This window comes from Podarcis pityusensis, assembly GCF_964106645.2.
Source record: "Podarcis pityusensis genome assembly, chromosome: 5".
Classification (NCBI taxonomy): Eukaryota; Metazoa; Chordata; class Lepidosauria; order Squamata; family Lacertidae; genus Podarcis; species Podarcis pityusensis.
In genome coordinates this window covers 4648152-4718950 of record NC_138032.1, presented here as the reverse complement: position 1 = coordinate 4718950, position 70799 = coordinate 4648152, and the positions used below count along the sequence as shown (strand labels likewise).

At 48.3% G+C, this 70799-nt stretch overlaps 1 protein-coding gene and 2 long non-coding RNA genes across 5 annotated transcripts; 1 reads left to right on the top strand and 2 right to left on the bottom strand.

The window, feature by feature from the left end:
• Positions 1–28399: 28399 nt before the first annotated feature.
• Positions 28400–40021, bottom strand: PTMA (prothymosin alpha). 2 transcript variants are annotated; one of them, XR_013986874.1, is made up of 6 exons: positions 39727–40021; positions 34400–34471; positions 33460–33550; positions 32748–32909; positions 29946–30019; positions 28400–29400 (listed from the first exon to the last, which is right to left on the bottom strand). XR_013986874.1 is itself a non-coding variant. In XM_081007560.1 (5 exons), the coding sequence occupies exons 1-5, from the start codon at positions 39769–39771 to the stop codon at positions 29353–29355; spliced, it is 330 nt and encodes a 109-aa protein (XP_080863686.1). In that variant the 5' UTR covers positions 39772–40019; the 3' UTR covers positions 28400–29352. The 2 variants fall into 2 exon arrangements, 1 of the variants encoding a protein (XP_080863686.1); XM_081007560.1 differs by lacking the exon at positions 32748–32909 and having other exon boundaries at positions 39727–40019.
• LOC308478192 lies at positions 34479–38547 on the top strand. Its single transcript, XR_013986898.1, has 2 exons — positions 34479–35820; positions 35854–38547. It is a non-coding gene; the product is annotated as an uncharacterized lncRNA (long non-coding RNA).
• A 15997-nt stretch (positions 40022–56018) lies between the features above and the next one.
• Positions 56019–58329, bottom strand: LOC308478175. Of its 2 annotated transcripts, none has more exons than XR_013986879.1 (2): positions 58012–58329; positions 56019–56378 (listed from the first exon to the last, which is right to left on the bottom strand). It is a non-coding gene; the product is annotated as an uncharacterized lncRNA (long non-coding RNA). The 2 variants fall into 2 exon arrangements; XR_013986880.1 differs by lacking the exon at positions 56019–56378 and adding an exon at positions 57046–57665.
• Positions 58330–70799: the final 12470 nt, after the last annotated feature.

Below are 70799 nucleotides of genomic sequence, written 5' to 3'. Positions count from 1 at the left end.
GTTAGAGGAGCCGAAGGGTCTCAAATCCTTGGGAAGTTAGGGGCTTCTCCTGCATGCGAAGAAAGGCTCTGGCGGATTGAACGGATGAGACTAAGAGAGCACCCAACGGTCAAGAAGGTGATTTCTGTGCATGCTGTAGTAAAGGGAAGTGAGGCACAGATGGGGCTCGTCAACCTGGGAAGGTGGCCCATCTAGGAGAAGGAAAACTCTGGTCTTAAATCTCCGCTGCCTTGCAGGATATCTTGGGAGAAGAAAAGGCTAAGGAGTAAACCCTACACTTAAACCACAGAGCCTAGGAATTGCTGATCAGAAGGTCGGCAGTTCAAATCCCCGCGGCGGGGTGAGCTCCCGTTGCTCGGTACCAGCTCCTGCCAACCTAGCAGTTCAAAAGCACGTCAAAGTGCAAGTAGATAAATCGGTACCACTCCGGCGGGAAAGTAAACGGCGTTTCTGTGCGCTGCTCTGGTTCGCCAGAAGTGGCTTAGTCATGCTGGCCACATGACCCAGAAGCTGTACTCCGGCTCCCTCGGCCAATAAAGCGAGATGAGCGCCGCAACTCCAGAGTCGGTCACGACTGGACCTAACGGTCAGGGGTCCCTTTACCTTTACCTTTAAACCCTACACAAATCTGGAGTGGAGACCCTGGGTGCCTGGTACGCCTCCTTCCGGCAACTCCTGCAGACAAGCTAGTGCAGGGGTCAGCAAACTTTTTCAGCAGGGGGGTGGTTCACTGTCCCTCAGACCTTGTGGGGGGCCCAGACTATACTTTGAAAAAAAAAATATGAACAAATTTCTCTGGCCCACAAATAACCCAGAGATGCATTTTAAATCAAAGGGCACATTCTACTCATGTAAAAACACGCTGATTCCCAGACCGTTCACAGGCCAGATTTAGAAGGTGATTGGGCTGGATCCGTCTCCCGGGCCTTAGTTTGCCTACCCCTGAGCTAGTACCAAACCTATTTCTCCGCTTTCCTTTGGGCCCCATCAGTGAGGCCAAGAGGGGGGTCTTGTTGCTGGCCAGCCCAGGACTTCCAGACACACTGCCCAGGCTTGTAGCCCAGAGAAATCACTTTGGTGCTGTTAGTAACAGCAGTTTGGCTTCACCCGCAGATGCACACTCCATTGTCTCACTCCACACTCCACAACAATTGCCTGAGAAAAGCCTTGTTGCATTATGTAACAGGGTCTGCCTAGGCCACTCTCCTGGCTACTCCCTTTAGATGATTCTGCAAAGCCCAGGCAGGGTATGCAAGGAATCCCTTGCTGGTAGCTCGGTTGCACAGCATCTTTCTTGCAGAAGGTACCTCTGACATTTCCAGGTTGGGCTGGGAGAAAACTGCTGTCTGGGATTCCAAAGAGCCGCTGTTGATCCTTCCTGTGCCGTTTGCTCTCCCAACGACTGGAATAGAGGCGTCTGTCTCTGAATACAGAGAGTCCATTTAGCTATCCTGGCCATTAGCTCCCAATAGTCTGTTCCTCCTACATACGTTTGTCTAATAAAAGCCATCAGCCGCTGCCACCTTTTGGACTCGGAGTAACTTTTAAAACCTAAATCCACTAAATGTGACTTTAGGAGAAAAAACCCGCAGCAAATCCGCTACAGCCTTTTTTGAAGTCGAATAAGCCGACAACTATGAACTTTTGCGCAAGGCAGCAAAGCATTTACTAGGACATAAGAAGGAGTGAAAAGGCAGCCCAAAAGGTAATTGTCACGCAGGTTGATAATATTGATCTGCTTTGCAGCTTGGTTGCTAGAGATGACTAACCTGCCTTGAACCTCTTTATTTTAAATGAATGCCAGGCAGGGTCTGGGGGGAGCAGGGCAGCCCTGCAGGCTCAACCTCAGCCCCTGTCCCCGCCTCACCTCCTTTTTTCATCTCTCTGTTTCTCCACTCTGTGTGTACCTGCAGCCCCTGAGAAGCATCTCACTTCTCAGCCAAGCCAATGAAATTATTGCAGTTGGGGCAAAATGGGTGGCCTTTTCCTCCTTGAAACTCCTTTGCAGTGTGTGTGCCGGGGCAAAGCATGCATACCTGCCCCTTGTTCATTTCATTTTTTAAACTTACACCCTGCCCTTCTTCCCAAGAAAGGCTAGGACGACAGCAGCACAAAAGTGGAAAAAAACCATATTGTAAGATAGATAGATAGATAGATAGATAGATAGATAGATAGATAGAGTGAAATATACTCAGAGTCGAGAGTGGATTTCATGCTCTTTATTCAGCTCCTAGTGGTGAGGAGGAATGGAAGTTCCCCCAGAATGTCTGCTTCATATACATTATTTACACAATGGGCCCCACGTGATTGGCTAATTCCGGGATTCTCCTGTAGGCCAATCAGGTTGCGGATTCACTTTCACCTGGAGCTGGATTGGGTGGCTCCGGTAGACCAGTCAGACTGCTGCATTCTGAATCCTATTGTTCTAGGACCAATCAGACTGCTGCCTTTTGGATCCTATTCAACTCAGTACATAACAGATAGGTGATAGATAGATAGATAGATAGATAGATGGTATAAATATACATACTGTGTGTTTTTCTAATTTCAGCTAGAAATTTAAAGGCTGTTAGGAACAGTATCTTTCCTAACAGTATCTTTCAGCCATCAAAAGCCTGATTGAACAGGACTTTTTTATTTTTAAAAAAATCAGATGACCCAAGGGGTCATCTAGTCCAACCCCCCTGCAATGCAAGGATCAATTCCTCTGGGAGGCTTAAGAAGGAGGCAGATGCATCGCAGCAAGGAAGGAAGGCCTCCAATAGGGAACCACCACTGAGAAGGCCTTGCAGTGATCCCATCAAGTTGTCTTAAGTTTTCGCAGCGTGATTTGCAAAGAGCGGCAAGGCAGGATGGGGGTAAGGCTGCTGCCCCCCTGTTCTGCCTTCCCTGTGCTAAGGCAGGGAAGTGGGGCTCTCCTTTGACTCTGCCAGCCACTCGCCCTCACCCCCTGGGCTGCTCCTCCTTGCTGCCTGATGTAATGGCAATGATCTCTGTCCCTTGGACACGTTATCCTCCGTGTGTTTCTGCTGCCCTCTAGTGGGATCTGGGGAAATAGCTTGTGCCCAAAGAATCCTAGAATTGTAGAGTTGGAAGGGATCCCGAGGGTCATCTAGTCCAACCCCCCTGCTAGGCAGGAATCTCAGACCTTTGATCATCTTGGTCGCCCTCCTCTGCACACCTTCCAGCTTGTCAACATCCTTCTTAAATGGAGGTGCCCAGAACTGGACACAGGATTCCACGTGGGGTCTAACCAAGGCAGAATAGAGTGGTTTGCTGGCATTTGGTTGTATAATGGTGGCAACCATCTATAACAAACAACAACAACAACAATTTATTATTTATACCCCACCCATCTGGCTGGGTTTCCCCAGCCACTCTGGGCGGCTTCCAACCGAATATTAAAAACAATACAGCATCAGACATTAAAAACTTCCCTAAACAGGGCCGCCTTTATTTGTCTTTTAAAAGTAAAATAGTTGTTTATTGCCTTTGAAGGCAGGATTGCTGCTGCCATGTGGGAAGCGTCCTCGTGAGCAACTACAGCATGGGCCAGTCCAGCCCATAGCTGTCAAATTGCAGATTTGAAAATAAGGGACCAGCAGCCTCGAAAAGAAGGGATCAGCAGCCAAAATAAGGGATTTTGGCTTAGCTTATACAGAAACCCGCCACTGATGGAGCCATGCGGCTTTGGCTGCGACTGACTGTGTTTTGCAGGGGGTTGGACTAGATGATCCTAAGGGTCTACAACTCCCACCAAAGAAGAGGGGCAGACAAAACTGATGAACGACGTCGAGATGGCAAAGCTTACAGGCAGAATTAGAAACCAGGAAGAGGACCTCTTTAATAAAGAATGGGGAATTTTTATAATTTAGTTGAAAAGCTATTGGAAAGAGTTACATACATTGGTAGGATTGACAGAAAACTTGTAGTAAAAATTTGAAGTATGGATGGACAAATGATTTATAAAAATAGAGATATCAAAGGGATGCAGAGGGGGAAATCACTACATTAAGATGCTGCACTGGTTGGAGGAGATGCTAAGTAGCACGTCGGGGCTGCCGTCATCCTGGCGCGAGGAGTTCCATCGGCCCTTCCCTGCCCGAGAGAGAGGGAGGGAGGGAGGGAGGGAGGGAGAGGGACTCTTGCCCACGCCGCTCGCGAGCCCGGCATGAGGCGGTTGCAGCACTGCGGCGGCCACTGAAGAGCTGCCCTTCTGCGTCCCTCCCCATCCCCTCCTCTTCCTCCTCCCTCAGGCCGCCTCCTCAGCCGCCACCTCCGCCTCCGGCTTCCCCTGGCAGTGCAGTGGAAGTCTCGCAAGAGAGGGGCTGCCTGCCCGCCCGCCGCCACCCGTCTCCTCACGACGTGCCCCTGAGGGGGAAAAGGGAGAGATGGAGACGCGGCAGCCCGTGCTCTCTCTCTCTCTCTCTCTCTCTCTCTGCGGAGGACCCCGAGCCGCTGCTTCCCTCCCGAGCCAGGCGAGCATGAAACCCGGGAAATTTAAGGGACATCATCAATCCGGGACAGCAGTGGGACATGGCGCTGGGATAAGGGAGTTTCCCACCAAGTAAGGGACGGTTGACAGCTATGGTCCAGCCTTCCCCAAGCTGGTGCCCTCCAGGTGAGTCCAAAACACCTGGAGACTGCCAGCTTGGGAAAGTCTTCTCTAGAGGCAATAGGAACCATCGCTCTTGCCTTCTCCTCCACTTCCAGTCTTCTCACGCTGCTCTTTCAGACAGCTGGCAGCAAACAGCACACATCAACGCCCAGAGAAACTTCGCCCCAAGCCACAAGGATTTGCCGGCTGGCAGCCTGCCCTCCCTGGGCCTGTCTTACCAGATCAATCTCAAGTTGGTTAAATTGTGCCTCCTAATGAACTTAATGATCCACAAGTGTGAGGATCTACGCTGAACAAAAGGTGCCAGCCTTTCCTACGGGGCACATTACTTCCGCAGCCGTTGTCGCTACGGTTGCCAGTTGGCCAACTGCAACGCAGAGAGTGCTGGCAAGGAGAGGCGCCCAAGGGAAAAGTCCGCACCTGTGGGGCATCGGCCTGACAGGCTCAGCCAAGGCATGCCAAGGCTTAGTCCCAGAGCCTATTGTCAGTCTTAGGGCTCACCTGTGGAACAGACCATCATAGAATTTGTAGAGTTGGAAGGTACCCTGAGGGCCAAGGGAGATGTCTGTTCCACTGCTGAACAGCTCTTAAGGTCAGAAAATTTCTCCTGATGTTAAGTCGGACTCTCCTTTCTTTGTCACTGCTGTTGGTTTGGGTCCCACTGTCACGGTCTGGTTCACGGGCGAGCAAAGTCCCAGCAGGGGACGTTAGGACCAGGGGCAAGATGGCGGGGTGGGAGCAGGAATGGGGGTCCAGAAGCCAGGAGTCAGGAAGCCAAAAGTCCGAGGGTCAGAGAGCTAGGAGTCACGAAGCTAAGGGTCTGAGGATCAGGAAGCAAGGAGTCACGAAGTCAGGGGTCCAAGGGTCAAGAAGCAAGGAGTCACGAAGTCAGGGGTCCGAGGGTCAAGAAGCAAGGAGTCACGAAGTCAGGGGTCCAAGGGTCAAGAAGCAAGGAGTCACGAAGTCAGGGGTCCGAGGGTCAAGAAGCAAGGAGTCACGAAGTCAGGGGTCCGAGGGTCAGGAAGCAAGGAGTCACGAAGTCAGGGGTCCGAGGGTCAGGAAGCAAGGAGTCACGAAGTCAGGGGTCCAAGGGTCAAGAAGCAAGGAGTCACGAAGTCAGGGGTCCAAGGGTCAAGAAGCAAGGAGTCACGAAGTCAGGGGTCCGAGGGTCAAGAAGCAAGGAGTCACGAAGTCAGGGGTCCGAGGGTCAAGAAGCAAGGAGTCACGAAGTCAGGGGTCCGAGGGTCAAGAAGCAAGGAGTCACGAAGTCAGGGGTCCGAGGGTCAGGAAGCAAGGAGTCACGAAGTCAGGGGTCCGAGGATCAAGAAGCAAGGAGTCACGAAGTCAGGGGTCCGAGGGTCAAGAAGCAAGGAGTCACGAAGTCAGGGGTCCGAGGGTCAATAAGCAAGGAGTCACGAAGCAGGGGTCCGAGGGTCAAGAAGCAAGGAGTCACGAAGTCAGGGGTCCGAGGGTCAGGAAGCAAGGAGTCACGAAGTCAGGGGTCTGAGGATCAAGAACCAAGGAGTCAGACGCAGCAAGGCAGGAAGCGTGTTGCTGTGGCAAAGAGCCGAAGGGAAATGCTGACCTTATATCCCTTCCCGGCTCTTGCCACCAGGTGCTGTGAGTTACCAATCAGCCTCACCTGTGTGGCCACGCCTTGCCTCTCCAGAACAAACTTAGGAGGGCCCCAGTCCTGCAAAGTCCTACTGGTCACAGGGCCTGGCTCCTGCATCCACACCTGACACCCACCCACCAGAGCATGTGACAGCCCTTGAGATATTTGGAGCATCTGCTTTGCATTCAGAAGATCTCAGGTTCAGTCCCAGGTGGCATTTCCAGGTAGGACTGGGTGAGTTACCCTGCCTGAAACCCTAGGGAGCTGCTGCCAGTCAGTGTATACAGTACTGAGCTAGATGGGTCAATGGCCTGACTTAGGATGCATATAAACTTAAAACACACCGACACCCCCTGCTCATCATCCTTTGGGGGTTGGATGCATGGCACGTGCCTGGCTTTAGCAGAAGGCAGCTTATGACCTTCTAATAATAATAATAATAATAATAATAATAATAATAATTTATTATTTATACCCCGCCCATCTGGCTGGGTTTCCCCAGCCACTCTGGGCGGCTTCCAACAAAACACTAAAATACAATAACCTATTAAACATTAAAAGCTTCCCTAAACAGGGCTGCCTTCAGATGTCTTCTAAAAGTTTGGTAGTTGTTCTTCTCTTTGACATCTGGTGGGAGGGCGTTCCACGGGGCGGGTGCCACCACTGAGAAAGCCCTCTGCCTGGTTCCCTGTAACCACACTTCTCGCAGGGAGGGAACCGCCAGAAGGCCCTCGGCACTGGACCTCAGTGTTTGGGCAGAACGATGGGGGTGGAGACGCTCCTTCAGGTATACTTGACCAAGGCTGGTTCTCCCACTTCCTGCTTTTATCAAATTAATTATATTTACTTGTGATTCTTGCATTGTAGTGGGTTGGACTAGATGAGCCTTTGGGTCCCTTCAAACTCTGTGATCTCACGCTCTCCCACACGTGGCCAAACATAGATGGGGCTGCGACACAAGCATTTCCATCTCCAGTTCCCAGGGGACTCTGAGCAGGAGGAAATTCCTGGAAACGAAACGATGGGCCTTTTAGATCTAAAGGGGAAGAGACAAGCCCTTCAGTGGCTAACTGGTGAGCTCAACCCATTCATCTTCCACTGGCTATTATAACTTTCAGGAGCTCAGCCTACACTCGAGTAGGACCCTGGCAGAGATGCATGCCCGACACATGGCATGTTCTCCCCTTCCTGGTCGATCGTTCGGGAGCTTCATAAGCTTTCTTCAGCCCAAACATCACAGCGACCAATGCCAACAGACACCGACACACTTAGGAATCCACAGAGTTTGTGCAACTTGCGTAACAGACCTCAGCATATTGGCTAATCTGCTTTATTTACATATAAACACACACGGAGCACTGCAACGTGGCTCCCTCTCTCTCTAGTATCAGACAGCAAAGAGAAAAAGAACAAAGGACAACACTTCATGGAACACAGCAACACAAACATCCTGTCTTTGTCACTTCCCACTCTGTAGAATAAAAACATCCACCATCATGTGACAGACAACAATCTCATGACTGCAACCACGGAGCAGGAATTCTAACAGCTTGCACCATCTACAACTAATCTCCTCTCTGCTCATATAAAGGACTATGACATTTGTTCACCTATTTATTAGTGTGTACAAGGGGATAGGGCCTTTCCCTGAGGAGCTTGCAATCTGCAGCTGAACAGAGGCAGATGGAGGAAGCCCTGAAAGTTCTCATTATGACCGGAGGTTCTCTCTTCACCCCGCAAGAGGAGAGCCGCCATTGCTTCTTTGTCCCAGCATGCCTTGCTGCAAACACACACACATATATATCAAAAGCAAATTCTAACCTAACCTAATTAGCTCTACAGACAGAAAGAAAAAAGCCTTCCCCTATACTTGCATATTCAGGCAGCTCTAAATTGCAGACTTCGGCTTTTCATCCAGTGCAGAAACAGGGGTCTTTTAGCATATCCGCCCAGCCCCCCCAAGTCTGACAAGCCGCCGTTGTGAATGACAAGCGCAACGCGCCTTTGGTAAAAGAGCGCACAAAGTCGAAAGTCCTTTCACTAACAGTAGGTATACATTTCGGTAATACCTACTGTAGGTATATATGTATTTTGTTTTTCTAGCGTGATCAAAATTATTATTTCATAACAGGTAAATAGTTAAGCGTTTAGGCGGCTTCAGCGGCGGGTGCCTGGCATCTCCTAGAATTCGGCACCCGGGTGCCCTGCACCCCTTGCACCCCTGGGTAAAGACGGCCCTGCTCAATGGTTTGGGGTGATGGGCATCGTAGCCAGCAACAATTTCTCTAGCTGAGAATCTGGGAGAGTAGAATTTCACTTCTCTTGGCACATGTGAGATCTCCCCACCTTTAAGCACACATGATTAGCAGATAATAAGGTAAAAGGTAAAGGGAGCCCTGACCATTAGGTCCAGTTGTGGCCGACTCTGGGGTTGCGGCGCTCATCTCGCTTTATTGGCCGAGGGAGCCGGCGTACAGCTTCCAGGTCATGTGGCCAGCATGACTAAGCCGCTTCTGGCGAACCAGAGCAGCGCACAGAAACGCCGTTTATCTTCCCGCCGGAGCGGTACCTATTAATCTACTTGCACTTTGACGTGCTTTTGAACTGCTAGGTGGGCAGGAGCAGGGACCGAGCAACGGGAGCTCACCCCGTCACAGGGATTTGAACCGCCGACCTTCTGATTGGCAAGTCCTAGGCTCTGTGGTTTAACCCACAGCACCAACCGCCGAGACCACATGACACCGGTCTTGAAAGACCTACATTGGCTCCCAGTAAGTTTCCGAGCACAATTCAAAGTGTTGGTGCTGACCTTTAAAGCCCCAAATAGCCTCAGTGCAGTATATCTGAAGGAGCATCTTCACCCCCATTGTTCTACCCAGACACTGAGGTCCAGCGCCAAGGGCCTTCTGGCGGTTCCCTCACTGCGAGAAGCCAAGTTACAGGGAACCAGGCAGAGGGCCTTCTCGGTGGTGGCACCTGCCCTGTGGAACTCACTCCCACCAGATGTCAAAGAGAACAACAACTGGACAAACTGGAACGTGTCCAGAGGAGGGCAACCAAAATGGTCAAAGGCCTGGAAACGATGCCTTATGAGGAACGGCTAAGGGAGCTGGGCATGTTTAGCCTGGAGAAGAGGAGGTTAAGGGGTGATATGATAACCATGTTCCCATGTTCAAATATATAAAAGGATGTCACATAGAGGAGGGAGAAAGGTTGTTTTCTGCTGCTCCAGAGAAGCTGACACGGAGCAGTGGATCCAAACTACAAGAAAGAAGATTCCACCTAAACATTAGGAAGAACTTCCTGACAGTAAGAGCTGTTTGACAGTGGAATTTGCTGCCAAGGAGTGTGGTGGAGTCTCCTTCTTTGGAGGTCTTTAAGCAGAGGCTTGACAACCATATGTCAGGAGTGCTCTGATGGTGTTTCCTGCTTGGCAGGGGGTTGGACTCGATGGCCCTTGTGGTCTCTTCCAACTCTATGATTCTATGATTCTAACTACCAGACTTTTAGGAGACATCTGAAGGCAGCCCTGTTCAGGGAAGCTTTTAATGTTTGATGTATTACAGTATTTTAATATTTTTTTGGAAGCCGCCCAGAGTGGCTGGGGAAGCCCAGCCAGATGGGCGGGGTATAAATAATAAATTATTATCATTACTATTATTATTATTATTATTATTATTATTATTATTATTATTATTATTACTACTACTACTACAGGAAAATGCACTGAAAATCTTGGAATGGACGAATGGTCAACCGGAAGATATTTAAACATCTCCAGAAGCAAAAAGGATGAATTCGGCACGGATCACAGGGTCCTGGGGCCGTCCAGGACACAAATCAGAACAAATGCTCAAAAAGGACTGGGTCCAGTCGAACCGCCTTGTAAGCAGGAACCGAAAGTGCAAAAGCAGAGCCCTGGTTTATAGTCGGAGGTTGTCCTCCTGCAGGTCTCCTTTCAGACACCAGAGGGCGCCCTCTATTCATAAATCCAGCAGGCGGCGATTTCAGTGTTCTCATTTAAATCGGGGATTCCCAAACTTTTCCGGGCAGTGACTACCCTATAAAAAGCATTATTCGGAATAGAAGTTTGCACAACCCAAGATACATATATTTAGGCGCCTTGCAAAAATGTTTCTCTATTGCCAGGCCTTTGGTTGATTAATATTCTTTGGACATTAAAATGTGTTTGTGGAAATTTTTGTTTTATTAAGCATGTTATGTTCTCACTTTGTATTTTTATGCCGTGAATATTCTGTTGGGCTCTTCGGATGAAGGGCAGTATAATAATAATAATAATAATAATAATAATAATTGTCAAACTGGCATCCAGGCAGATTCCCCCTCCCCCTAAAAGCTCAACAACTAACCCCCCCCCCAAGTCAATAACTTTGTCCAGATTTTCACTTTTATTAATTATTATTATTATTTCATAAAACAATAACATTCAAAACAGTAGCAATCAATTGCACATTTATTCAAAATCTAGTGAAAACTCGTGTAATGCATTCAACAAAACTGATGGACTTGCTCCAGTGATAGCAGCTTTTCAAAGTTTCTCTGCAAAAGAATAAACAAGCACAAATCTGACATCAGAAAGGGCAATCAACGTGTGGGATAATATTTTGGTTGCTGGACTTAAACGTGGCTATTCTTGAGCAACAGGGGGAAGACCCCCGCCGTGAAACAACTTAATTAAATTTGATTCTATCATCTGTGGCACAAATAGAGATAAGGGGTGTATTATTTTTTATATAAACTCCACTGTAGGTGTGAATCAGCAAACCAATGCCAGGATGTCAGAGTTTCTGCTGCTGGAAATCTTGCTGGTCTGAGCATTCTCCCCATGCCTGCAGACGGTCCCAATCCCTGAATCATAGCTGTCAACATTTTTTTTAAGGGAAATTCCCTTATTCCAAATAGGATTCCTCACAAGAAAAGGGAAAAGTTGACAGCTATGCCTTGGATAGGGCTGAGAATGTCCAGTGCTTGAAGTCCTGAGAGCCTCTGCCAGCCAGTGAGGGCAATATTGGGTTTTAGATAAACGCAGTCTCTGACACTTTCCTTTGCTCTTTCCCGGAATTCTTCTTCTTTGGCGATCCCTCGTAGCCGAGTAAGATTGTCTTCCATAAACACGGTTTTAACAATGAGTCCGTAAGTGACTGTGGAGGCCAATTCTGGATCCACATGTCCTTCCACAGTGGGGACATTGGTTCCCGGGTGGGAGCTGATCACGGTGTGGATTTGCCAAGTGTGGATTTGCACGTTTCTCCCTTGCGTCCTGAGTTTGAGCGTCTTCAAAGCCCATGACACCTTTGATAAAGGCTGTTCTCCTTTTTTTTAATATACATTTTTATTAATTTTTTAACATATCAGTTCCAACAGTCATACAACATAACTTCTCATCTTATACAAAATACTTATACTTCCATCAACACCTCTGATGATTTTCCGTTTTCTATTATGCATTTCTTAATTTCTATATTACATTTAATTATCCTTAACTAATAATTCTCCTCATTATCTTTCTTGCAATATTTCAAATAATTTACCTTACAAAACTTCTTGCAATCCTGCTAGCGTAATCTGCTTATCACAATTGCTTTTCAAATAGTTCGTAAATTTACTCCAGTCTTCTGAGAATCTCTGGTCCCGCAGGTTTTGAATCCTTCCTGTTAATTTATCTAACCCTGCATAGTCCATCAATTTCATCCTCCATTCTTCTTTCATTGGTAATTCTTCTTTTTTCCATTTTTGTGTCAATAATATTCTTGCAGCCGTCACTGCATGTAGAAACAACTTACAATCCTTTCTATTTATATCATCTCCTACAATGCCAAGTAAAAATGCTTCTGGTTTATTAATAAATGTATATTTCAACAACTTGATGTTGAAAAAGATGATAAAGGTTGTTCTCCAACGGGGGCGCTCGCTGGCAGGTGTTTTCCCAATGTTGGTGTTTATACTACGTTTTTAAAAATTGGAATATCGTAGCTCAGTATGGTGATGTATGGAAGTGAGAGCTGGACCATAAAGAAGGCTGATCGCCGAAGAATTGATGCTTTTGAATTCTGGTGCTGGAGGAGACTCTTGAGAGTCCCATGGACTGCAAGAAGATCAAACCTCTCCATTCTTAAGGAAATCAGCCCTGTGTGCTCACTGGAAGGACAGATCCTGAAGCTGAGGCTCCAATACTTTGGCCACCTCATGAGAAGAGAAGACTCCCTGGAAAAGACCCTGATGTTGGGAAAGATGGAGGGCGCAAGGAGAAGGGGACGACAGAGGACGAGATGGTGGGACAGTGTTCTCGAAGCTACAAACATGAGTTTGACCAAACTGCGGGAGGCAGTGGAAGACAGGAGTGCCTGGCGTGCTCTGGTCCAGGGGGTCACGAAGAGTCAGACACGACTAAACAACATCAACAACAAAGCTCAGTGCACAAACTGGGCTCCATCTCTTCTCCGTGCAGCCGAACGCACCCTGTCTGTGTTTTCTGCAGGTCTCTCACGTCAGATCTGGCCCACCAACGCTGCAGGAGAAGGAGAAGCCGGCCTGATGTGCGCCAGCTGAAGGAGAAGGCCCAGCCCTTTTCTGCCGTAATTGGGAGCGTTTGTCTCCAGCTTTGCAGATGTGTGGTCTTCCTCTTCCTCTTTGTTCTCTCCGCCATCTGCAGGGGGAATTCCCCCCTAACCTGGCAGGCCTCCGTTGCTCTCATCCAAGAGGCTCCAAAGGTGGAACGACTTGGCAGGCTTACCCCCCTCCTGACCTGGCGCCCTCCACGTGTCTCGGACTACAAATCCCATCAGCCCACCAGACAGCTGTTGGAGAAAGGCTGAGCCGTCCCTCATTGACCCAGCGGGGCTGCATACACACCACCCATGTGGCAAGCACATTTATAGCAAAGCCTTCCCCTTTAAATCAAGGAATGGAAACTGTAGTTTGTTAAGGGTGCTGGGAACCGTAGCGCCAGGAGGGGCAAACTATATTACTGCTATTTATTGCTGAATGTGTTGCCCGCCCTTAATCAGAAGGTTCTGGGGGCACGTTGCAAGCATTTAAAATTCAGAATTAAAAACAGTTAAAGCATGTTAGTCTACATGAACCATTTCCATCCCAGCTGCTTCTAATAAGATCTGTGACTTGTAAGAACTAGTGCCTAAGCTTGCATTCCCCCCTCCCTCTCCTTTTTCCTTTTTCCTTATGTGTTGTGTCTTTAGGGGACCGGCTGTTTACTGACGATAGGATATTTTGAAGAGAGGGATTGTGCTTTGAATGGATCCTGCTGGCCACCACAGGAGAGTTTTTCCTTGATGCTGCAGAGACATCATAGCTCAGTTGGGAGAGCATGAGACTCTTAATCTCAGGGCTGTGGGTTCAAGTCTCACCTTGGGCAAAATATTCCTGTGTTTAAGGGGTTGGACTAGACGCCCTCAAGCAGCATTCAACATGAGCCAGGCACCAGTCGCATTTTACGACGAGTGACTGGTCAGACCCTCCAATGTCCCTATTTTCCAGGGACGTCCCTGATTTAGAGAAGCTGTCCTGGTTTCTGATTTCATTCCAGAAGTTCCCACTTTTCCTTAGGACAGGCATCCCCAACCTGCGGCCCTCCAGATGTTTTGGCCTACAATTCCCATGATCCCTAGCTAACCGGACCAGTGCTCAGGGATGATGGGAATTGTAGTCCAAAACATCTGGAGGGCCAAAGGTTGGGGGTGCCTGACTATTTTCATTGGATAAATGTTGGAGGGTATGGAGTTATCCAACCCCCGAGCCGTCTGAAGGCAATCCTGTATAGGGAAGTTTCTTTTGAAAGGTTTAATGTTTTGTTATGTTTTTATATATGTTGGAAGCTGCCCTGAGTAACTGGGACAACCCAGTCAGATGTGTGGGGGTATAAATAGTAATATTATCCTTATAATGGGAATGGGATGCCCCTATTTTCCTCGGAGGGTCTGAGACATGTTTCTTCAAACTCTACAATACATATATATCTGTATATATATATACATATACATATATATATATATAACATATCATTTCCAACATTCACATAACATAGTTTCTTATTTTATACAATATTTTTTACTTCCGTCAACTCCTCTGATGATTTTCCATTTTTATCACTTATACTGCATTTCTTAATTTCTCTAGTGCTCCTAATTATCATTAACTAATAATTCTCCTCATAGTCTTTCTTGCAATATTTCAAATAATCCTCCTTACAAAACTTCTTCCAATCCTACTAGCGTAATCTGTTCATTACAATTACTTTTCAAACAATTTGTATATTTACTCCAGCCTTCTAAGAATCTCTGGTCCCGCAGGTCTCGAATCCTTCCTGTTAATTTATCTCGCTCTGCATAATCCATCAGTTTCATCCTCCATTCTTCTTTCGTCGGTAGTTCTTCTGGTTTCTATTTTTGTGCCAATAATATTCCAAACTCTACAATTCTATGGCTCTATGATTTCTGAACCCTGCGATGCCCTACAGTGCAGAGGTTGCCACAGGAGCAGATGTGAATCAGTCAGACCTCAAAGTCAGACCTGCAATAAGAAACGTGATATTTATAAAGTACGGCTTTACAGGGTCCAAATGCTTTTATGGTCATTAGTTCGGTAAGGAATACAACAGCCCTAGCAGCAAGACTGGCACTATTATGCCCCTATTACAGACAGAAGACTGAGGTCGAGATACAGTGAGTAGCCTAAGACCCCTCACCCCAGGCAGTAGGTTTTTGGAGGAAGCGAATTGCTTGTGATGACATTTTAAAGGCATTTGGATTTTCTGCCTCCGGCACAAAACCATCCTGGGCTGCTTCTACCAGGAGTGCGGGGAGGGCAGTTTGTGGCTGAGGCGAGATTTGAACTCGGGTCTTCCCTCCTCGTGCATCTGACCACTATGCCATACCCACAGGAGCTGCATTCCCTGCAAATGGAAGTGTAGTAAAATGCAGAACCAGCAACACATCTTGGCAGCTCTCTTCATTTCTGCTGCCGTGGCTCCTTCCCTCCTCCTCCTCTTCTGCAATCCAGCCTCCTTCCGCAGCTCCTGCTGCTACGTGTCCTATATATTCACCTAGCAGGCCTCAGCTGGGGATCTGCCCCATTTACAGTCTCCCAGGCAGCTCAGGAAAATTCTGTCTTCTTCCCACCCCTCTGTTCTCTGGGATGAGCAGAGCCCAGCAGGCATTAAGGCATTCGAAACCAAGCAGATGTCATGGGCTTGAGAGCAGGAAGGATGCCCTGCGATGGGAGCAGGAGCAATTTTCCGGTATTGGAGGAGGAAGGAACTTCAGCTAGGAACTCCAAAGCTTGAGGTGCACAGGCAGAGGGCAAAGATTCAGGACAGGAAAAAAAGAAAGCAGTTCTCCAGTGCATAGTTAAACTATGGAACTCCTTGCCACAGGATGATGGCCACCCTCTTGTTGTTGTTGTTTAGTCATGCCCACCTCTTCTTGACCCCCTGGACCAGAGCACGCCAGGCACTCCTGTCTTCCACTGCCTCCCGCAGTTTGGTCAAACTCACGTTAGTAGCTTCGAGAACACTGTCCCACCATCTCGTCCTCTGTCTTCCCCTTCTCCTTGTGCCCTCCATCTTTCCCAACTTCAGGGTCTTTTCCAGGGAGTTTCATGAGGTGGCCAAAGTCTTGGAGCCTCAGCTTCAGGATCTGACCTTCCAGTGAGCTCTCAGGGCTGATTTCCTTCAGAATGGATAGGTTGATCTTCTTGCAGTCCATGGGACTCTCAAGAGTCTCCTCCAGCACCAGAATCCAAAAGCATCAATTCTTTGGCGTTCGGCCTTCTTTATGGTCCAGCTCTCACTTCCATACATCACTACTGGGAAAACCATAGCTTTCACTATACAGACCTTTGTCGGCAAGATGATGTCTCTGCTTTTTAATATGGTGTCTAGGTTTGTCATTGCTTTTCTCCCAAGAAGCAGGCGTCTTTTAATTTTGTGGCTGCTGTCACCATCTGCAGTGATCATGGAGCCCAAGAAAGTAAACTCTCTCACTGCCTCCATTTCTTCCCCTTCTGTTTTCCAGGAGGTGATGGGACCAGTGGCCAGGATCTTCCTTTTTTTGATGTTGAGCTTCAGGCCACCCTCTTAGATGGCTATAAAAGAGGACTGGACAAATTTGCAGAGGAGGAGAGGGCTACAAACCCCGATTGCTATGCGTTGCTTCCACAGTCAGAGGCTGCAATTTTTCTGAATACCAGCTGCCGAAAATGGCGGGGGGAAGGGGGGGGAGAATGTGTTCTTGTGCTCAGATCCTGCTTGTGGGTTTCCTACAGGCATTTGGCCTGATCCTGCGTGGCTGTTCTTATGTTCTGATACCTCCCAGGAAGTCCACAAGCAGCACACAAGGTCAACAGCACTCTTTCCACTTGAACTGGTTTTCGGAGGTAGACTGCCTCTGATGCTGGAGGCAATCTAATAGCCGTAGGACAAGTTGTCAGCGAAAATCTCACCCTCCATGACACCCATGAGATGGTGCTAGCTGCAAGGCTCTTTACTTCTGGCATGCCTCAGTTGGCCGAGCAAGAGCCTCTTGACCTCAGGCTCGAGGGTTCGAGCCCCACGTTGCGCAAAGGATTCTTGTATTGCGGGGGGCTGGACAAATGATCATCAGGATACCTTCCAACTCTACGATTACATGTATTTTGATGAAGAAAAATCAATCTTAACATAATCAATCCAAATTTCCTTCGACTTCCCTCCCCTCCTTTCTGTGGTCACTTATTTCATATCTTTTTGTTACTGCATCTCCAATTTATATCTAGTTGATAGCTTCCCATTGAAATAAAAATTTTAAGGTCATATATATATATATATATATATATATATACAATATGAAGACAGGAGTGCCTGGCGTGCTCTGGTCCATGGGGTCACGAAGAGTCGGACATGACTAAATGACTAAACAACAACAACATATATATAATAAATGTTCATAAATGCACCAATCAAGCACATACATTGATATATAAACCACATGTCTGAAACCCCACAGAAAGTCCTGAAACCATTTTGTCCCTCCCAAAATGACCTCAAACATTTCTCTGCAAGGTCAAAGGAAAATGGAAAAGCCTCCCCATTGTCTTTTCCTTCACAAATCCTGTCTTAAGGGTATGTCTGTGTTTGAACAGGGTGATCCTGTGACCTGGCTCAGGAACTAAGTATTTGTCATTACAAAAGACTGGCCAGGCTCCTCAGGGTATCCAATCGAGTAAGCATTAACAGGTAACCTGCCAGACAGGAGGTAAACAATGCACTCAGATTCCTGCTGTAGACCGCCTTTTCTGTGGTGTAGGTATGATGTATCTGGGGGTGGTCTTGGACTCCAGGGCAGGCAATTTAAAATGCCTATATAAGGGCAGGCACACCTTGGTTCGGGGTCCTCCACCTTTCCTGCGTGTGAGGGGAGCACCCTGTTGCAACAGTTCAATAAAGATCAGGCTTATGAGCTGCTTTGCTTCTCAATATTCTCTGGTTGGCCTCTGTTCTTTTCTCCGACCGATGGAGAACCTACAAAGGACTCTATAAGGGCTCTTGTGTCCCATAAGGAAATAAGGGCAGATTTTTGTTTATTACACCATCATAACCTCAGCGCCTAGGACTTGCCGATCGCATGGTTGGCGGTTTGAATCCCCGCGGTGGGGTGCACTCCCGTCGTTCGGTCCCAGCGCCTGCCAACCTAGCAGTTCGAAAGCACCCCCGGGTGCAAGTAGATAAATAGGGACCGCTTACTAGCGGGAAGGTAAACGGCGTTCCGTGTGCTGCGCTGGCTCGCCAGATGCAGCTTGTCACGCTGGCTACGTGACCCGGAAGTGTCTGTGGACAGCGCTGGCTCCTGGCCTATAGAGTGAGATGAGCGCACAACCCTAGAGTCTATCAAGACTGGCCCGTACGGGCAGGGATACCTTTACCTTTACCTTACACCAGTTTGTGTCAACCCTGCTAAGGTTTCAAGTTGTTTACAGTGCATCTTCAAATAGCCAACAAATTTCCCAACTCCACGATTCTAAGATTCTTCCTGGAGGTACCTTCAAGATGCAACCTTCTCCGGGAAAGTGGGGCCTGGGCAATAACTAACAGCCACCAGCCATCAATGCTCATTTAAAGCAGGCTCGTCCCAGGTGTCAGCATCCATTAGAGCAGGGGTCAGCAACCTTTTCCAGCCGTGGGCCAGTCCACCGTCCTTCAGACCATGTGGTGGGCCGGACTATATTTTTTTTTGGGGGGGGGGGGAATGAACGAATTTCTATGCCCCACAAATAACCCAGAGATGCATTATAAATAAAAGGGCACATTCTACTCATGTAAAAACATGCTGATTCCCGGACCATCCGCGGGCTGGATTTAGAAGGCAATTGGGCCGGATCCGGGCCCCGGGCCTTAGTTTGCCTACCCATGCATTAGAGGATCATCTTGAGCCATTAGTGGTTCCGAAAGCCTCCTCTCCTCTTCTCCTGATGGCCCACAACACTGGAAATAAGTGGAGCTGCTTCCGAGTTTGGCAGAGCAGCCTCCCAGAAACATCCCACTCTGCCGTGGCTGAGGGCTCTGGAGGGCCATTTCGAACAGGTGGTAATGGGTTGTGTCTTCCACTTTTCACGCACACACACCACGCAAGAGCAGCGTTTGCATCAACCACAAATTAAGCTCACCCTGCATGGCTTTCCCAGGATAGAACAGAAGCTCAATGAATTATGCAAAGATCGGGGTGTGTTTGTGACATAGCTGCCAATTGCAACAGCTCAAACGCAGTTTTCGTTTCTGTTTTAGGGAGGAAATCAGCTTTAAGAGGGAAAAGCAGGAAGAAGGGGAGGTGGAGCATTTGTTAAAGTTCCCCACCTGCATCACTGACCACTCCCCTCCTCTCTGATCATCTCTATGTGCATTGCTGAAATGTTTAGGGTGTGTTTCCCAACCTGGTGCCCTCCAGCTGTTTCGGACTACAACTTCCATTAGTTATGCTGGGGAGGGGTTTATGGGGGCTGATGTGCAACACCTGGGGGGCACCGGGTTGGCAAAGCCTGGTTTAGAATGATCTTACTAAAGTTGCAATAATATTGCCTCCACCTTTTGCTGTCTAACCCTCTTGCTCTTAAAAAAAATAAAAATCACATACCCTTGCTGATTTATTGAATCATATTTTACCCTTATTATTTCTCGTCATATGGTGCACACATGATAAGAAATCAGGGAATTAAGATGAACATTTATGTTTGATCCACCTTCAGTTCAACATATTGCTAATTACAGCGGCATTTTCTTTTTCAAATATTTGTTAAACCTGAACAATATGTCGCTGTACTTATGTTTCATGTTTGCATTGATGCTGCACAATGCATTGTTCTTTTTCTTTTTCTTTTTAAAAAAATTTGTGTTTTATTGCTTTTCAGTTGCAAATGAACTAGATATAAAAGAGAGAAATAATAATATCAACAAAGAATCATATCAACTTGTTCTTCTCAAGAGAACTTCCTTTTGACCCAGACCAGCAAAGACTTTGAGACTAACCAGAGCAACCACATATTGGACGTGGAGAGAAGTCTCTCTCTCCCCAGCCTGGGGGTTGGTTTCCATCTTTATTCCCAACTAATATATTAAACTCATTAGTTACACCATTGACACTGATAGCCAAAGCGCTGCATTTTCTGCATCAAAAGGAAAGCATCTAAAATTATCCGTTTGGAGGAAACAAAGCAAACTGGAAATGTATCATGTGTTTACCTAATCTGTATGCATAATTATATGTTTTTTCAGAACGGCATTTGTTCGAGTCTTGTTTTGTTTCAGTTAAAAAAAAAAGTTTCCAGCATTTAGGAGGATATTTGCTGCGGGTCCTCATGTCGCACAAGATGCTCTGTGGAAGAATCTTTATTCTGTGCTCCACTGCAGCCGTAGTTCTAGACTCTTGTTCACTAGCCGTCTCAAAAACGTGACCTGTGGCAGCTGCCTTTCTAGAGTGCCACATCTGCTCCAGAAGAAACTGGGAACCCCTGAATGCAAAGCATTTGCTACTGAGCAAACACCACTTCCCTCTCTCTCTGTTTCCTGCCCCCTCCCCCCCCCCCCGGCAATACACCAGCCTTCTACATTTGCCTATTTTGGGGAGCGGGGAGGGAAGAAGCTGGTACAATCCCTATGACTTTTTAGCCACTTCCTCCAGCAGGAAACGCTGCACCCGTCTAAACCCTGCTCATCGCTGCGCAACTGCTAACGATGCAGGAGCCCTCGCCAGAAATAAAGTTGGCAGTCTTCACCTAACTGTGAAGATACACAGAATGAAAGGGCTTAAGGTCAGTGAGAAAGAGGAGGATTGGTTTGAGAAGATACTGAATTATTTGGGTAGGTTTGAACAATTTGGGGCAATTAAAATAAACCACGTTAAATAAAGCTTGTGGAGGGAGGAGTGTTAAGGTTCTATAGAAGTGTACATATGGTTGATTTGAATATGTTATTATTGAATATTATTGAATATGTATATTATTGAATATTGTATACCCAGTGTATCAGCCGACTGGGGGGTGGGGTGGTTTCACTGCTTGTGTTTTGGTGGTTGGTAAAAAATAAAATATATTTAAAAAATAAAAAATAAAATAAAGTTGGCAGCCCACCAAGGGAGGAAGTGGGGGGAGGCAGCATGTGGTGTGTTGCACAGGAGCAAATTAACACTTCAAATGCCCCTTGTGGCCGTATCCTGGCTCTGTGTGTGGCACGTCCTGACACAGAGGCATCTGCATGTACATCATCTTCCCAGCCGGCTTTTGAGAGTCCTGCATTGCAGCGGGTTGGGCTAGATGGCCTTTGGGGATCCCGTCTAGCACTAGGATTCTATCAAGTGAGGGCTCATCTACTTAAAAAACAAGCAAACACACCCTGAGCATGAAGGAGAGCCATTCGCTGCATCTCGCCCACCCCTAAATAACACGGGCATCCTTTGGCAAGGAGCTGATGTCGTGGCTCAGAAGGGAGTGGGAGGCAGAGCTGGGACCCCATGTCAGGAGTGCGTGCAGGAGCCAGGCCCTGTGACCAGTAGGATTTTGCAGGACTGGGGCCTTCCTAAGTTTGTTCTGATGAGGCAAGGTGCAGCCACACAGGTGAGGCTGACTGGTAACTCACAGCACCTGGTGGCAAGAGCTGGGAAGGGATATAAGGTCAGCAATTCCCTTCGGCTCTTTTCCGCAGCAACATGCTTCCTGCCTTGCTGTGTTTGGCTTCTGAGGTCCAGCGCCGAGGGCCTCATTGCGAGAAGCCAAGTTACAGGGAACCAGGCAGAGGGCCTTCTCGGTGGTGGCAGCTTTCCTATGGAACGCCCTCCCACCAGATGTCAAAGAGAACTACCAAACTTTTAGAAGACATCTGAAGGCAGCCCTGTTTAGGGAAGCTTTTAATGTTTAATGGTGATGTATGGAAGTAAGTGATGGACCATAAAGAAGGCTGATCGCCAAAGAATTGATGCTTTTGAATTCTGGTGCTGGAGGAGACTCTTGAGAGTCCCATGGATTGCAAGAAGATCAAACCTCTCCATTCTTAAGGAATCAGCCCTGAGTGCTCACTGGAAGGACAGATCCTGAAGCTGAGGCTCCAAGACTTTGACCACCTCATGAGAAGAGAAGACTCCCTGGAAAAGACCCTGATGTTGGGAAAGATGGAGGGCACAAGGAGAAGGGGACGACAGAGGACGAGATGGTTGGATAGTGTTCTCGAAGCTACCAGCATGAGTTTGACCAAACTGCGGGAGGCAGTGGAAGACAGGAGTGCCTGGTGTGCTCTGGTCCAGGGGGTCACAAAGAGTCAGACATGACTAAACGACTAAACAACAACAACAGGTTATTGTATTTTAGTGTTCTGCTGGAAGCCGCCCAGAGTGGCTGGGGAAACCCAGCCAGATGGGCAGGGTATAAATAATAAATTATTATTATTATTATTATTATTATTATTATTATTATTGCTTCCTGATCATTGAACCTCGGCTCCTTGACTCCCTGCTTCTTGATCCTCGGACCCCTGACTTTGTGACTCCTTCCTTCCTGACCCTCGGACTCTTGGCTTCCCGACTCCTTGCTTCTGGACCCCCGTTCCTGCTCCCACCCCGCCATCTTGCCCCCGGTCCTGACGTCCCCAGCCGGGACTGCGATCGCCCGTGAACCGGACCGTGACACCCAAGCCCCAAGCCCGGCTTTAGCCAGCATACCTGGCATGGGGCTCACAGGCCCAGCTGGTATTACTAACGGCGCATGACACCCATTTGAAGAAGCTTTGCACATAGCCAGTTGTATGCAGGGCACAAGCTTAGGCCACCTTTCAGAGGGCAGGAGAGTGCATAAACCTTGGAGTTTCATTTGCCCTCTGCAAATGAAGGCGGCAGGTCCTTCGGCCTGGGTGGAGCGGGTAATTAAAAGCAAAATAAACAAATTTAGTTTTTTTAAGAAAAGAAGTGGGTAGAAGATATGGGATCCAGGGTCACACCTCTCCCCCAAATAAGACCCCTAGTCCAGGACTTAAGATTTATTTTTTCATTTATTTTATTTATTATTACTTTTTTTTTAAAATCAGTCCGAAACATAATTTTTTCTTTGTTTTTTTTCAACTTTCCCTCCCGTTTCCCATCTTTAATTTCTCCGCCTTGCTGTGCCCTTTTCTCTCTCTCTTATATCATAACCGCCCTACAATAAACTGCAATTCCTTCTGTCGCTCATAGTTCAAATCCTGCGCACAAATTTATCACACTCTAATATTTCTAGGGACACGGGCGGCGCTGTGGGTTAAACCACAGAGCCTAGGACTTGCTGATCAGAAGGTTGGCAATTCGAATCCCCGTGACGGGGTGAGCTCCTGTTGTTTGGTCCCTGCTCCTGCCAACCTAGCAGTTCGAAAGCACGGCAAAGTGCAAGTAGATAAATAGGTACTGCTCCGGCGGGAAGGTAAGTGGCATTTCCATGCGCTGCTCTGGTTCGCCAGAAGCGGCTTAGTCATGCTGGCCACATGACCCGGAAGCTGTACACCGGCTCCCTCGGCCAATAAAATGAGATGAGCGCCGCAACCCCAGAGTCGGTCACGACTGGACCTAATGGTCAGGGGTCCCTTTACCTTTAATATTTCTTTAAACGTGAAGGAAGAGGTTTCCGTTCTCCCACAAAAGAGTCCTCGTTAGGTTCTTGTGTAGCTGCGGTTGTTGCATACATCCACAGCTTAATCGTCTTTTTTTGCTGGGGGCGGGGAGGGGCTTTTGCCCCTACAATCCCTAAACCTCAGCTTAAGCTCTCAACCAGAGGAGACGCAGGGGACAGGTCGTTGCATGTGGCTGCAAAGGAAGGTTTCATGTCTGGAGGCAGAATGTCTCTAAATGCCACTTGCTGGCAACAGCAGGAAGCGAGAGTGCTGCGACGCTCTGGTACGGCTTGTGGGATCTCTGCTTTGTGGGATCTCTGGCTGGTCCCTCCATGAACAGGATCCCAGCCTAGATGAGCCTTTGGTCTGACCCAGCCGCAGAGCTCCATTAATGCTCCCATGTTTAAACCGATCTGGGCCAAGAGGGTTGGGCAAATCTCGAACGGCACTCACCCTGTCTAACTCTACAGATCGCCTGCGGCTGCTTCTATTATTAGGTGCCAACCCCGCTGGAGGGGGAAAGTGGGAAGAAGAGAAATTAGCACAGGTTTTGCATCAGGTTACAGAGATCCAGTCCCCTCCCCTCTCCCGGGAGAGAGACATTCATATGCCACACCAGTTCTGTTCCAGGCAGACCTCAGAGAAGCATTGATTTGGGAACAGAGCATGCCAGGTGTTTGGCCTCTTTATTCAAACATACGGGGCAGGGAACGCTTTGAAACTCAAGCCCTGTGCGGACTGAGGTTTGAAAAGAGGATTCATGTGCCTCCAATTATAAATTGAGCATCGTGTTGCATCACATGGCAGGACAAAGATGCGCAATGCCGTCCAAATTCGAAGCACGCTTGCACTCCTGTCTCGACGACGTCTACGCCGGCTTGGTCACGGTCGCAGAAGGGAAGAGGGCAGGATCCCCAGGGATGTGTTCTACAGGAGAGCCAGTGTGGTGTAGTAGTTAAGAGCAGCGGACTCGTAATCTGGTGAACCAGGTTCGCTTCCCCGCTCCTCCACATGCAGCTGCTGGGTAACCTTGGGCTAGTCACACTTCTCTGAAGTCTCTGAAGTCTCTCAGCCGCACTCACCTCACAGAGTGTTTGTTGTGGGGGAGGAAGGGAAAGGAGAATGTTAGCCGCTTTGAGACTCCTTAGGGTAGTGATAAAGCGGGATATCAAATCCAAACTCTTCTGGCACCAGGCCCCAAATCTGTGTTAAAAAGGCGTCTGCAAATGTGACACAAAGGCTGGGATCATCAACCCTGCTGTGTGGGAATCACTTGCAGACGACCATAGTGCCTGGAGACAAACAGGTCATGTATCCACGGCAGTGAGCAGAGGAGGAATGACCGCTGGGAGAAGTGCAGAGAGAAGAAACGTCACGGTGCATCTGCAGCCGTGCAACCGGATGTCTTCATCTGCTCCAGATGCAACAAAACATGTCTCTCCCCTATTGCTGCAACCTTTCAACAGTTTAACTTCACCCCCCCGGCGCATTCCTCCGTTGTCTCTTAAGACAGACGGATGCCAACAATCTCAGAGAGAACCTTGGCTTTGATTTGATGCTGCATAGAAGGGAAAGCCAGTGCGATTCCTTCTAGATGTTGCCGGACTACAACTCCCATAATCCCCAAACATGGACAGGAGCTGATGGGAGTTGTAGTCCAATGACATCTGGCATTCACCATGTTTGCTACCCTTGCCAGATGAGGTTAAAGCTAACCTAAGGTTCTAGCCCCTCAGAAAAAGAAAGCGCCGCTGGCAAAACCATTTCTCTAGAAGCAGGCCTTGGGCTGATTAATATTCTACAACTTTTAAAATGTGTTTGTGTGGGGTGTGTGTTATAGGTTTGTTTTGGTTTTATCATGTATTTTGTGCTCCCATTTCGCATTTTTGTGTTGTGAACCGCCCTGTGACTTTCCGATGAATGGCGGCATACAGATTTAATAATAATAAAATCTGATAGCGGCTGCCAAACCTAGACAAACGGATTTGATGGTGTGTTGGGTTTCTATAAGAAGTTGCTAGGACTTATTTCAGCCGTGAAAACGACGCAGGAAACGGGTCAGGGTGCTTCAACTTTGACATCGCAGATATCTCTGCAGCTTCCACAGAACTCTGGATTCTGAGCTAGAAATTCCATTTCACACTCTGCCCACATTTCCATGTTTTATAGTTTTACAAAAGTCACCAGGGAGACAATTTCCGCAGCAATCCCCTTTCCCTGGAGGAAAAACCGCAGGCTACTGCCTCATCTGTCCCCCCCCCCCAAAAAAGTGCTTTTGCACCCAACAGAACTCTGAATTTCTTTTCACATCCAACACATAGAAATATAGTGGCCAATTTGCTCCAAAATCAGACCATAGGAATCATTTGGATTGCTTTTTAAAAGTGCACATGAAAATCTATAGAGTTTTGGCACCAATTTAAGCATTTTTTGTAAGTCATGTTGTCTGTAGAGACATACAAAACTGCCCTATACAAAGTCCATCCAGGTCAGGATTACCAGCACGGACTGGCAGCAGCTCTCTCCAGTGGCCGACCAGAAGGCTTTACAACCCTTCCTGAACCTGGAATACTCCGCACGCAAAGGAGCTGCTCTCCTACTGAACTGCGGCCTCCATCAATTTCTCTCCTGCCCTACCGGTGGCAATGTAGAGCTGTCAGAAGTGGAGCAACATTATGTTCTCTGGAGAGAAATTAGCCGCATCTGTTGACAGCAGGAAAAACAGCCCTGCTCTGCCCAACGGAGGCTGGAGGAGGGAAGAGACCCGGTTTCCAAGGCAGTCTTTGCAGCTGCTCTGCTCTTCCAGAAGCCTGCCGGTTCCCCTAAGCTCACCCCCTGCTCCAGTAACCTTCTTGTGCCCATGAAAGATGCACGAGGCAGCAGCGAGGGAGGCCACCGAAAGGTCAGTGCGCTCAGGAGAGCGTAGAAGCACCTCCAAAAGCCGGCGTTGCTTGATGGATTCCTCGAAAGGCAAGGTTTCCTTTGCGCTTGCTCTCTCGCCAGCTGCTCAGGCAGAATTTGCTCTGGTCTCCTATTGCAGGGCACCTGCCCAGCAGGTGGGCTTGCCAGGGAGCTGGGTGCAATCCATCGCTCACCTCCTAGGCTTGGAACATTCGCTGCATGCTCACAAGCCCCAGACATGTGCAGCAAAATGGCTGTCGATAGTTGAAAAGGCTCTGGGATCCAGGTTTGCTTTCCCATCCCATCCAGGTACCAGGAGCATGCTGTCAAGTTTCGGCAATTCTTTCTGGAGGCTCCCCAAACTGTGCAGGCTCTCTCAACTTGACTACTGCAATGCGTAGCACTCGGGGCTGGCCTTGAAGAGGGTTTGGAAATTTCAGTAGACCCTGAGGGCAGAAAAGGCGCATTCTGCTGCTTTTGATTCGCATTGGCCACCTCCTTACTAAGCTAAAGGCGGCAGATGTTGGGACTTCCTAAGCCATGGGTAGGCAACCTAAGGCCCGTGGGATGGATCCGGCCCAATCGCCTTCTAAGTCCGGCCCGCGGATGGTCTGGGAATCAGCGTGTTTTTGCATGAGTAGAATGCACCCGTTTATTTAAAATGCATCTCCGGGTTATTTGTGGGGCCTGCCTGGTGTTTTTTGCATGAGCAGAATGTGTGCTTTTATTTAAAAGGCATCTCTGGGTTATTTCTGGGGCACAGGCATTTGTTCATTTTTTTTTCAAAACACAGTGGTACCTCAGGTTACAAACACTTCAAGTTACAGACTCGGCTAACCCGGAAGTAGTAAAATTGTGTGGCAGCGGCGCAGCGGGAGGCCCATTTAGCTAAAGTGGTACCTCAGGTTAAGAACGGACCTCTGTAACGAATTAAGTTCTTAACCCGAGGTACCACTGTATAGTCCAAGGTCTGAGGGACAGTGGACCGGCCCCCTGCTGAAAAAGTTTGCTGACCCGTCCTAAGCCTTCAGGAACCCAGCATTGGATGCAGGGCCTTCTCTCATGTGAAGAAACCAGACTGCAAAGCAAGCTCAACCGAGAGGCAGTGTGGCGAAGCAGTTAAAGGTGTTTAACTCCTTCCTGGCCAGGGCTCAAATCCCCACCCAGCCATGGAACTCAGCAGGTAACCTTTGGCCGGTCAAGTCTCTCAGGCTACCCTACCTCACAGGGCTGTTGAGGGTAAAAAAACCCACATTGTCCCACCTTTAACCAGTAACTCCCTGGTTACAACAGCTCTGGTCTGTTTCCAGGCACAATTTGAAGTGCTGGCTATGACCTCTCAAGCCCTGGGCGGCTTAGGCCCAGGCTTTCAAAGACTGTATTTCCTGATATGAACCTGCCTGGATTTAAGAGTTCTCTGGCGGCAAGCCTTTTGGGGATTCAGAAGAGGGCCTTCTCGGTGGTGGCTCCTCCCAAGCTTCAAATCTCCTTCCTCCCTTGCTGTCTTTCCCCAGCAGGCAAAGAACTTCCGACAAACGTTCGGGAACGGACTGCTTTTAATCAAAGAGCTGGTGCCATGCTGTTTCCATTTTAATTATTTATGGTTTTAATTTATTGTCTCTCTGAATTCCTGGCTCTCAGCCTTACCTCCCAGATAATGTGGGACTTTTCAGTGACCATCAAAATCATGCTAATATATTCACAGTGCAAAGGAGATTCTTGCCTACTATATATTCTCCCATCAATGTTTGCTTAATTATTTCCTCCCAGTTCAGTTTTTAACTGTTATAATCTGTAAGCTGCCTGGGTGTATACAATAATAATGATTATGGAATAAATGGAAATCAATCAGGCAACAAAATCGCTTTTTAACGGTGGTTCCTCTTGGGATGGAGCAATCTACCAGGTTGGCAAAGGCTGGGCCCAGGCTGCAAATGCTTCCGGGTGTTTGTTTCAGACTACAGCTGCGCAATGCAAGGGGTTGGTCTGGATGACCCTTGGGGTCCCATTCAACTCTATAGTTCTATGATTCCAACAGGCCTCTTTGCCAGGAGGGGGAAAAAAACCCATCGCCCTTTCAATTCCACCCCCCCCAAAAAACAGAATAAAAGGGGAAAGAACGAAAGCTACACAGCAATTGTACAACCAGCTTCGTTAGAACAACTCAGCAAAATAAAATTCCGGTTTATTGTTGGACAACATTGTTTTCACACATACATCAAACAGGCCAAAACAAAAAAAAAATTAACAGCAACTTTGTAGACAAAACAAAAGAACGAAAAATAAAAAGAAGAAAAAGGAAAGAAAAAACCCTTTTATCTTTGGCCTTGCCATCTCATACAAACCAACTAGTTATGGTACATCTAAAGTACATACACAGAAGAAAAGAGAAAGTTACTGGAATGCTCAGAATAAAGATTGGACTTTTTTTGCATTTTTTTTTACAAGGTCGTGTTTTGTTTCCCCCCCTTCTCCTTTTGAGATAAACGTTTTGGACATGGTCACACCACAAGTAAAGTCAAGAAATATTTTCAAATTTTTTTTCCTTTTCGGTTGTTTTGTTTTTGAGGAACAGAGGGAGAGAGAGAAAGAGAGAGATTTTAAAAAATTAAAACACCACACTTCAAAGCCCCGTCCCCCCTTTTGGTCAATCGGAGATCGCGTTAAAAATGGCTGACCTCGTCACAATATGTACAAAAATATAAAATGTAAATAAAAAATACAAACAAATTCTCCTTTAAAGTTACTTTTAAGAAAGCAAGCTGGGCCTTGAAGTTTTCCATGGGGGAAGAGAAGAGGCCGGGGGGGGGGGTCAGGACCTTAATTTCTCCGCTCCCCCCAACCCGGTCTCCCCCCACAAAAGTGGCTTAACTTTCATTCCACTCAAGAGTTGGGAGAAGGGCTGCCCCCCCTCTACTTGATGACAAGCGACCACAGCAAAAAGGGGGTCGGGGGGGGGGAGGAAGAGGAGGAAGGGGACATTTTGCAACAGGAGCTCCAAAGGTGAGTAGGTCACGCTGGCCTTTAAAAAAAATTTCCTCTTTTAAGTTTTAAAAAAAATGTGTGTGTTTTTAAAAGTATCTCTGCCTCCTAATCGTCTTCGTCGGTTTTCTGCTTCTTGGGATCGACGTCATCATCCTGTGGGGGGGAAATGGTATATTATGTGTAAGAACGTGGCTCTTTCTGTGTTGCAGCGCCTACATCCTCAGATTTCCCTGCCTATTGATTATCGGCTGTACCCTTTTCAGCACCGGGCGGAAACTATTTTGGTTTAGAGAAGCCTGCCCAGATGTTTAGGATGCTGGTGCGAGTTGGAACCAGTCTTCCAGTCCATTGTTAACGGAGACTTTTTAGAAAGTCTTAAAAATTGTTATTCAACCTTACTCCTATCTGCATACGAGATTTCTTACCCTGATCGGGTGGTGTATAAGTTCTATGGAACAGATCAGAAATAAATCTCCCTTTGCCCAATTTTGGAAAACTTGAGAAAGGCTCCCTTGCAACCTATTGGCTTGCAGATGTTTTGCTCCACAAAAGCAAGCTGCTTCTCACTTATCTCCCCATCGACAGATGCCAGAAGGTTTCTTCTGTGACTTAAGGGAAGAACCAGAAGGGCCCCGACTCTCCAATTCTCTTAGGGTTCTCTCTAAAGCTTGCACAGTCGCAGACCTCAAGCCACTCACCTCATCGTCCTCAGCTGCCCGCTTCCCTGGGGGCCCTTCAGCCTCATCGTCCTCATCGCCATCTTCTTCTTCACCTGGGGGGGGAAGATGACGACGGGCGTGAAAGGGGGAAAGCGAGATGAGGAAGCAGCAAGACCCACACCCTCCCACTACGCCTGGTCCAAGCCTCCAGGAGCCCTTAGAAGAACAGATTCTCAACATTCTGACTTTTAAAAGCTCTGTTCTTTTAGCATTCACAGAATGCAAGGTTAAAATGCACAGGTGCCACTTTCCTTCTCCTTTTTGTGCGAGAAGCTACACTTCTGCGTTTTACTTCCTCCTTCCATTTCCCCGGGAGTCCATTTGAGGAGGGTGCTTGCCTGCCTGCTTGCTGCAAAGAGGGAGAAGGAGCTGCAGGTATTCTGCAGGAAGGTTTACTTATTCAATCTCCCTTCTGCCTTTTATTTTTATTTTTTTGCTTGTTCGGATTTGGGCTTTTTAGCAGGGGCTACAAATGGCGCCAGGGCAGCACTCCCAGTAAGCAGCTGCCCCTTCTCTCCACAAAACGCTGGAATCTTTTATTGGTTTGAAGAGTTTCATTCGCAGACAAGACGCCGTGCGTTTTCGTGCAGCGGGACAGGGCACAAGAGGGGGACATTCCATCGTCATTCCCACCCAGTTATCTGTTCAATTCTCCCTGCCTTGGGAGGGGGAGGAAAGATAGGGAGCCAAAAGTCTAGTGAAACTTTGGGGGAGATGTGACGTGTGCCCTGTTACACCCAAGAACTATGCGCAGAGGAACAGATGCAGAAAACTCTGCAAGCAAGCCAGGGTTGTAGGCGCAAGGCAACACTGGAACAAGCACCTTTTGTGAGAGCAAAACCCACACCGCACAGAAACTGGGAAAGAGGGGTCCTCTGTTGTAGCGGCTGCCAAGCTCAGTTTGTTTTTGCGTCCCCGTCCCAACGACAAGCCCGCCTTTAATGAGGTGGGACAGAGAGAGCCAAAATTCATTAGTTCTGACTCAGGACGTTTTACTAATTGTCAGGGGCAGGGAACCTGCCAAGGACCACATCCTTCAGAACTGAGAGAAAGAAAAGAGCACTGGATTGACCCAGAAAAGGTCTGAAATAGGCCAGTGGATTGGGGACGGCTCGAAGGGATACTCCAGCGCTGGAGAGATCTGTGTGTGTCCCCCCCCCCCCCCGGTTTAAGCTCTTCTGGATAAGTGGCAGGCCTGTTTGAACCTTCCACATTTAGGCCAGTAATCTGGCTTAATTGTCACCACAAGCCACTAGCAGAGAGCGGAGTGGAAGGAGGCCTCGGGGCGAGAGGAGTGGAGAGATTAGGGTCACCTGGGCAGAAAAGCTGCCCCACTTCCTCCCTCAATGTTGGGCTCAATGTTGCTCTGCTTCACCTCACGCAGAGTTTTAAAGTCCTGGGGATGGAAGGAAGCTCTGCTGGGCTGAGAGGGAAACAGACAGAGGGCAGAGGAATGGCTGCCTTTTGTGCCGACGGAACAGGACATTCTTGGCTTCTGGCGCTGAAGTAACGGGATCCGAGGAGCAACCAGATACTAGTGTTTTCGAAAGGGAAGAAAAAACACCAAACACACCCCTCCAGGGCACTTTGGAGAGTAGGGGCCCAATGTGCTGCCCCACCACAAAAAAAGTGCCTTTGTTCCTTCTGGTGTTTGGGAAAAGAAATTATAATAGTGTTAATGTTGATGTTCTAAATGCTATTTTATAGGAACATTTACTTGCCTCTCTGAACTTTTGTGCCGGAGAGCTCTCAAAAAATGGACCCTGCAAGCCCTTGATGGTTGCAAAAAAAAAAGTTATACTTCAAGGTTGGAAAGTTAAATATCCATCCCTGAAGAGCATATAAGTGTCAGCCTTGTTTGGTTATCCTTTGTGGCCATATGGACAATGTATATTAATATATGCTTAAAATCGGATCTATGATGATCGTTAAGGTGAGCTGACGTTCTTTGTTAGATTTGCAATTATTTTTAAAATGCAAATCATAATGATTGATGCCACCACCCTATATGAAATGGTATCAAAGACATCTATCTATCTCCCCACCTCCTTTCCCCGCAGGCAACCCAGAACGCTTCTGCTACATCCTAGCTTGGTGTTGACATCACCGCTCCATCGCCATGGTTTCCGAGCTCTGCTTCCCCACCCCTTTTCCCTCCTCCTCAATCACCCCGGGTCGCCAGGCAACGCTCCCCCACCCAGCAACAGATACCCAATTATGCAAAACGGCCCGAAGGCCCCAGGAGACTCAAGGATAAGAGGCAATAGCCAAGTGTAACTCAGAACGTTCTCCAGAAAGGGGCAATGCTTCTTGCACCCAGGGGTGTGTGTTTGTGTGTGTTGCACGTTGTCTTGTTTTTCACGAGAGATGAGATGCTTTCGCCAGCGGTTCAGAGCCACAATTAAAGAGGCTCTCGGGGGACGCCATTAAAGGCAAAGAAACTGGGTAAAAGGAACAAGGAGCAAGGTCGTTAATGTTTTTTTCTTTATTGGGGAAAAGAGGGGAATCAAAGTGCCTAAAGCTAAGCCACAACAGCTCCCCTCGCAGAGATCTCCTCCAGGAAGCAGCCTCCAGTTCTTGCAATTGTGCAAGAGACCACTGCAATTTATCCACAGGGCGAAAGGGAAGGAAGATTTGCCCATCGCAAACGGTTCTTTTCTCCCACCCAAAACCCAGGCTTTTGGGTTTCCTAGCCCATCACGGAAATAATATAGTGCACAGTGGATAGCCCACTCGCTGTAAACAATTAAAAGTGGTTTAAAACGCCACAAGGAAATATACCTGGTTGTCACCTATACACTCACACACCCAGGGGCATCCGACACATTAGGCCCCCCTTTGGGGAGTGTGTGAATGAGGCTCGAGAAGTTTACCCCCGACTCCTCAGCAACAGAAGGGGGAAATGTTTGGGAAGCCAGCTGCAAAATTGCAATGGTGCCAGGCCTGTAAAGGAATGGCAGGAATCAAACCCTGAACGGTTCCCCCCTCCCCCCGCATCTGAACAGACGCCAAATATTCCAGCTTAGCCGGGGAGGCTGAGGCTGGGCGGAACGGGAGTTGGGGCCCAAAACACCTGCAGGTTAAAGGTGTGGGGCCAGGACAGGTTTCTCAAATCCTCACGCAGCCGTCGCTGGGAGATTGCAGGCTAGTTGCAAAGAATCTCTGCTGTACCTGCCTCACAAGGTTGTTGTTGTTGCGGCGGTGGTGGGAGGGGGTGGGGGAAGCCCATGTCCTCCTTGTGGGAAAGGCAGGACCCAATAAACATACGTTGCTCCCCGCTGATTTTGTCGCCGGTTGGCTCTCCTTATGGGAGCTGGCGGAAAAGCAAAATGCCTTGCCTGTCGTGCTCAACCCAGAAAGGCCATTAGGGGGAGCCACTGCCCTCTCCAACTGGACACAGCTGGGGCAAGGGTGAGCAGCTGGCCTTCTGCAAGCAGAAGGGGGGCCCTTGTGGCACGTGGGGGGGAGGTCAGAAAGGGAAACGGAAGGTCACCTTCTTCCTCGTCCTCCTCGTCCTCGCCAACTTCTTCTTCTTCCTCATCTACCTCGTTGTCTGCTTCCTGCTCCCCATTTTCCTCGTTTTCCTTGTGGAAACAAAACACACTTAGGAAAAGGCAAAACTCGCCCCTCAAAGGAGGCAGCCCAAACGCCACTCGCAGAGGAAAGTGCCCCCCAAAGCACAGCATTTAAAAGAGCTGCGGTCTTGTTTCTTGAAACAGCTGCTAGGATGCACCAGAGCTCATCCTATCAGGATTCCCTAGGTTTCGGTCGGCACCTGCCCCCTTCTCCTTCCTTCCTCCTTCCCCACAACACACACAGCGGTCTGGGTTGTCGGCCACTTGCCAATCCCCTGCTATGGCAGGGGTGCATTATCTGTGGGTTGCCGGTTGCAATCCTGGCAACATTTCTGTGTTGCAGCAATCAAACACCGGTGCTGCAACAGGGGGACGGGGTCAAAACTAAGAGCCAACACCCCACTGACTGTATGCAACAACTTGCAAGCCCACAATAATTTACTGTTTCAATCATTACCATACGGTATTGGTTGGATGAGCTTACATTTGCGTTCTCTTAATTTACCAACAAGACTTTCAAGCTCAGGGAAGAGAAACCAACTACGTCGCAGCAGTGACAGAGCAGCATGCGCAAGGCCCTGGGTTCGAGTTCTACCACCTCCCAGATTTCTCTGGGGAAGGGAAACAGGAGACACCTCACACGGGGAGAAGCCCTGCCTTCTGCAAGCTGGTGCCCTCCGGAAGTTTTTGATAACCACTCCCATCAGTACACTGTGATAGGAGCTGTGGTTCAACACATCGGGGGGGGGGGGGGCAACAGCTTGCAAAAGACTGGGCCCCACAGCTTGACCCAGCAGAAGGTAACTTCCTATGCCTCCACCTGCCTATGCCTCACTTCTCCTGGCAGAAAATACTTACGGCGTTTCCATTAGCTGGGGCATCTCTGCCATTTTCTGTCTCTTCCACGACTTCCTTCTTCTCTTTCAAGTCCTTAAAAGGGACAGAAATAAACCAGAGTGAGTCACCAGGATTCCAGCCTCCAATATGGTTGACGCTCTTTTTGGGAATCTGAGGAGTTCTTTCACCTCCTCCTCCTCTCCAATGAGCTTGGTTTGTTTTTTTGGAAGGATGGGAGAACGAAGAAAGGAAAACAAGAACATCACAAAGTATAGGAAATGAACTTACTCCTCCCCAACTGCATGTGGAACAGCTTGAATGCAGAAGCCGGGACTGGGCACAGCAAAACCTTGCCCCCCCCCCAAACCAAACCAAACAGACAGACTCTGCGCTTAGGCAGTGCAGTGTTTGACAAACACGCATAAACCTCAGGAACGGAAAAGCCCGGCTTTTCATGTTGTTCCAGCAGGGCTCCACCTCCCCATAGCAGACCAGGCTTGGACCAGGTTAGGTTATGGGAGTCCAGAGCAGAGAAACATTCCCCCACCGGCCTGATATTACAGCACGTTCCCTTCCCCCTTATGAAAGGGGGGCGAGTCAGTGGCTCATCAACAAACCGCCAACCTAACACTGAAAACCACAGAAGTGAGGGGGGAAAGCAGAGTCCAGAAACCTCATTTTGAGCCACAGGATGTGTCTACCTGCTGCTGGCCGGTTGCCGGAATCTGATGGAAAAAGGCACCAGCCACAGCAGGAGCCCCCTTGCCCATGCATACACAGATAAGCCTGTCACCAGGATCCTGCCCTCTCCCTCTCTTGACTGACAGCCTCAGCCTGCCAGCTTTTTAAAAGGCCGCAAGGGATCCAGGAACATCTTAGCGGATAAACCGTGGCCTGATCTGTTGGTGGTTCTGCCACCCGAATGGCTGCATGCTTTGCCCCGCACAGAGTCCGGCATGAATAATCTGGAAGGCGGTTATATGCACAGCCCAACATAAAGGATTGCCTCCTTGCTCCCCCCACCCCGGTTTATTTGTTTGGATTAGACTAGCCTCCAAATTATTTGCAGGCCCAGTGCAGCCATGCATTGCTTAAGCTTCTCAAGACAAGCAGGGCTCCTGGGTAAATCGGGAACAGATTAGCAAACGCTGCCTGCACTGACGAGAAACACCCGGGAATCCTCCTCTTGTATTGCCTCACTTTAGTACCTCTAGGCTCACACCTGTTGCTGAGCATTTAAATCTGGGCAAAAATCAAGCAAGCCTGTTGAGTGTTTTGTTTTTTCCCACTTTTGGATCTGGTTACCTTCACCCACCTTGCAAACAGATCCATCGTATTCACATCGACCAGATTGGAGCAGTATTCCCTCACGCGCAGAAACAGATATGAACACACAACCTCTCTGAGCAACACCCCCTAAAGAGCAAATCAAAACAGGCTCCGTAATGAAGCAGAAGCAGCAGCAGCAGCAGCAGCAGCAGCAGCAGCAGCAGCAGCAGTTAACCTCGTAACTAAAACCTAGTGCTAGATCATCACAGGCCGGTTGAATTACAAAACATGGTTGATTTTTATTTTATTCTTTGCATGGAGTAGAGGCACCTCAAAGCAGAAAGCACCAGATTTTTCCGCACTCCAAGGCAAATTGACAATACAACAAGCTTTAACTTGATCCTGAAACCTTTGAGGCAGGAGTCTATAATTACAGGCCCAGCAGAGCTGTTTGCCACTTCAAGACCAGCCACAACAACACTAGCTAGGAGGGGCAATCCATAACTTCTGGAAATTTCTTTTAAAAAAATAACAATTATCTGGAACTGTACTCTAAAAGCAACACGATGTGTATCCACCTTGCAGAGCCGCTAGGTTGAAATCTAGAGGAAACCATTTTATTAACATAGCACCCCCTACATGCACAGGGCCTCTGGCAAAGGAAACATAAGCAGGAGGCACCTGCACCAACCCAATTTGCTAACTGAGGAACGGCAATAAAACGGTCCACGTAAAGCAAAACTGACAAAAGTACTTATTTCAACCCTCTCCAAAACACATTTGCAGCCTGGTGCCAAGGGTAACCCAATTGTCAAATGCATTCATGGGATCATTCTTTCCCTCCCTCCCTCCCCCCCCCCCCCTCTCCTAATCGCAAGCTTTGCAAAGTGCAACCGCTGCTGCCGCCACCTGTAACAGATACGCCTACTAACAACCCTGGCAAACATTTATTTTTATTTATTTAATTTATAAAAAAGCCTCCCCCCTACAGGGGGCGCCCGCGCCGCGAGCGCTCGACGCTTCGCCTACGGCCTGCCACGCGCCCGGGCCCATTTCAAAACAGCGCGCCACGGCCGGCGCCCGCTCCGATTGGCCAGCTGCGGCAGAACTCCCGACGCATGCCGGGACGTGTAGTTCCCCCTTTGAAAGGAGCAGGGAGGGCTGCGGCAGGGCGCCGGGAAGGCAGCGGACTACGATTCCCAAGAGGCCCCGCGCGGGCGGGGGCCAGAGGGGAGGGAAGGAGGAGGAGGGAAAAGGCAAGAGGGAGAAGAGGAGGCGGCGGCACGTGGTGGGGCCGCTTTGGGCTGCTGTTTGCTGCGGCCGCAGCAGCCGGGGGCGGCGCTGGAGAGGAGGAGCCGCCGCCCGGCTGGGAAATAAACCGAGCTGGCTGCCCCCGGGGCATTTGGGGGTGCAAAAAATAGAAATAAATTCACGGGGGCGGGAGAAAAGAGTTTGCAGCCGAAAATAGGTTGGGGGGCTCACTCCCCGCCCCAGCACCTTGCCCCCTATTTTATTATAAAAAGATAGCTGTGTATTTGAACTCGTCCAAAGAGAGTTACACTTGGGCAAGTGGAGTGAGCTGGCCAACCTAGAAAAAGAAAAGTGTTTTTTTTTGGGGGGGGGAGTGAATCCCCGTCAAAAGTTCCCTTTCTAAACGATGCTCCAACTTCCACACCCCCCCAGTTGTTAATGGTGGCCCGCCCATGACCCCACCACCACTCACTAGGGGTGCCCGCCCGCTTCGACGTGGGTCTGAGGTGCGTCCAAGGGGTCCCCCCAAAACCTGGCCGCCAAAGCCAGCGAAACGTCCCTTCGCTTCTCACACCCCCCCGGGCTCTGTAGCGAAACTGCCCACCCGCAGCTGCAAAGCTTTCGGGTTAAACCCCCCCCCAACCAACCGCGACTGCAGCTCTTGCCGGCACCTGTAAAAAGGCCGTCCGCGGAGCGCAGCGCCAAAGCTCGACGGGGCGCGAGGAAAGAAACGAAGCTGGCAGGGGGGCTTGATGGAAGCTGGAGGCGGCGCAGGAGCACCCGGGAGAGGGGGGTCCCCTCTCTTGGATCCCAGCAACGGCCCAAGCCGCCTGCATCCGACGCCCCTTCCCCTCGAGGGGAGATAGAAAGTAGAGGGACGGTGCCAGCCGCGGAATGACCTTGCTGGGTTCGCTTCCGTGGCCCCGAAGACCCTTCGAGATGCGGGCTGTGAAAACGGGGTTTGTTTGGGGATGGGGGGACGTCGACAGGAGCCCCGTCGGTGGTCTCTGCGGGGAGGCTCCCCCTGCCCAGAAAAGTGAAGGGTGCCTTAAAAGCGGGAGAGAAATGGCCACCCGAAGGCTGCAAGCTATTACAACCGCCGGCTCTCCCCCCTCCCCGAATCTGCGGGTGGCCAGAAGGCCGAAGGAGACGCGCGCCGTCTGCTTGGCACAATGTATCCGGCGGCTGCTTCATTGTATCCGCCGCCCGTCCAAGGCCCGGGGGGGGGGGGAGAGCAGAGAAGGACGAACCTGTCCCACTGGCAACCCAACGGCAACCGAGATGTTGGCGACGGGGAAAGGAAAACACCGATCCCGCCCCCGTCTTCCCATTCATCCCCGCCCATCTATCTACCCACTCGGACGCGTGGGTTCCCTCCGGCGAGCCCCGTTACGCCCCCGCGCCATCCGCACGGACCCCCCTTTTTAAACCGCGAGGAGTGCTTCCGGAACTTTTGCTTGGGGCGGCGAGGTGAGACGGAGGGAAAAGGGTCATTCTAGTTCCAAAAAAAAAGAGGGGTGGCATTTGAACTTCAGATGTCACCCCAGATGTTAGCAAGACCCCCTTTTCGTACCGGGTGCGCAAGGTTAAACCGCGCGTTGGTAACAGTCCAGCCCGTTTGCTGGATGGGAGATCTCAGTCTCTCCCCCTCCCCAAAAAAAACACCCCGAGGGGACAACGTTTCCCTGTGAAAGTCGGGGGGTGGGGTGCTGGGGGGGGGAAAATAAAGTAGGTAGGAAATCTAGAGAGACCCCGGGAGGCTCGGGCACTAAGCGAGGGGCCGCCGCGACGTGCTGGCTCTCCCCGCACCGTGAAACAAAGAGCCCGCGCCGGATGGCCACCAACATTTGCTCTCCGCTTCCCCATCAAAGCGAAGCCTCTTTACAGCCTCGACCCCCCAACCTGACACTCAAGTCAACCCCAACCCCCTTCTTCCCGCCCCCGCCGCCGCCTCCCTCCCCCCCAACAAACCGCTTCCGATTTTATCGCAGCCACCGGGGGTCGTAAAGTTATTTCCGTGCAATTAGCAAAAGCAAATTAAAAAATATGGGGGGGGGGGAGAGAGCGAGCAGCGGACACACGCAAACTCAACTTGCATTCAAGTACGCCGGAACGTTCACAAAGGATACCCAAGAGGGTAACATCCCTCCCGACGCCCCTCGCTTGTTTTCGTAATTTCAGGTGGAAATGGACCGGGGAAGAGGAGCACGGAAAGGCTGCCTTCAACCGTTGGGCACGGCGGGTCTTTCCCGCCGGGTGGCTTTTTAGTTCCCCCTCGTCCCGTCCCCCCGACTCGCACTCATGGCACTTTTTTTAAAAGTAGGGGAATCGGAGGGACCCTCTGAAGTTTTCGACGTCTGTCAAACCCGCGAGGCTCCTTTGAATGGAGAGCTCTTTCCAGACGGCCGCTTTGCAACAGGGACCATTGCGTGCGCCCAGGAGAGCCCGCAGCTCGGGCATTTTCAAGAGATTTTCTCAAAAGAAGCCTCCCGCTTTCTCCCTCTCTTAATATACAAGCTGTCCTGTCCGCCCCCTCGGGGGCTTGGAAAACCATTTTCCTTTCCGCAAAAACCACCTCCAAGGAACAAAAAACAAGCCGGGATCTTGCGGGAGCGAGGTCGCTGTCGCAAACAAAGAAACGAGGGAAGCGGAGAGCGCACGCCGCTCGTCGAGAGACACACGCGGACAAAATGGGACTTTCGGGGGAGGGGGGGCGGACGACGGGAGGCTCCGTCGAGGCAGATCCAGAAATAAGTAGCCGCGGCCGAGGAGGAGGACGGCGTGGCGAGGAGAGGACGCCTCGCATGCGTTGGGTCGCAGCCGCTTACCTTGGTGGAGATCTCGGAGCTGGTATCGACGGCGGCGTCTGACATGGCTGGCTTGGGAGTTGCGCGGGGATAAATCTCTCTCTAATCTATAGAAAATAGAGCTAAAATACAAAAATAAAGCCCCCGGCGACTTACAGGTCCACCGGCGCGCGCCTGGGGAGCAAGAGGGGGAAGAAGCGAAGAGAAAAGGGGGTGGGTGGGAAGAGGAAAAAAACAAAACCCCCCGAGAGCCGGAGCGAGCAAGGCAGAACAATGCAAAGATGGCTTTGGACGGAGCCAGTGGGAAGCTCACGCGGCGCCACTACCTTTAATATAGATTAGTGGGCGGCACGCTCACTCCCCTGCCCGGCACGGATTGGGCGGCCGCGGGGAAGAGGGGCCCGCCGATTGGTCGGGGGGCGAACAATGGGCAAGGCTGCTTAAAGCTGTACGAGGCGCGCTCGCCCCCCCCGCCCTCCCCTCCCGTCTGGGCAGCGCGGCGAGGAGTTGGTGCCGGGCCCGAGCCGTCCATGCAAAGCGAGCAGGACGGAGGGAGGGGAAGGAGGCGCTGCAAAGCGCGCGCGCGGGAAAAGGGGGGGCATGCAGGCCACCACCCCCGGAGCCGTCTCCTGCCCCTCCTCCCCGCGCGGGGAGGTTTTTGCGCCGTGCAAAAAGCGCAGAAGCGGAGCGGGGGAGGCATTGCAAAAGGCGAAAGGCTCGCAGCGCGCCCGGAGGGAGGAGCAGAAGGGGGCCGAGTTCACCCCCCCCCCGCTCACTTTTCTTTTCGGCGCGCGCACACGCGCGCGCACTGCTCCCCTTTCACTCCGAAGTTGCAAAGCCGCTTTCTAAAAAAACGCCCTTTTTGCGCCCCCGCTGAAGCAAAGTCGCTTGCATACGCACGCGCGCGCGCAGGGAACTTCTCTCGAGCACCACCATTTTGCGCAAAAAGCAACGCGCAAACCTTGGGGGTGCGACGTCCGCGAGCCTTGCGCTCGTGCGCAATCTGCTGCGGGGGGAGGGTTGCAGGAACCTGGGTGGGGTAGAAGGCTTTTGCGGGTCGGGGATCGAGGGGGAGAGAACAACAGGGGGTGGGGTGGGTTTTAGTGGGTTTTTTTAAAGGTCATGCGCGCATCTCCGCGCTCTTTAACGCGCCAGCAGGTTCAGGCGGAACCCAGCGAGGGTCGCTTGGGCAGCTGGCGAACGTGCTGAAAATTGCGCGGCGGCGCCTAAAGTTCGTGGGATTTGCGCACAGCCCGACCCGAACCCCGCGCAAACACACACACACAACCTCAACACGCGTCTTTGGCTCGACTTGCTGCTGAGCAAACATGAGAGGACGGAAAGGCTGCGCTATTGGCCGGAGAACCCGCGTGCACGTGGGAACGCCTATCTCCGTGTTCAGCACTTGGAGATGGGGGGAGGAGAGGGAGAGAGCTGACTCTCGAAACCTGCTGATCTCTGTTCAATTCAATCTCCGCTCCAAATCCCATCTTCCCGGTCTAAAATTTTTGGGCGAAATTTCACGTTTTTTAAAGCCCGCAGCTGACGCCAAGCAGGGGATGAGTTTCGCGTTTCCTCCCCGCGCACTTCTTCCCGCTCTCTCTTATTTACAAAAGCGGGGGGAAATGGGGATGCTGGAGACAGAGAGAGAGACGATTTCTCGCTCTGATTTGAGAGGGCTAACCGGGAAATTCGACTGGAGCAGCAACTGCTCGTTCGTCCCTTCCGACTTTTTGCTGCCATGCTCGTTTCACAAAGCGCAACGCACACCGGAGGTGATCGATAAAAGCCCCCGCGAGGAATCCGGCCAAACTTAAAATGCGGGTGGCCGGTTCCCGCCCCCACCTTTCTTACACTCGCCCGCTTCCCCGGCTCGGAGACCACCACTTCAATAAATATTTTTACTTTTAAATAAAAAAATGGCAAGGGCTTTGGGTGCAAGGTGCCCTGAAAAAATATGTGCAAGGGGGTTGAAAATCTTGCAAATGCAATTATTAAAAGGTGTAAATCTCCCCACCGTACAAAAAAAACCTGGAATTGCTAAAACTGTTTTCATTTTAAGCTCTTTGACTTTGCGGTTACCACATGCTGCTTGTTTGTTTTGCAAATAATAATAAAACCCCCCAAAGTTTGCATTTGCAAGGGGGGGGCTGGGAGATTTTAGGGGGGTCCCCTCCGTCCGTGCACCGAATGCCCAATGGAGTCTGCAAGGCAGGGGGAGGCAAGCGCCATGTGCCACACTCAAGATGGCGACTGGCGCCCTTGGCGGAGACACCACTCGGTTCCCCCACGCAGCCAAGGCCGCTAACCGACCGGACCCGATCCAACCGGATCCCCCGTGCTCTAAGAAAGCCTTCCCCGGTGTTCGTAGCCGTCAGCGACGCCTCAAAGCAGTCGAAGTACGCAGTCGGCGACCGAACAGCCCTGGCGCCACACTCAATATGGCCGCCAGGCCGGTGCACATCTGCTCCACGGAAGGCGGGATATTGGGCACCGGCGGCGCTCATTGGCCGGCGGCGTCGGGCGAACACAATGTTGACGCTTTGCGGCGTTTTACTGGACGAGGCCAGTGCCACTTGTGATTAAGGGTGTTTAGGAAAACCGGGAGGCAGGGATCAGTCTGGCTTGATGGAATGGACTTCAGCTCTCTCTTTGCAAAGGAAAGGGAAATTCTCGTCTGCAATCGCTGGTCCGGGCGGCTGGTTGCAAAGGAAAATGCTAGGTTTTGCCTTGTTCTCCCGTGATTTCGGTGCTGTAGGGAAAGAAGAAGCAATTCATTTATCCTGGACGCCGCGTGGACTTTGGTTTTTCCGCTGCTTCTGTTTTGCGAACTTTGGAACAGTTTCTATCGACTTTTGCGCGGGGTTGACTTTTGCAAAAACAGCTGCAGGTTTTGGCACGCGCTGTTCGTGCCTCCGAGCTGCTTTGAAGCCCCGCTTCTCCGCCTCCCCTGTCTCGTTCCACAGTCCTTCGTTCCTGACGTCTAACTTTTTTCTTATAGTTAGGGTACAAGGTGCACTTAAAATATCTGCACCTCGGACTTCTCCGAGTCGCCCTCTGGACGCTCTGCTGAGCCCCAAACAGAAAGCAGGCTCAGAGAGACGTTTTGGTTTTCCTCTAGACTTTGGAAATTTGAGAGCCGAGTTCAAGTCCTGCTCAGCCAGGCCCCCGGGAATGTGACTTTGGAGAGCCGCCATCCCCATGCAATCTCCCGCTTCTGCAGAAAGGAAATTATGATGATAGTTAACAAGGTTGTTTCAGGATGAAGTAACCTCAGAGAAGAAAACTCAGCTGTGAACTTAAGACCTCCCTTGTACTAAAAGTGGCGTGAGAGCGGTACTTGAACTCCAGCCTTTCCAGGGCTGAATCCAAAGCTGCCCAAAGTTTTTAGAACAGGGGTTGGGAATGCAAGGACTCCATTCCTTCCTGTGAAACCTAGGGGTCACATAACACATACTGAGTGGGGCCAGAGGCCTTTGCCCATCGTGGGCCTTGAACCCTGAGATTGAGAGTCTCAGAAAGAATAAAATTTACAGCTTGTAATGCTTTGAAAGAGAATGTGATGAAAATGATGTATAGATGGTATACCACACCTGTGAAATTAGCTAAAATGTATAAGACAAATAACAAATGTTGGAAATGTAAAGAAAAAGAAGGAACATTTCATCATATGTGGTGGGAATGTAAGAAAGTAAAAAACTTCTGGGAAATGATATCTAATGAGATGAAAAAGATGTTGAAATATACGTTTTTTAAAAAATACCAGAAGCATTTTTACTTGGCATTATAAGTGAGGACATTAACAGACAGGTTGTTAAATTGTTTTTATATGCAACAACAGCGGCAAGAGTTTTGTTGGCCCAGAAATGGAAGCCAGAAGAAATACCGACAAAAGAAGAAAGGTAGACGAAATTAATGGGCTACGTAGAATTGGATAAAATTACAGGAAGGATTTGAAACCTGCAGGACCAGAGATTCACAGAAGATTGGAAGAAATGTACGAACTATTTGAAGAGCAACTGTAATCAACAAATTACGCTAGTAGGACTACAAGAAGTTTTGTAAGGAGGAATATATGAAATATTGCAAAGATGAGAAAGAAGAGAGATATTAGTCATGATATTTAAATGTAATAGTGAAAGTAAGAAATGTAAATTAAGTGAAAAGATTGGAAAATTTTCAGATGTGATTGATGGAAGTAAAAAAAATTGTATAAGATATAAAAGTATGTTTAATAATTGTTGAAAATGTTATGTTAAAAAACTAATTATATATATGTATAGAGAGAGAGATTGAGAGTCTCATTTCCCTGGGAAGAAGCCGGGGGCCAAGCGGAGAGGCTTAGAGGGCCACATTCCAGCTCTTTCCTAAGCGAGAGAACAGCAGCAGCAGCAGCAGACGGTGGAGGCTGGAAGGTGGGGCGCTGCCCTCCAAGTGCCCTCCTGCTTGCCCTCTCTCTTGCAGCCCTGCCTGGCAGCCTCCCCCTCCTGTTGCCCTTGTGGAACCGGCCAGGGAAGAGGAGGATGGGATGGAAGTAGGCAGAGCTGACTCCGCCTGTTGTTGACTCTGAGCCTCTAGCGCCCCCTGCTGCCAACCTCCCTGCCTCCCACCCTATCAGTTCCAACAGGCAACAGCCTATTGGAAGCACGCAGACTCAAAAGCAAAGCATGAATGTTTGCCCTGAGCAGGGGGCGGCAAGGTTTACCTCGCCTGGGCCGGTTCACTCCAGCGGATCCCCCCCGTGGGCCGGATCACGCCCGCAATTTCCAGCGTCTGCACAGATGTGATTTTTGGCACCGTGGAAGCGAGTCCCCGCGCTGCGCCGGTTTAGTGCAGTGCATGGGGACTTGCCAAGTGGGCGGCTTGGTTTGGGGGCAGCTTGTGGGCTGCTTAAACAACCCCCATGGGCCACTTTTGGCCCATGGGCCTTAGGTTGCCGACCCCTGGCCCTGAGCATCAATTTGCACTTTTCACAGAGGCAAACCTTGGCTTGCCACCCGCTATTACACACGACACAGAGCTTTACCTACAGTTCTTGTTATTTTAGCTACTGGCTTCTATTTGTTAGTGAACCAAACTTGTTTTTCTTCTTGCAGTGACAAGTGGTGCATAATTTAAAAAGTAATAATTATTAACTGTTACTCTTTTTCTTCTTTTTTTTGAAAGCATGCACAGAATAGCAGTCATCTTGCTGTTCATCATTTCACCTCAGCTCTGCCTCTCTCAGGACACTGATATCCCTTTTTCGTTCTTTCTCTTGGAATGAGATGATTCCCTGTCCCAGAATTGTGGCCCTGAAAGATAAAGTCATTGTGGTTTTCATGCAATTAAATGCATATAGGGTTTCCAACTTTTCAGATGGCTTTTATTGCCATTTGGGATTCGCAGCAATTATCATCATCATCATCATCATTATTTATTAAATTTCTTTACCGCCCTTTGTGTAAGGATCACAGGGCAGGGTACAATATAAAAGCACAAAACTTGAATAAACATTCACAATCTTTTTATTGATAATAATCAGCTAAATAGTTTGAGGATCTATACAACTGTAACATGCAGAAAACAGCATTTCTAAAGAAATCAAAGACTGGAACTGGGGGAAGTCGGGGGGTGGGGATGGGTGGGTTCTTTGGGGGGAGGGAGGGGAGGGAGGAAAAATGGGGGGGGGGAAATAAGGATGATGTGTTTCTGGATAATGTTTTGTTTTAATTTTGAATAAAAAGTTATTATATATATATATATATATATATATATATATATATGCACAAAACTACGTACCGTAGTAACGAAGAAAAACAATAGCCCCCCCCCCTGCACACACAGTTTAAAAGGCCATAGATAGTTTAATTAGCCAAAGGCCTGGCGAAAATGAATGTTTTTACTTGGTGCATAGAGCATATGAGGTTCGTTTATTTCCATGCTGCAAGAAGCTTCACCTGCTAATATCTGCAGAACAAGGGGCTGTTAAAAGGCACAGCTATCGAAAAGTTGGCAGTCCTGCACACACCCTAAGGGCCTGCACACTCCAATAAATCTCTTGCAGGGTGGGGTGGGGGGGAGTGTAGCAGGAGAGAGCCTCAAGATCGGTTTGTAAAATATCCAGTATGAAATAGCACGGTTTTGCGTTCACTAAAGAGTAAATAAATGCATCTGGCGAACAGGTTAAACAGTGAAAACAAATTTCTTAAAAGAGGAGATAAAAGGAGGGGAAGGAGAGGATTCCAAGAAACTCTCCACGGCTCCTTCCTCTTGCACAGTTGTGCAGAAGGGGGGATTTTGGCAGGTGCTTCTTCTCCCAAATGTTGGTGGGGGAAAAGCTGTGTAGACTCAGATTCTCTGTCTTGCACACATATGGAGAGGCACAAAGGAGTCCTGTTCAGCTTTGCATCCTGTCACAGGAAGGTAGTTACCCCTTTCATTAGGTTTCATAGACTTTCCCATGAGAAAACCTGGGTTTGAGCACGAAGAAGCAATGGGTCACAGAGCATGGTGCAGACTTGGGCACCTTTTTTTTGCACCGTTTTCTGTAGCAGATTGCAGGGAAACGTCCAGTCTGGATGTCGAGTTAATCCTTAACTTCCCATTTGTGGTTTCGGCCGTGATGAATCCCTTCCCTTGCATACTTCGAAGCAAAGTTATTGGTCTTCCTCATGGTCCAGCTTTGCTTTTTCACTCTTGATTCACAAACCTGATGTGTTCCCAGAAACGGCTAAAATACGTGAGGAATTGCTTTCCTTTAAAACCCATTTGTAAGTGTGGAAAGAGCCCCCGCTCTCTCAATCAATCTCATTGTGAAGCATTAAGGAGGGTTCAGGGGTGCATTAAGATGCATTTAGGCTGCGCGGGAGAAACAAATGAATTCTCATATCCTCCGAAATGCAGGTATTCCTGGTGTGCATACGGATTCCTCAATCTAATTCGCACCCTAATTTCAAGTGAAAACGTACAAAGTTCTGTTTGTGTAACAGGCTCTTTTGCAACAGCGCACAAACCTCTCCAGGTTCTTTTATAAATTTCTTCGTTGTAGATATTTGCTTATATATATATATATGAGAGCAATCATCGTAAGAAGGTTTCTGATTGTTCAAGTAATTGCCGTCCTCCCCAACGCCACATAGATGAGATGTGTGGACCTGTGGTTCTAAAATTGCCTGTTTTCATAGGAACTCGGGGGTTCCCTGTGGAGAAGACAGCATGCTTTTCATTGGGTTCATTATTTGGTGCGTTGTGGGTTCATGTGGGGTGACACATAGGCCCAACACCCATGGAGAATGTATTTAAGACCATATCCCAGGATACTCTTCAGCAGGGGAGGAGAATCTGTGCTCCCCCCTCTGGGTGTGCCGGCTGATAACTCCAAGGCTAAGAAGCAAACCCTACACAAATCTAGAGCGGAGTCCCTAAGGCAGTTGGATGGCGCCTTGTACGCCTCCTTCCGGCAACACCTGCAGCCAAGCGGGTGCAAAATGTCTTGCCCTGCTTTCCTTTGGACCCCATCAGGGAGGCCGAGAGGGGGGTCTTGTCATCTGGGCAGCCCAGGATCTCCAGACACACGACCCAGGCTTGCGCCCCAGGGATCTCACTTCAGTGCCTCTAACGCAGCGGTTTGACCTCACCTTCGGAGGCACACTCCATTGTCTCTCGAGACAGACAGATGCGAACAACAACTTCCATTATGTGGGAGATGGATGATGCCGGCAGGGTATGGATAAAAGGTAAAGGGACCCCTGACCATTAGGTCCAGTCGTGACCGACTCTGGGGTTGCGGCGCTCATCTCGCTTTATTGGCCGAGGGAGCCGGCGTACAGTTTCCGGGTCATGTGGCCAGCATGACTAAGCTGCTTCTGGTGAACCAGAGCAGCGCACGGAAACGCCATTTACCTTCCTGCCGGAGCGATACCTATTTATCTACTTGCACTTTGACGTGCTTTCAAACTGCTAGGTTGGCAGGAGCAGGGACGGAGCAACAGGAGCTCATCCCGTCAAGGGGATTCAAACCGCCGACCTTCTGATCGGCAAGTCCTAGGCCCTGTAGTTTAACCCACAGCGCCACCTGCGTCCCAAAGGCATGGATAGAGTTCAGCAACTTAGGACCAGGTCATCTGCTTAGAAGCGCTTTCTCCTATATAGACCACTCCATATGCTGAAATCTTAGGGTGGGACTCTCCCAGTTGTGCTGCAGCCTGCTGAGATTAATGTTGTGGCAACCTAGGAAATGGCCCGTTGGATTGCGGTGAAATCTCCTCCCTGCTGACGTGAGGCAAGCGCCAACTTTGATGTGTTTTTAAATGCTTATTTTAAGACTCATCTGTTTACTCAGGCTTTTGTAGGCTGCTAATACCACGGGGTTTTGTTTTGTTTGTTTCGGTAACAACCCGTCTTAAGTATCCTACTGTATTGCATTTTAATTTATGGTTTCTACTGGGAATCTGCTTGTGGACCTTCCTGGTATCTTGGATGAGTGGTTAGGGTACAGAAGTGGTTTAAATATTTGAAAAACAAGGGGCCTGGAGTGCCCCACCTCTTCTGCAGGGATCTTTTGTCAGTTTGCGTATTTTTTTTTTATGAATGAAATTTGTATACCGCCCTTCATCCATAGATTTCAGGGAGGCTCACGACATCAAAATACAGGATAGAAACCCAAAATGCATCATAAAAACAAGGACAGATGCTCATCGCCCCAGAGCGATGCTGCGTAGGATCATTTATCATCCGTTTCACTTTTTCTCTAGGGAGCTTTGTGGGTTTTTATCCCATTTTGTTCCCACAATAACCCTAGTGAGGTGGTTTGGGCCGGGTAATGGTGCCTTGCTCAATGGGCTCCCTGGTGTCTGGGTTCAAAGTGAAGCCCAATTCTCTCCCTATTACGCTCTCATTATCCTCAGATTGCATCCGGTTATTTCTCAGGAGTGCCGACATGCCTAGTTAATCCACTCTCTGGCCCATCACACGAGCTCTCCCTTGTATTTATACTCCAATCTTCCTTTGGGATGCTGGCATTTAGCTTCTACCTAGACAAGGTGCGACCTCCGCTGGAGGCCAGGAAGAGGTATATGAATGGGACAGGCAATATGCCCTCATCATTGCATTTGGTTCCCACTATAAGCCCTGTTGCAAGAAGATCAAACGTATCCATTCTTAAGGAAATCAGCCCTGAGTGCTCACGGGAAGGACAGATCCTGAAGCTGAGGCTCCAATACTTTGGCCACCTCATGAGAAGAGAAGACTCCCTGGAAAAGACCCTGATGCTGGGAAAGATGGAGGGCACAAGGAGAAGGGGACGACAGAGGACGAGATGGTTGGACAGTGTTCTCGAAGCTACAAACATGAGTCTGACCATACTGCGGGAGGTAGTGGAAGATAGGAGTGCCTGGCGTGCTCTGGTCCATGGGGTCACGAAGAGTCGGACATGACTAAACGACTAAACAACAACAATAAGCCCTGCAGGCTTCGGCTATTCCCATTTTACAGATGAGTAGCTGAGGCTGAGAAAAATCAACTTGCCCAAGGTCACACAAGAGGTCCGTGGAAGAGTTGGGATTTGAACTCATCCTAAGTCGATTTCTCTGTGCGCTAGGCCACACAGTAAGTGATGACACAGAGGAAGGCATCTGTTGGTGTTTCCTAATCAGAGAACAATATGTTTTGCTGAAATGCAGATGGATTTGATCCAAACCTCTACCTGCGAAGTAAATTAGCAGTGACAGAGGCCTTGACTCTTTGGAGAGGTTGCTGGAATAATAAAACAAATTTCAGCAGCCTCTTTGCGGGATTGACAGCTCTCCTATGGGTGACTTCACTTGACGATGCCCCTAAGGGCAGAAACTATTTCATCACAGAGGCCTGAACAGTTGTTGGGAGAGATACCCAACACCAGCTTTCCCCTTTTTCAATTCGTTATAAATCATTTCCCAGAAGGCCTTCACTTTTGGGCAGGTCCACCAGAGATGAAAAAAGGTCCCCTCTGCCTCCTTACATTTCCAGCATTTGTTGTCAGACAGGTGATATATCTTGGCTAACTTGACTGGGGTCATGTACCACCGGTATATCATTTTCATAATGTTTTCCTTCAGGGCACTACATGCCGTGAATTTTATTCCGGTGTTCCATAACCTTTCCCAGTCTTCAAACATGATGTTGTGTCCAACATCCTGTGCCCATTTTATCATGACAGATTTAACTATCTCATCCTGTGTGTTCCACATAAGCAGCAAGTTATACATTCTCGACAAAGTCTTGGTCTTTGGTTCTAACAATTCTGTCTCTAATTTCGATTTTTCCACCTGGAAACCAACTTTTTTATCCAATTTAAAAACCTCTTGAATTTGAGCATAATGTAACCAATCTCGCACCTTGTTTTTCAGTTTATCCTGGCTCTGCAGCTTCCAGTTGTCTCCAATTTTTTCAATTAATTCCCAATATTTCGGCCAGTAGGCCTCCATATTGGGTCTTTTTCGAGCCTTAGCCTCCACCGGTGATAACCACCTCGGGGTTTTACTCTCTAATAAGTCTTTGTATTTCATCCAGACTGCAAAAATTGCTTTTCTGACAATGTGGTTTTTGAACAATTTATGAACTTTAACCTTGTCATACCATAGGTATGCATGCCAACCAAAGGTATTGTCAAAACCTTCCAGATCTAGGACATCGGTGTTTTCCAGCAAAAACCAATCTTTCAACCAGCAGAAGGCTGCCGCCTCATAGTACAACCTCAAGTCCGGCAGGGCAAACCCCCCTCTTTCTTTCGAATCAGTTAATATTTTAAACTTTATTCGGGGCTTTTTGCCCTGCCAAACAAACCTGGATATATCCCTCTGCCATTTTCCAAAACATTCCACTCTGTCCACGATCTGTAGGGTTTGAAACAAAAACAACATTTTCGGCAAAACATTCATTTTTATGGCTGCGATTCTTCCCAACAAGGAAAGTTTCAATCTTGACCAAATTTCTAAGTCCTTTTTGACTTCCAACCAACATTTCTCATAGTTATCTTTAAATAAATTCAAATTTCTGGAAGACAAATAGATCCCTAGGTATTTCACTTTTTTAACCACATTTAATTCTGTTTCCCTCTGAAACCCCTCTGCTTCAGTAGGTGTCAAATTCTTGGTCAGAACCTTAGTTTTTTGTTTGTTCAACTTAAATCCCGCAACCCGACCAAACTCGGATATAAGTTCTAAAACCCTTTTAGTACTGGGTTCTGGCTCCTGTAATGTCAGAACTAAGTCATCTGCAAAAGCTTTCAGTTTGTATTGTTTCACTCCGACCTCTATCCCTTGTACCAACCGGTCCTCCCTTATCATGTTCAGTAGCACCTCCAGGACCGAGATAAATAAAAGAGGGGATAGAGGGCACCCTTGTCGTGTCCCTTTTTCAATTTTAAATTCCTCCGTCACCACATTGTTCACTATTAATTTAGCTTTCTGCTCCGAATAAATTGCTTCTATTCCATTTTCAAACCCCCGTCCCACTCCCATCCCTTCCAAGTTTTTCTTCATAAACATCCAAGATATGTTGTCAAATGCTTTCTCCGCATCAATAAAAATTAACACCGCCCTTGTGTTCCTATTGGTTTGTAAAAGCTCCAAAATGTCAATGATGTTTCTGGTGTTTTCATATAAGTGTCTACCAGGGAGAAAGCCTGCTTGGTCTTTATGAATTACTTCGTTTAAAATCTTTTTAAGTCTATTTGCCAAAATGTCTGCAAATATTTTATAATCCACATTCAGGAGTGAGATGGGACGGTAGTTCTTAAGCAGAGTCTTTTCAGATTCTGTCTTAGGTAACAATGTGATGAAAGCTTCTTTCCACGTTTCTGGTGCCCTCTTCCCATCCATAATCTGGTTACATACCTCCAACAAAGGTTGTGTCAAATAGTCCTTCAAAGTCTTATAATATTTGGAGGTAAGTCCATCCGGGCCTGGAGATTTGCCTAGTTGCATATTCTGGATGGCACCTTCAATTTCCTGTGGAGTTATTTTAGAATTCAAGATTGATCTTTTATCTTGAGTTATTTTTGATAGTCCATTTTTCTTTAAAAATTGGTCTATCTCAAGTTCTTTCTGAGGCCCCTGTGCATAGAGTTCTTTAAAATATCTGTGGAAGCACTTCCTGATTTCTTCTGGTTTCTGCACCGTTTTTCCTTCAATCTCTAGATTTGTAACTGTATTTAGCTTTTGTCTTTTTTTCAGCTGCCAAGCTAGCAGCTTTCCACATTTATTTGCTGATTCAAACGATCTTTGCTTCATCTGTTTAATTTTCCATTCAATCTCTTGATTTATCAGTTTAGAATATTGTGCTTGATGGAATTTGATTTCTCTCAGCACCTCCTTTGACTTTGGCTTGGTTCTCAATTTTTTCTCTCCTTGATGTATTTTCTCCAATATTTTATCCTTTTTTCCATTCCAGAGCTTTTTCTTAATTGTATTCTGTTGTATCAGAAACCCTCTCATAACAGCTTTGCTTGCGTCCCAGATCATTCTTTTTTCTACTGTAGTATTCAGGTTTATCTCAAAATAGTCCTTTAGTGTTTTTTGGGCCTTTTTCACAATCTCTTGATCTCTTAGTAAGGTGTCATTCATTCTCCATCTGAAGGAGCCGGATTGAGTTAGTCTGAGTTCTAATTTCAGAGTATTGTGGTCGGAACATGTTTTTGGGCAGATTTCCACCTTTCTGGTCTTGGGTGCCAACCCTCTAGACATCCAGATTTGGTCGATCCTTGTCCAAGACAGGTGGGCCTCAGAGAAGAAAGTTCCTTCTTTACCTAGGGGGTTCTTTGTCCTCCATATGTCAATCAGATCCAAATTGTCAGTCAGTTCAAAAAAGGTTTTAGGCAGTCTGCCATCTGATGTTAAATTTTGGCTTTGAGACTTATCCATATATGTAGACACCACTCCATTCATGTCTCCCATCATTATGATGTTAGCATAGTCCATGTAGTCCAGCAAAATCTCATGCAGCTTCTTGAAAAATTCTGATTTCCCGTCGTTTGGCGCGTATATTCCTAATATCAAAATTTTTTCTCCTTGCGTCTGAATTTCAATCGCCAAAATTCTTCCTTGTTCATCCTTAAATAAAAATTTTGGTGCCAGGCTCTCCTTGGCATATATCACCACACCTCTTTTCTTAACCTTATCTGATGAAATAAATTCTTGGCCTAATCTTTTATTTACCAAAACTTTTCTGTGGAGCCTGGTTACATGAGTTTCTTGTAAACAAATAATGTCCAATTGTTCTTTCTTCAATATATGAAATATCTTCCTTCTTTTCTCCGGGGAATTTCCACCATTTATATTCCAACTAAGTAGCTGCAAGGACATCCTGTACTATTTTGTTACTCCTAGAGTGGTGTATCTTCTTTGTCCTCTGATCCCAGAGGTGTAGGCGTTGATCCGTTTCTGGGCGCTATAGGCCCAGATTGGGGTAGAGGCCAATGTGCTGCTGCTTCTTTTTGGAGATCTTCTCCGTGGTCGTGCTGGAACTTTTGTAGATCCTCTGGTGTTCTTATTTTAACCTTCTTCTGTTTGTAGGTAAATGATAATCCTTGTGGAAACTCCCACCTATAAGGAATTGCGTTAAGCCTCAGCAACTTTGCCAATTCTGAATAGGTGGCTCTCAAGTCCAATAACTGTTTAGGGATATCTCTGTAGATTTCCACCTTTTTGTCCTGAAACTCCAGTGGTTTTTTAAAGTGTAGGCCTAATATCTTGTCTTTCTCCTCCCTTGATCTCAAAGTTATCAAGCAGTCTCTGGATCTGTCCTTTCTTACCAATCTTCCCAGTCGAAAAGCCGATACTATTTTAAAATCACTTTCTTCCTTTATACCCCAGAACTTTGAAAATTCTGTTGTCAAGAATCCAATCAAATCTTCTTGTTCAATTTCTGGAATTGCCCTCAATCTAAGATTTGTCTCGCGATTTTTCAATTCCACCAAAGAGAGATAGGTTTGTTGGTCCCCAATCTGTTTATGCAGAGGCTTGACTTCTGCTTTCACTTCCTCGACCTCTTTCTTGGCTGACGTTGCTATTTGGATGGCTTCCCCAGCTAATTTACGATTCTCTTCTGTTGCTCCTTGCAATTTTTCAATTGCTTGTGTATGCTGGGAAACCTGATCCGTCAATTTCTGGATCGAGGATGTAGCTTGGTCAATTTTTATTGATTGATTATCTACCTTTTGATTTAAGGCTGACAATTGTTCCAAGATTTGTTTCAGAACTGCCTCAGATCCTCCTGATGCCATATCTTCCTCTTCAGATTTTTTAGGCTTTTCAACTTCTACTTTTTGTGCCACCAACACAGCTGGAACCGATGATCTGCGTCCCTGAGTCAAAGTTGTTTGTACAAGCTGTGCCTGCTTTTTCTCTTTTTCCTTCTCCCTAGCTTCCTTAGCTTTGGCTGCTCTTGTCTTTCCCATGCCACTCATCAGTCAATGTTCAAGGTCAGATATTGTAGTCCCATGGGAAAGGCAAGTCCAATTTAAAAACAATCCAGTAAGAGAGGGTAAACATCTAAGACTGTTCCCAGGCCTTTGTGTTCCCAATATCCTCTAGGGGGAGTGCCACAAAAGTTCAGTAAGAAGAAGGCAACTTTTCCGCCATTTAAAATCCCTGTTGTTCCATTTTTAACAACACCATAGTCCCAGGTATACCATATTTAGGTATACCTTTCCCAAGAAACCAGAGGCCTTCCTGCTGGGCATGGTGGACCAGAGAGTGTCAAGGAAGGATAGAACTTTGTTTATGTATGCTAGCACAGCAGCAAGAATACTCATTGCAAAGAGCTGGAAGACACAAGATTTGCCCACGCTGGAGGAATGGCAGACGCAGTTGATGGATTATATGGAAATAGCTGAATTGACCGGCAGAATCCGAGATCTGGACGAAGAAGCAATTCAGGCGGACTGGAAAAAATTTAAAGACTATTTGCAAAAATATTATAAGCTGTATGAATCTTAAGATAGTGCACGATTAGGAAATGCTATGCTTTAGCAAATATGGTTAAGTAAATGGTAAAATAAGTGATAAAAGAGAAAATGAGACAATTTGAATCAAACATGTTATGTTTATTTTAATGGTTTTAAAATTGAGACATAATACACTGAACTTAGATACATAACAACTGAAAGTTACAATAAGGTATGAAATAAGGTAACAAATTGCTGACATTGTTAATTTAAAGAACGCAGAGCCAGAAGGTGTGGGGAAGTCCAAACAGGGATTTATTGAAAGTGGATTTATAACCTCTCTTTTTTTTTCTTCCTTTTTTGTTAAAAAAAAAAAAAAAAAAACTGTTTCTTGTATTTACTGTTTCTGTGTTGTGTGGAATTTACAAAATTATGGAAAGAAACGCAATAAAAAATCTATAAAAAAAAAAAAAAAACACCAGCTTTCCCCAACCGGGTGCCCTCCAGGTTTTTGGGACTACAACTCCCATGAGCGCCAGCTAGCATGGCTGATGGGAGTTGTGATCCAAAGCTTTCTGGATAGCTTGGTTGTCTAGAGGGTGGTGCCGATAATGCTAAGGTTTCAGCTTTGATTCCTGTATGGGATAGCTGCATTGCCGGGGGGGGGGGGTTGGACTAGATGATCCTCAGGGATCCCTTCCAACGCTGAAATTCGGTTATTCTACAGGGCACCAGGTTGGGGAACTGTAGTTTGTTAAGAGAGCCAAAACATACAAGTACAGTGGTACCTCGGGTTACATATGCTTCAGGTTACATATGCTTCAGGTTACAGACTCCGCTAACCCAGAAATATTACCTCAGGTTAAGAACTTTGCTTCAGGATGAGAACAGAAATCGTGTGGTGGTGGTGCGGTGGCAGCAGCAGGAGGCCCCATTAGCTAAAGTGGTGCTTCAGGTTAAGAACAGTTTCAGGTTAAGAACAGACCTACGGAACGAATTAAGTACTTGACCCGAGGTACCACTCTATATTCTTTTCACTAATGGGTGTACTGAAGTTCTCACCCTGGGCCAGCAGGGGGATACTGTAGATAGTTTTCACTCAGGTCCGCATATGCAAATAAGGAATTGAAAGTGATGTTCAGTGATTGGATAGTTACAGAGTTACTGTTACTTTGTAGTTGAGCTCTATATAAGCAGGTGGGCTGAACCCTTCAGCCCAGTTCTGTTCTGGCCTGTGAATAAACAAGAGCTGCCTGAAGAATCGCTGTGTCGTCTGATATGTTCACCCACATCTTAACAGGTGAAGTGTGTGTGTGTGTGTGTGTGTGTGTGTGTATGCACAATTTACCCTTTTTGTACATATTAGTCAGCTGAAGAACTGCACTGCAAAAAATCAGAGACGTGTGGATTCCGAAGAACAGCTGTGTTTCGGTTAGCAGATTCAGAAAATGCAGATGAGGTAAGTTCGCCTTTAAATGTGAATTGAATCGAACCTGCCCCCTTCCCAAAAACCCTTGCTGAGAAAGAGCTCTGTTGAACTCCAAAGCTTTCTTCAAGCCAAACAAAAGAGAAGTCAGTCACTTGTGCCACTTGCTCTATTTTGTATGTTTTCTTGAGTTTGATTCACTCGGTGCAGCAATCGGAGTCGGACTGGAAAAACGAGAGGAACCAAAACGACGGATTAGTTCATCCCTAACTGCATTCGATTCAAGGAAAACTTTCCTGGGCCGAACTCTGGGAAACAGGAAAAGCAATGCCTCTGACGGTCCTGCAAAATTGAAGGAAAGCCAAGCTATGCATAGTGCTGATTGGGTAGCCCATAAAACACCCAAAGCAATTCATTTAAATTTTTTTTTTAAAGGAGTAAGACAACCTATGAACTTACCACTATTATTTTTTAATTCGAAAATGTCGAGAGCCTTTACTGGCCGAGGGAGCTTCCGAGTCATGTGGCCAGTGTGACTAAGCCACTTCTGGCGAAACCAGCCGTTTACCTTCCTGCCGGAGCAGTACCTATTTATCTACTTGCACTTTGACATGCTTTCAAACTGCTAGGTTGGCAGGAGCAGGGACTGAGCAACGGGAGCTCACCCCGTCGCGGGGATTCGAACCGCCAACCTTCTGATCAGCAAGTCCTAGGCTCTGTGGTTTAACCCACAGCGCCACCTGCGTCCCTTCGCCTAAGGAGCCCTTATCTTTGCTTCCTGCAAAGTTCTGAAAGTGAAGGATGTTTGTGCTGAGCGTGCCGGGTGGGGGGGCCGGTAGTGTCAGGCACAAGAGGGATATAATAATTTCCTATACAAAGCAGGCGGTTGTTGCCCGTGCGGCAGCTTCGCCATCAGACAACACAGTCACAGGGAGGCAGCGGCAAGTGGCAGGTCTGTGGTTGGCCACTTTGATACAAACACACACACACAAATCCACAAACATGGGGGTGTTTGTTCTATCAGTTTCTCATGCCTTACACATGGCAGCTCAAGCCCAGGAGAGAAAACTTTTAATTTTCATTAGGTATAAACTTTAGGAACAGAGGAAGCTGCCGTATTATACCTGGCCAGACAATTGCCTACTACTGCCAGGGTCTTTCACATCACCTGATGCTACCTGATATATCTATATATTTTATATATATTTTTTATTAATTTTACAATACAAAATTATAAAACACGTCACACAATTTATCACAAATACATTCTTATTGGACTTCCCTCAGCTCCTCTGATAATCCGTCTTATTCACTTCTTACACATTTCCTAATTTAATATTGCCTTATATTCATAACATATCCTATCTCCATTTTCATTTTTTACAATATTTCTACTATTAATTCTTCACAGAGCTTCTTGCAAACCTACAAACGTTGTCTGATCATCGCAAATACTTTTCAGATAATCTGTAAATTTACTCCAGTCCTCGGTGAACTTCTGGTCCCGCTAGTTGCGAATCCTTCCTGTTAATTTGTCAAGTTCTGCATTGTCCATTAATTTCATTCTCCATTCTTCCATCGTTGGTAGTTCTTCTTGTTTCCATTTTTGGGCCAATAATATTCTGCTACCTGATATTTTTTTTAATAGGAATGCCAGATGTCAAATTCAGGGCATTCAGCATAAACAGCATGTGTTCCAGCACCAACTATGCCCCCTACCCCTTTTTTGTTTTTTTTAGAGGGGTGAGTAGACTTTCCATGATCTCTTTGCACCCAAATTCTAGCCAGGACCGGGAATTTTCTCACCCCTACGCTGGTCTTCTGACCGAGGGGCATTGCAAAGAATCCTGTGTAACTGAAACACTGGCATTTGCGCCGGCATGCGGCCAAGAATTCTGTGCAGCTCTGAAAGCTTGCATGCTCTTAACAACAGCAGATTGTGGCCTGCTTAAAATAAAGCAACAAATCACCTTACCCATCTTGCGCACTGGGTCTGTGGGCAGGCAGGGATTCCTTAATTCCGCCAGGCTTCTCTTAATTCCAAGTGCTTTGGCCCAGAACTATAAAAGAATAACCAGAAAGAAGGCTGTCAGTGCAAACCACACCACAGGAGGAGGGGAGAATACAAGTCATCTGAGCTGCTTGCCCCAGCCGCTGTTGCCTTTTGTCCTAGTGAGTGCAGCCACTGCTCAGCCTTTGAAAGCAATCCTTGTGAGTCACTGAAAACGCTTCAATAAATCCAGCTTGTGGGAATTAAAATGATCAGTTACGTCAGGGCGGGAGTCGCCAGGACGCTGCCTTTTCCCCGAAGGAGCACAGACATGCCTTTTTCGCGCTTTGCAAAACTCCTGGAATCAGCACAGGGCTTTGGCGCCACAGCCCCTTCCCGACTCCCTGCTGCTGCTGCTAAAGTGGCAAAACTGGAATGCAAGTTAAGGAGGCGAAGGGTTGCCAACTCCTCACCCCTTGGCTGCGCTCCTGCGTGCGCTTAGAAGAACACACAGAAATGAGGCAGGTGTCCCTTCTAGCATGGCACGATGCCCTCCAACATTTCTCCAATGAAAATAGGGACATCCTATTTAAAAAAAGGGACGTGGATGGCGCTGTGGTCTAAACCACAGAGCCTAGGGCTTGCCGGTCGGAAGGTCGGTGGTTCGAATCCCTGCAACGGGGTGAGCACCCGTTGCTTGGTCCCTGCTCCTGCCAACCTAGCAGTTCGAAAGCACATCAAAGTGCAAGTAGATAAACAGATACCACTCCGGTGGGAAGGTAAACACCGTTTCCATGTGCTGTTGGTTTTGCCAGTGGCTTAGTCATGCTGGTTACATGACCTGGAAAAACTGTCTGCAGACAAACATTGCGAGATGAGCGGCGCAATCCCAGAATCGTTTGCGACTGGACTTAACCGTCAGGTGTCCTTTACCTTTTTATTTAATAAGAATAATAATAATATTTATTCCCCATCCATCTGACTGGGTTGCCCCAGCCACTCTGGGAGGCTTCCAACATATATAAAAACATAATAAAACATTAAACATTTTTAAAAAAACCACTTCCCTATGCAGGGCTGCCTTCAGATGTCTTCTAAAGGTTGTGTAGTTACTTATCTCCTTGGCTTGGGGGTCTGAAATATACTCAGAGTCGCAAAGTGATTTCATGCTCTTTATTCAGCTCATAGTGGTGAGGAGGAATGAATAAATGTCCCCTCACAGTATCTGCTTTATATACATTATTTACACAATGGGCTGCACATGATTGGCTAATTCTGGAATTCTACTGTAAGCCAATCAGGTTGTGGATTCACTTCTATCTGGAGCAGGATTGGGTGGTTCCTGCCAACCAATCATACTGCTGCATTGTTCTAGGACCAATCAGACTGCTGCATTCTGAATCCTATTGTTCTAGGACCAATCAGACTGCTGCCTTTTGGATCCTATTGTTCTAGGACCAATCAGACTGCTACAGTTTGGATCCTATTCAACTCAGTACATAACACCCCTCCCCTCTAAGTTCCAGTCCTGCCCGGGAGGTCGCATTCATAGTCCTCAAGGTATGCCGGCGGCCTACGTGTGCGTTGTGGCCTGGGGTGTTCCCTGGTCCGGGCTCCGGGTTCTGGCTCGTGTTCCAAGGATGCTGGCTGTGATGCGGCTGTTTGGTCTGGTGCAACCGGCTCGCTCAGTCGTGGTTCTGGTTCCGGTGTCCTTTCGGCCTCACGGGTCCTCTCTGTATTTACTGATTCTGCCTCTCCTGCTGGCCCCTCCTGCTCTATGGGCCTCACTGCCCCGCTGTTCCCTTGGGACTCCTCTGACCTGTCCTCCTCCTGGTTTTCTCCCGGGAATCGTCGCCGTATCTGGTCGCAGTGGCGGCGCCAGCATTGCCCCCCATCCGTTAGCACCTCGTACGACACGGGGCCAGTGACCCTGGTGATTGTGGCGGGTACCCATGCTGGGCCTGCCCCAAAATTCTTTGCGTACACTGGGTCCTGGGCCTCGAAGGTCCGGGGGTTCCTGCCTTCCCCCACCACTACCTCATCCTGAGCTCTATCGGGGTGAAGGCGGTCCAATCTGATTGCAAGGCGCCGACCCATTAGTAGTTCAGCGGGGCTCCGGCCAGTCGTTGAGCTGGGGGTGCTGTGCTGTGCTAGAAGGAATGTGGCAAGGCGGTACTCCCAGTCCCCTTGCGTCATGCAGCGAAGGGTGTCCTTGGTGGTCCGCACCATGCGTTCTGCTTGGCCATTGGTGGCAGGGTGGAACGGCGCCGAACGGATGTGGCGGATGGCGTTCTGCGCTGTGAAGGTTTGGAATTCTCCTGACGTAAATGCAGTCCCGTTGTCTGAGACGAGAGTGTCAGGGAGCCCGTGGGTTGCAAACAGCCTGCGTAGTACCCGGATGGCTGCGGACGTGGAAGTGGACGGTACCAGTGCGACTTCCAGCCATTTGGTGTAGGAGTCCACCACTATGAAGAATGTTTTCCCCTGAAAGGGGCCAGCGAAATCCACATGCAGGCGTGACCATGGTGCTCGGGCGGACTCCCAGGACTGGACTGGGGCCCTTGGGGGGTCTGGGCGGGATTCTTGGCAGGCCTGGCAGTGTTTGACCCAGGCCTCTATCTCTCCATCGATCCCCGGCCACCACACATAACTCCTGGCAAGGGCCTTCATTCTTACTACCCCTGGATGTGTCTCGTGTAGGGCTGTGAGGACCCTTTTGCAGAGGGGCTGGGGAACAACGACTCTGCTTCCCCATAACAGGCACCCCTTGTGGGCCGACAGTTCATGTTTGCGGGTTGTGTAGCCGGCGAATTCTGGCCCGGGGCTGCTGCTGGGCCATCCCCTCCACACCCAGTCCAGGACCCGGGAGATGACCCTATCTTTCTTGGAATGGTGTGCAACTTCTTGTGCCTGAATGGGGCGGTCGGGAAGCAGCTCCAGGCTCATAACCTCTTGTGCAGGTGCTGGGTCAGGGCCTGTTTCCGGTAGTGGTAGCCTGCTGAGGGCGTCCGCATGGCCCATCGCCTTCCCAGGTCGGTGAATCAGTGCATACTGGTAGCTGGCAAGGAAAATTGACCACCTGAGGACGCGAGGAGACAGCACTTGGGGGGTCTGCTTTTCGGGGGCAAACAAGCCAAGCAACGGCTTGTGGTCAGTCACCACGGTGAAGGGCCGCCCGTACAAGAAATCATGGAATTTTTTTACTCCCTTTACGATTGCCAGACCCTCCTTGTCGATTTGCGAGTAGTTCCGCTCGGTTGTGTTGAGTGTCTGGGAAAAGTACGCCACCGGTACCTCTCTTCCATCCGGGAGTTGGTGCCCCAGGACAGCTCCAATGCCATAGGGTGAGGCGTCGCATGCTAGCACCACCGGCAGCCTCTCGTCGAAGTGTGCCAAGACCGAGTTTGAGACAAGCAAGTCCTTGACTGCCTGGAATGCGGCCTCCTGGCGCTGGCCCCACACCCAAGGGGCCCGCTTGTCCAGGAGTCTGTGTAGGGGCTCCGCTACCGCCGCCTTGTGGGGAAGGAAGGAATGGTAAAAGTTCAATAGTCCCAAGAAGGCCTGAAGTTCAGTCTTGCTCTTGGGCGCTGGGGCATCACAAATGGCCCGTACCTTGTCCCCAGTCGGGTGGACCCCTTCTGCGTCCACCATAAATCCCAGAAAGTCCACCTGAGGCACTCCTAGTAGACATTTTTCCCGCTTCACCTTGAGACCCGCCGTCTGGAAACGGTGCAGAACGGTGCGGAGGCGGTCCTCAAACTCCTCTGGTGTGGGGCCGGCAATCAACACATCATCGAAGAAGGGGGTGACGCCAGGAATCCCTTTAAGGAGAGAGTCCATTATATTCTGGAATATGCCTGGTGCCACGCTGACACCGAATTGCAGCCGCTTTACCCTGAACGCTCCTCTGTGCGTCACAATCGTCTGTGCCTCTGCTGTGGCCTCATCTACTGGCAGCTGTTGATATGCTTGGGCCAAGTCCAGCTTGCCAAAAATTTTCGACCCAGCCAGGGTGGCAAGGACATGGCTGACCACTGGCACTGGGTATGCGTGGGCCGTGAGGGCCTTGTTTATGGTACATTTGTAGTCTGCGCAGATGCGGACCGAACCATTAGGCTTGACGGGTGTGACGATTGGGGTTTCCCAGGGAGCATTAGGCACCGGCTCCAGCACTCCTTGCTCTACGAGTCGGTCCAATTCCTCGTCTATACGGGGTTTCAAGGCGAACGGGACCCGGCGGGCCTTGAGCCTGACCGGTCGTACTGCGGGGTCAAGCTGTAGCGCAATGGGGGGGCCCGTATACTGTCCCAATTTCCCATCGAAAACCCCTGGAAATTCCTTGCATATGGCGTCCACGTCCACTTGTAAGCTAGTGTGGTTCACCCCGGTGACAGCTAGCCCCAGTGGTCCAAACCATGCCAATCCCAGTAAGCTAATGTAGGGGCCCTTGACCACAAGCAAGTCCAGTTGCCGCGTCCGCCCTCGGTATTGCACCCTGAAGGTCCCCACCCCCATTGTGGGGACCTTACGTTTCTGGAAGTCCCGGAGGGTGAATGGGGCCGGCCTGAGTTTGGGACCCCCAGTGGGACACAGTTTCCTTAAGGTCCTTGCCGAGATTATGGATAGAGTTGAACCCGTGTCAAGCTCCATGCGGCATGGGGCCCCCTCTATCTGTACCTCTACATAAATTTTCTCTACGTTGGGGTGGGGCAACTGGTATACCTGGAAGTCCGTGAGCTCCGTCGAGTTGCCTTGGTGCGTTGGGCCCCGGGACCTGGGGCTCTTGGATTGGTCATCTGATGCCTGGTGTCGGGTGGGCCGAGCCCGACACACCCGGGCGATGTGTCCCGATTTTCTGCACTGCCTGCACTCTGCGTTGCGGAAACGGCAGGTCCTCCTCTCGTGACTCTCCCCGCAGCTTGCGCAGTTCCCTCCTTCTCGTCGAGGCAGCTGTGGTCTGTGCGCTGCTTGAGTGCGCTGCTGTACTCGGTGCACCTCCTCCCTGTCGGATCCTGAGTCGTCGGTGAGGTCTTCATGGTGGACCCTCGGTTGGGATGGCAGGCTCGGCCGTGCCTCTTGGGTCGACCTCTCGGCAGCTTCTGTTGCCAGGGCCTCCTCCAGAGCGACCTGGAACGTTAGGTCCTTCTTAGCGTAGAGGCGTCGTTGCAGCTTCTCATCCTTCAGGCCACCGACGAGGCGGTCACGAAGCATGTTCTCCAGCTCTGAGAAGTTGCAGAACCGGGCGGCTTGGCGGAGAGAGGTCACAAACCCAGTTATGGTTTCCCCAGGGGCTTGCCGCTTTGCGTAGAAGGCATTTCGACGAGCCACCACTGAGGGCTGCGGCGAAAAGTGCCCCTTCAGCTGTTCCATTATTGTTTTGTATGGAACAGTAGCGACGTCTTCAGGCGCAAGGAGAGCCCGGGCGATTTCAAACGTCTCCTCTCCGCAGACGCTGAAGAATATCGCCCTCTTCTTGGCGTCTTCTTCGTCGGTGACCCCTTTGGCTTCTAGGAGGAAGGTGAAACGGGAGGCGTACGCTTCCCAGTCTCCAGATGCTGGGTTGAATGGCGAGAAGCTGCTGTTGGCTGCCATTCTGAGTTCCTTGTGCCCCGGAGCTGAAGCCTGGATACACGGTGCGAGGCAGCGGTGCGGCAGTTGGCGGTGCTGCGGTGCTGTGTGTGGCAGTCAGCTCAGCGGGATCCCATCTTCGTCGCCAGTGAAATATACTCAGAGTCGCAAAGTGATTTCATGCTCTTTATTCAGCTCATAGTGGTGAGGAGGAATGAATAAATGTCCCCTCACAGTATCTGCTTTATATACATTATTTACACAATGGGCTGCACATGATTGGCTAATTCTGGAATTCTACTGTAAGCCAATCAGGTTGTGGATTCACTTCTATCTGGAGCAGGATTGGGTGGTTCCTGCCAACCAATCATACTGCTGCATTGTTCTAGGACCAATCAGACTGCTGCATTCTGAATCCTATTGTTCTAGGACCAATCAGACTGCTGCCTTTTGGATCCTATTGTTCTAGGACCAATCAGACTGCTACAGTTTGGATCCTATTCAACTCAGTACATAACAGGGTCGCATAACTCCATACCCTCCAACATCTCTCCGATTAAAATAGCAACATCCTAAGGGAAAGTGGGACATTCCAGGACCAAATCAGAGACTGGGATGGCTTCTGGAAACCCGGGACTGTCCCTGGAAAATAGGGACACCTGGAGGCTTTGGAACTGCTGCTTTCCGCAAAGTTTTGGCTGTGTTTGCAACCATGAAGTGACCTCCCTGGGGTGCAAGCCTGGGCAGTGTGTCTGGAGGTCCTGGGCTGCCCAGAGGACAGGACCCCCCTCTTGGCCTCGCTGATGTGATCCAAAGCAAAGCAAAGCAAAGCAAAGCAAAGCAAGGTGTTTGGCACTAGCTGGGCAGCAGGAATTGCCAGAAGGAGGCGAACAAGGCACCATCCAACCATCTTATTCCGGATTTATGAAGGCTTGGACAAATCTTTTTTTTTTAATTTTTTTATTCATTTTTCTTTTTCATTCATTACACACATCTCATATTCATAATATTTGCTATACATTCCTCCCTCCCTCCCCTCCTTGGCTTCCCCCAACTTCCGCTTCCGGTTTGTTTCTCTTTTCAGCCACTTTGCTGCCTCCTAAAAGAAAAAATTGCTAATAACATATTTATACAATAACATCAAACCTAAAAACATAAAAATAACAGTGAATACACTATATTATTTCACTATCTTCTAAACTTTTTCTGATGCTGATAATGTGAATGTTTATTTTAATCCTGCCATCAAGTCTATAGACTTTCTTTGTTTCTGCAAGTAAAACATAAATGGTTCCCAATCTTTTTCAAAGTCACTGTTGTCTTTTTCTCTTAATCTGTCTGTCATTTTTGCCAATTCTGCATAGTTCATCAACTATATACTATGGTATTTCTCCAGTCTTCCAATTTTGTGCAATCAACATTCTCGCTGCTGTAGTGGCATACATGAAAATAGTCGTCTTTTCTTTTGGTATATCTTGGCTTAAAATACTTAATAAAAAGGCTTCTGGTTTTTTTTACAAAAGTTATTTGCAACATTTTCTTCAATTCATTATATATCATTTCCCAATAAGCTTTTACCTTTTTACGGCTTGGACAAATCTTTAATCACTGACACATGCACAATACTTTAAGCGCTGTAATTCCACAGTGGAGCAACTGGGTTCGACCAGGCAAGACGTCTGTCTGAAGCTCTAGAGAGGTGATGCCCTTGAGTTTATGGCCAATACTAAACTGGGTTGACTTGGTATAAGATAGGTTCTTTCCGTGATCATAGAAATCATAGAATTCCACTGCAGGAATATGCAGTTGTGCCATACAGGGCTCAAACCTGCGACCTTGGCGTTATCAGCACCACGCTCTAACCAACTGAGCCAAGAAGACACACCATCTATGTTATTAAGCAACACACATCAGGATTTATTTATTTTTTTAAATAACCCCAAACCCAACCAGTCCTGTACTGTCCTCACTGACTCAAGGTGAAGAAAGAACAGGACCACAGACTACAATTACAGAAGGATGGGAAACTTTTTAATTCTGGCAGTATCGGGCCTGTATAAATTCAGAAGGTGCGTTTTTTGTTTTTTTCTCTTTCTGGCAGACGCATGTAATTATGCAGAAAGCCTCGCTCACTGGATTTCTGCCAGCCATGCGGCTGTTAAAATCACAGGAGCCCTGCCAGTAAAAAAAATTGGCACCCCTGGCTTCTCAGGGCGGCTGGTATGTTGCCAACTGATGGGGAGACGGGACCTGGCCTGCTCTTGTGCCTTATGCAGCAATGTGATGTTCATAAGCAGCACATGAAGTTTTTAATGGCTAGGGACGGGCGAGGAATTTGAATCAGGTCACTTTTAAAGGAAAATCTACCTTCCCCCAGATATACAATTTTTATTTCTTTGTTTTATCACTCAGAAACTGCTCCTGGTTTCCACATACGCCTTTTCAGAGAGTTTAAATGTTTCATCCTAGCATTTCTGATACTTGGCATTTTATTTTATTTAGAAAATTTGAAAATAAATAATTAGGATTCTGAATTTTAAAAATCAATATTATGACTACTAATGAAGAAAAAAGAATTATCTTTAAGGGAATGAATTGTATGGTGAAATGTTACTAAAATTAATACAAAGTACCCATTTTACTCTCTTGTTGGCTCGTTGTTGACTTTCTTTGGTAGGCTAATTTAGTTAGCAAAGCGGTTTCCCAGATCTTCTGTACCCTTTCATTCAACAGAGAGGACTTTTTATTTTCCATAATTGCGCAATACTCTTGCTAATAAAGTAATCACAAATTTCTGTTTCTCTCACTTTTGTTTTTAATAGGCAATGGAGTACAGTTAGGATTTCCTGGTATGTCATATCCTAGATATCCTACACTATTTTAAAAGTCTCCCTCCGTTTTATTTTATTTCTAATTTCACACATTTCCAGAAACTGTGAATATAATCTGCTTTCGATTTCCTGCATCTCCAACAAAATAAATTCAAATTCTTAATTCATTAGGTGTAAAGGACCACTGATTTGGGGGGTGGGGGTGAAATTCTTTCAAATTTGTAAGTACTCCTAGAACTGAATTAAATAGGCAGGACTCTTCTACCTGTGAAATTGTGAGGTTGCAGTTTGCCATGTCTTTCTCTGTGTTTGGTTTTGTTTTATTCTCTGTATTTTAAAATGACTACAGGCGACTCCCTGCTTATGCTGGAGTTACATTCAGGTCCCCTGGTGCATAAGTGAAATGTGTATTAGTGGGGAGCCCACACCCCATTGCTCCTCCAGCTCACGAGGAGACCTTCTCCAGATCCTGAAGTGTCCTCTCCGGGCTCTGGGAAAGGTCTCCTTGCGAGTAGGAGGTGCAGCAGGGCTTTGCTGAGGATCTTCAGGTCTCTCCCCCCATTTCCGGGTTTCTGTGCCGCACGTATGTGCAGTCTCACATGACTTGAACGCGCATAAATGGGGGGCGGGTGCCTGATATGCAATATCAGAAAGAAATAGACAGCACTAACTCAGAAAACCTAATCTGTAAAAGCGAAGTAAAAGATCTTCAAAATGCGTCCATTGACCTAACGGTCCATTATCTATTTTTATCATTTGTCCCACTATGTTTGTAGGTTGAAAAAAGGGGAGCATTTGGTTTAAAACCTCTACTGCTTGATCATATGGAATTACATGCCCATCTTTGCCCCAGTTACCAAGATATAACATGTTATATACTGAAGTTCTCACCCTGGGCCAGCAGGGGGATACTGTAGATAGTTTTCACTCAGGTCCACATATGCAAATAAGGAATTGAAAGTGACGTTCAGTGATTGGATAGTTACAGAAAGTTGTTACTGTTGCTCTATATAAGCAGGCTGACTGAGCTCCTCAGTTCAGTTCTGTTCTGGCCTTTGAATAAACAAGAGCTGTTTGAAGAATTGCTGTGTCGTCTGATATGTTCACCCACAACTTAACATAACGTATTTTTTTTTGTCAAGCCCTGACCGATACGTTTATGGCAGTGTGTTAAATTCATTTAACAATATAAAGGTCAGCGGTGATACAGCTGGTGTTATTTTTTGACGATTCCAACGCTTTCAGCACACCTGTTGGAAAACATTTAGGATTCAGTATCTTCCTGATTTGCGCTTTCTGAAACAAGGCACAAATGGGAAGTAAGTTATCAATGTAATGAAATTAGGGTGTGGACGCAAAAATTCTTTTTTATGTGTTTTTGTGTATTGTAATGTTTTTCTTTTTTCTTGTTTCTTTTTTATGTGATAAATGTGAAAACCAATAAAAATTTTGGAAAACAACAACAACAAAAAACAAGGCACAAACTGAAGCACAGCCATCACCTGAAATTTGCAACGCGGTTCCCTGGCCGATTCACGTTCACAAAAACACACCCTAGCCTAACTGTCTGCTTAGAAATGCACACAATTGTGGAAAGAATATACAAGACTGTACCGCACTAGGGAAAAACTGCTTTGCAAAAATGTGTATGATCGCAATAGAACAACCGATGAATTTTCATGAGGATTAAAGAAATAAATAAAAAAATCCGCAAACTGATGTGGAAATTTGAAGAACTAAATTTAAGATTGCAAGAACGAGCATTGCTGCCAGCCATGTATGAAGACAGGTCATTGGCCTATGTGGACCAATACTGTCTACTTTGACTGGCAGCCGCACGACAAGGTGTGAGGGAAGGGCTCTTTCCCTGTCCCGCCACCAATTGCATATACAGTCATACCGCGGGTTACAGACGCTTCAGGTTGCGTGTTTTCGGGTTACAGACATGCCAAAACCTGGAAGTACAGTGGTACCTCTGGATACGAACGGGATCCATTCTGGAGCCCCGTTCACATCCTGAAGTAAACGTAACGTGCGTGCGCGGGTCGCATTTCGCCACTTCCACGCATGTGCATGACATGTCTACCCATGCGAGAGCGTCAAAACCCGGAAGTAACGTGCTCTGTTACTTCCGGGTCGCCGCAGAGCGCAACCCGAAAATATTGATCCCGAAGCTACTTCAACCCGAGGTATGACTGTACCGGAACGGGTTACTTCTGGGTTTCGTCGCTTGCACATGTGCATAAGCGCTAAATTGCGCTTTGCGCATGTGCAGAAGTGCCGAATCGCGGCGTTGCGGGTTGCGGACGCTCGCTGGGGGTTGCGAACGTGCCTCCCGCATGGATCACGTTCGCAACCCGAGCGTCCACTGTACTCATTCAGGCAACATGGATCAAGATGGGGCAAATTCTGACTCTGTATAATACAGCTCCCCTTGTTCCTTCCTAGGTTCTTATTTTTTTGCTTGGGATCTCTGGCAGCTTGAAATCAGAGTCTTAACTGCTTCGGACCCTGGAGCCAGTACGCAGCCGCCATGACCGGTAGCAACTGATAGCCTTATCTTCCACAAACACATCTAATCTCCCTTTAAAGCTGTCCTAAGTGAGCTGCTACTGGCATCCGTCTGTCTCAGGAGACAATGGAAGACTGTGCCTTCAGCACAACATCTTGAGGTCTCAGATTTCAGCCGCCGCCTGTGCAATGCCTTAAATTCAGCGTCCCCACCTCTTGCCTTTCATTCTACATCACAGTTGCAGCACCCCCGAGGCTCTGTGCCCAGTGTAACCAAACCTTAAATTCGCCTCTGGTACCTTTGGGTGTGAAGTCAAACTTGGAGGGCCTATGTGGCTGCAGAGACTGATATGGGAGAGACATGTTTTGTTGCAGCCGGGGCAGATGAAGGCGTTCGGTTGTGCTGCGCCAGGGCGTTTCTTCTCTCTGCGCTTCCTCCCAGCGGTCATTCCTCCTCTGGTCACAGCTATGGCTGCACGACCTGACTGTTTGTCTCCAGATGCTTCAGTCATCTGCAAGGGATTCCCACATGGCAAGGCTGATGTTGCAAAACATTCATGCCAGGTTTGCAGACATCTTTGTAACACAGAGTTGGCCTGCCAACGGGCCTTGTGCCTGAAGCCAGTTCTCCCCAGAGTACATCCTTGGGGATCCTGCCATCTTCCATTCTGTGGTCATGACCAAGCCAGCGTAGACATCGCTGAGATAGGATTGTGAACGTGTTGGGAATGTGGGTTTGGGAGAGCGCATCTTTGTTTGAAACTGTCCTGCCATGTGCAGCACATGTGGAAGACATTAAGGTGTTGCTTCTGGAGAATGATGGGTGTGTCACAGCCTAGCCCAAACAGACACCCTCCAGATGTTCTGGATGAAATAATAATAATAATAATAATAATAATAATAATTTATTATTTGTACCCCGTCCATCTGGCTGGGTTTCCCCAGCCACTCTGGGCGGCTTCCAACAAAGATTAAAAATACAGTAATGCATCAAACATTAAAAGCTTCTGTAAACAGCTGCCTTCAGATGTCTTCTAAATGTCAGGTAGTTGTTTATCTCTTTGACATCTGGTGGGAGGGCGTTCCACAGGGCGGGCGCCACCACTGAGAAGGCCCTCTGTCTGGTTCCCTATAACCTCACTTCTCGCAGGGACAGAACCGCCAGAAGGCCCTCAGCGCTGGACCTCAGCATCCGGGCAGAATGATGGGGGTGGAGACGCTCCTTCAGGTATACTGGGCCGAGACTGTTTAACAACAACAACAACAACAACAACAACAACAACAACTTATTTGTACCCCAGCCACTCTGGGCGGCTTCCAACAAGGATTAAAAATAGACCAAAATGTCACACATTAAAAACTTCCCTGAACAGGGCTGCCTTCAGATGTCTTCTAAATGACAGGTAGTTGTTTATCTCTTTGACATCTGATGGGAGGGCGTTCCACAGGGTGGGTGCCACCACCAAGAAGGCCCTCTGCCTGGTTCCCTGTAGCTTTGCTTCTCTCAGGGAGGGAACTGCCAGAAGGCCCTTGGCACTGGACCTCAGTATCCGGGCTGAACGATGGCGGTGGAGACGCTCCTTCAGGTCTACTGGGCCGAGGCCGTATAATAATAATAATAATAATAATAATAATAATAATAATAATTCCATTAATTCCCACCAGGCTGATGCCATTTGCTCTCCAAACCATCCAACTGGAGGGCACTAGGTTGGAGAATGCTGCTCTCTCAAGTCACGCCAAACATCTCACCAAGGCATCCCCGAAGGTGACAAGAGCTGGGCCTGGTGACGTCCCAAGGAGAAGGACTTCGAAATGAGCTCAGCCACCTGAGCTTGCCTGTTCTCCACAGCTGCTTTTACA

Bases quoted from the DNA above. Each gene is read 5' to 3' on its own strand.
- PTMA (XM_081007560.1), bottom strand. From the start codon at position 39,771: ATGTCAGACGCCGCCGTCGATACCAGCTCCGAGATCTCCACCAAG. The intron at 34,472-39,726 runs GTAAGCGGCTGC...GTCCCTTTTAAG, and splicing joins GCTCCGAGATCTCCACCAAG to GACTTGAAAGAGAAGAAGGA. The intron at 30,020-33,459 runs GTGACCTTCCGT...TTCCCCCCCCAG, and splicing joins CGAGGAGGACGAGGAAGAAG to GTGAAGAAGAAGATGGCGAT.